The sequence below is a fragment of the Phyllobates terribilis genome, unplaced genomic scaffold (assembly GCF_046119375.1).
Source record: "Phyllobates terribilis strain yellow unplaced genomic scaffold, ASM4611937v1 Scaffold_2__4_contigs__length_985480577, whole genome shotgun sequence".
Taxonomy (NCBI): domain Eukaryota; kingdom Metazoa; phylum Chordata; class Amphibia; order Anura; family Dendrobatidae; genus Phyllobates; species Phyllobates terribilis.
Genome location: NW_027362762.1, coordinates 7,460,262 through 7,532,350, shown reverse-complemented (window position 1 = coordinate 7,532,350; position 72,089 = coordinate 7,460,262). Strand labels below are relative to the sequence as shown.

The window sequence follows — 72,089 nt, the reverse complement described above, 5'->3', positions numbered from 1 at the left end:
ATGGCTCAGCAGACAGTATCACACAGGATAGGATTAGATACACGGCTCAGCAGACAGTATCACACAGGATAGGATTAGATACACAGCTCAGCAGACAGTATCACACAGGATAGGATTAGATACACGGCTCAGCAGACAGTATCACACAGGATAGGATTAGATACACAGCTCAGCAGACAGTATCACACAGGAGAGCATTAGATACACGGCTCAGCAGACAGTATCACACAGGAGAGGATTAGATACACGGCTCAGCAGACAGTATCACACAGGAGAGGATTAGATACACGGCTCAGCAGACAGTATCACACAGGATAGGATTAGATACACGGCTCAGCAGACAGTATCACCCAGGAGAGGATTAGATACACGGCTCAGCAGACAGTATCACACAGGAGAGGATTAGATACACAGCTCAGCAGACAGTATCACACAGGATAGGATTAGATACACGGCTCAGCAGACAGTATCACCCAGGAGAGGATTAGATACTCGGCTCAACAGACAGTATCACACAGGAGAGGATTAGATACACGGCTCAGCAGACAGTATCACACAGGAGAGGATTAGATACACGGCTCAGCAGACAGTATCACACAGGAGAGGATTAGATACACGGCTCAACAGACAGTATCACACAGGAGAGGATTAGATACACGGCTCAGCAGATAGTATCACACAGGATAGGATTAGATACACGGCTCAGCAGACAGTATCATCCAGGAGAGGATTAGATACACAGTTCAGCAGACAGTATCACACAGGATAGGATTAGATACACGGCTCAGCAGACAGTATCATCCAGGAGAGGATTAGATACACGGCTCAGCAGACAGTATCACACAGGAGAGGATTAGCTACACGGCTCAACAGACAGTATCACAGAGGAGAGGATTAGATACACAGCTCAGCAAACAGTATCACACAGGAGAGGATTAGATACACAGCTCAGCAGACAGGATCACACAGGATAGGATTAGATACACGGCTCAGCAGACAGTATCACCCAGGAGAGGATTAGATACACGGCTCAACAGACAGTATCACACAGGAGAGGATTAGATACACGGCTCAACAGACAGTATCACACAGGAGAGGATTAGATACACAGCTCAGCAGACAGTATCACACAGGAGAGGATTAGATACACGGCTCAGCAGACAGTATCACACAGGATAGGATTAGATACACGGCTCAGCAGACAGTATCACACAGCATAGGATTAGATACACGGCTCAGCTGATAGTATCACACAGGATATGATTAGATACACGGCTCAGCAGACAGTATCACACAGGATGGGATTAGATACAGCTCAGCAGACAGTATCACACAGGATATGATTAGATACACGGCTCAGCAGACGGTATCACACAGGATAGGATTAGATACAGCTCAGCAGACAGCATCACACAGCAGATGATTAGATACAGCTCAGCAGACAGTATCACACAGGAGAGGATTAGATACACGGCTCAGCAGACAGTATCACACAGGAGAGGATTAGATACACGGCTCAGCAGACAGTATCACACAGGAGAGGATTAGATACATGGCTCAGCAGACAGTATCGCACAGGAGAGGATTAGATACATGGCTCAGCAGACAGTATCACACAGGAGAGGATTAGATACAGCTCAGCAGACAGTATCACACAGGATGGGATTAGATACATGGTTCAGCAGACAGTATCACACAGGATAGGATTAGATACTTGGCTCAGCAGACAGTATCACACAGGATAATATTAGATACACAGCTCAGCAGACAGTATCACACAGGATAGGATTAGATACTTGGCTCAGCAGACAGTATCACACAGGATAATATTAGATACACAGCTCAGCAGACAGTATCACACTGGATAGGATTAGATACACGGCTCAGCAGTCAGTATCACACAGGAGAGGATTAGATACATGGTTCAGCAGACAGTATCACACAGGATAGGATTAGATACTTGGCTCAGCAGACAGTATCACACAGGATAATATTAGATACACAGCTCAGCAGACAGTATCACACAGGATAATATTAGATACACAGCTCAGCAGACAGTATCACACTGGATAGGATTAGATACACGGCTCAGCAGACAGTATCACACAGGATAGGATTAGATACACGGCTCAGTATCACACAGGAGAGAATTAGATACACGGCTCAGCAGACAGTATCACACAGGATGGGATAAGATACAGCTCAGCAGACAGTATCACACAGGAGAGGATTAGATACACGGCTCAGCAGACAGTATCACACAGGATAGGATTAGATACACGGCTCAGCAGACAGTATCACACAGCATAGGATTAGATACACGGCTCAGCAGTCAGTATCACACAGGATAGGATTAGATACACGGCTCAGCAGACAGTATCACACAGGAGAGGATTAGATACAGCTCAGCAGACAGTATCACACAGAAGAGGATTAGATACACAGCTCAGCAGATAGTATCACACAGGATAGGATTAGATACACGGCTCAGCAGACAGTATCACACAGGATAAGATTAGATACACGGCTCAGCAGACAGTATCATACAGGAGAGGATTAGATACACGGCTCAGTAGACGGTATCACACAGGACAGGATTAGATACACGGCTCAGTATACGATATCACATAGGAGAGGATTAGATACACAGCTCAGCAGACAGTATCACACAGGAGAGGATTAGATACACGGCTCAGCAGATAGTATCACACAGGATAGGATTAGATACACGGCTCAGTAGACAGTATCACACAGGATAGGATTAGATACACGGTTCAGCAGACAGTATCACACAGGATAGGATTAGATACACGGCTCAGCAGACAGTATCATACAGGAGAGGATTAGATACACGGCTCAGTAGACAGTATCACACAGGATAGGATTAGATACACGGCTCAGCAGACAGTATCATACAGGAGAGGATTAGATACACAGCTCAGCAGATAGTATCACACAGGAGAGGATTAGATACACGGCTCAGTAGACAGTATCACACAGGACAGGATTAGAAATAGCTCAACAGTCAGTATCACACAGGAGAGGATTAGATACATGGCACAGCAGACAGTATCACACAGGATAGGATTAGATACACAGCTCAGCAGACGGTATCACATAGGATAGGATTAGATACAGCTCAGAAGACAGTATCACACGAGTGGATTAGATACAGCTCAGCAGTCAGTATCACACAGGAGAGGATTAGATACATGGCTCAGCAGACAGTATCACACAGGAGAGGATTAGATACACGGCTCAGCAGACAGTATCACACAGGAGAGGATTAGATACACGGCTCAGCAGACAGTATCACACAGGAGAGGATTAGATACATGGCTCAGCAGACAGTATCACACAGGAGAGGATTAGATACATGGCTCAGCAGACAGTATCACACAGGAGAGGATTAGATACACGGCTCAGCAGACAGTATCACACAGCATAGGATTAGATACACGGCAGGAGGGTGAGAGCCAGCGCAGAGAGAGGACCCGGTAAGGTACACAAGAAGGGGGTCCCGATCAAGTGCACCCAAGTTATCTGAGAGTTGGCTGGATCACTTCCCCGGAGGACACAGGAGGATGTGGGCGGTTATAATCTGGCTGTTGTAACCGGGAGCATCTTCATAACTGTGAGTAAACACTTGAAGATGGCACCCGCTGTGTCCTTGACTTAAGGCACACTTAGCTACGCTGCAACGATCCCGACAACGATACGACCTGTCAGGGATCGTTGCTGCGTCGCTATGTGGTCGCTGGTGAGCTGTCAAACAGGCAGGCTCACCAACGATCAGGGGAGCAGCGACATCGTGGAAAGAATCTTTCCACGATGTCCTGCTCCTAGTTACCAGCCTGCTGAAGCAGGAGCAGGCTGGTAACCATGGTAAACATCAGGTTACTAGGGGCACACGCGCATCTAGTAACCCGCTGTTTATCATGGTTACCACTTTGCTATGGTGAGCGGGAGGTTACCGCTTACTTTTGCAGGCTCGTAACCATGATAAACAGCGGGTTACTAAGTGCGTGTGTGCCCCTAGTAACCCAATGTTTATCATGGTTACCAGCCTGATCGCTGCTCCCGCTGGTCACACACAGCGATGTGTGCTGACCAGCGGGAGGGCAACGACCAAAAAAAGGTCCAGGACATTCTGCAGCGATCAGCGACCTCACAGCAGGGGCCTGATCGCTGCAGAGTGTCACACATAGCGACATCGCTGGTGAGGTCGCTGTTGCGTCACCAAAACCGTGACACAGCAGCGATGTCGCTAGCGATCTCGCTATGTGAGATGGGGGCTCAAATGGCTGAATCACCTGCCTTGCACTACACCAACAACAAAGCTACCTCTTTATCTGCCCTGGGGCCTAGCACTACCCATGAAGAGCAGAACCATCTCTGCTGCGTCACCATCAGCCCCAGTGGATCTGAACAGCAACGGCGGCTCCATATAGCCGCATACCACAGGTGGCGTCACAAAACTTTATCCCCAAAACTTTATTCCCCTTTTCTTTAATAGTTGACCACCCTGGGCCACGGACTGGGTCACTGCCGCTGTGACTACCCCAAATAGAACCGACCGGCCCGGCTACCGAGTACCCCACGGCCCCACGGGGCGCGTCAACTTTGGCGTCACGAACAGGATGTACCGACCCGTCGCACCGAGTCTCGTGCACCTATAGACTGTGCCGGTTACAGAGTAGTGGCGCCTGCCCCAGAAGAACGGGCGCCCTCTGTCCCTCCAGACTCCTCTGTCCCTCCAGACTCCTCTGTTCCCCTCCAGACTCCTCTGTCCCCCTCCAGACTCCTCTGTCCCCCTCCAGACTCCTCTGTTCCTTTCCAGACCCCACTGTTCTCCTTTAGACTCCCCTGTCGCTTTCAGACTTCTTTGTCCTCCTCCAGACTCCTCTGTCCTCCTCCAGACTTTTCTGTTCCCTTCAGTGCCCTATGTTTCCATTACCTCAGTGCATGTGACACCGCACAGTCTACAGATTTTTGTGAATGATGAAACTTTTCCTTTATCTACAATGTGCTGCCCCTTTAAATCTCTGCAGTGACTGTTAAAAGGATGAACCAGGGAGCTAATAAAGCGGAGACAATGTAAAGTACAATGACTTCTACTTTGTGTTAGAATTCCAGTGACTAGGGGGGTGCACAGTACAGGGGGAGGTCTGGTCCAGTACAGGGGGGTGCACAGTACAGGGGGAGGTCTGGTCCAGTACAGCGGGGTGCACAGTACAGGAGGTGGTCTGGTCCAGTACAGGAGGAGGTCTGGTCCAGTACAGGAGGAGGTCTGGTCCAGTACAGGGGGTGCACAGTACAGGGGGATGTCTGGTCCAGTACAGGGGGGTGCACAGTACAGGAGGTGGTCTGGTCCAGTACAGGGGGTTCACAGTACAGGGGGAGGTCTGGTCCAGTACAGGGGGGTGCACAGTACAGGAGAAGGTCTGGTCCAGTACAGGAGGGTGCACAGTACAGGAGGTGGTCTGGTCCAGTCAGGAGGAGGTCTGGTCCAGTACAGGGGGTGCACAGTACAGGGGGATGTCTGGTCCAGTACAGGGGGGTGCACAGTACAGGGGGAGGTCTGGTCCAGTACAGGGGGGTGCACAGTACAGGAGGTGGTCTGGTCCAGTACAGGAGGAGGTCTGGTCCAGTACAGGGGGTGCACAGTACAGGGGGATGTCTGGTCCAGTACAGGGGGGTGACAGTACAGGAGGAGGTCTGGTCCAGTACAGGGGGTTCACAGTACAGGAGGAGGTCTGGTCCAGTACAGGGGGGTGCACAGTACAGGAGAAGGTCTGGTCCAGTACAGGAGGGTGCACAGAACAGGAGGAGGTCTGGTCCAGTACAGGGTGAGGTCTGTTCACAGTACAGGGGGGTGCACAGTACAGAGGGAGGTCTGGTCCAGTACAGGGGGAGGTCTGGTCCAGTACAGGTGCGGGGGGGTGCACAATACAGGGGGAGGTCTGTTCCAGTACAGGGGGGGGGGGGTGCACAGTACAGGGGGAGGTCTTGTCCAGTACAGGGGGGGGGGTGCACAGTACAGGGGGGTGCACAGTACAGGGGGAGGTCTGGTCCAGTACAGGGGGGTGCACAGTACAGGAGAAGGTCTGGTCCAGTACAGGAGGGTGCACAGAACAGGAGGAGGTCTGGTCCAGTACAGGGGGAGGTCTGGTCCAGTACAGGGGTAGGTCTGTTCACAGTACAGGGGGGTGCACAGTACAGGGAGAGGTCAGGTCCAGTACAGGGGGGTGCACAGTACAGGAGGAGGTCTGGTCCAGTACAGGGGGGTGCACAGTACAGGGGGAGGTCTGGTCCAGTACAGGGGGGTGCACAGTACAGGAAGAGGTCTGGTCCAGTACAGGGGGGTGCACAGTACAGGGGGAGGTCTGGTCCAGTACAGGGGGGTGCACAGTACAGGGGGGAGGTCTGGTCCAGTACAGGGGGGTGCACAGTACAGAGGGAGGTCTGGTCCAGTACAGGGGGGTGCACAGTACAGGAGGAGGTCTGGTCCAGTACAGGGGGGTGCACAGTACAGAGGGAGGTCTGGTCCAGTACAGGGGGGTGCACAGTACAGGGAGAGGTCTGGTCCAGTACAGGGGGGTGCACAGAACAGGAGGAGGTCTGGTCCAGTACAGGGGGGTGCACAGTACAGGAGGTGGTCTGGTCCAGTACAGGAGGAGGTCTGGTCCAGTACAGGAGGTGGTCTGGTCCAGTACAGGAGGAGGTCTGGTCCAGTACAGGGGGGTGCACAGTACAGGAGGTGGTCTGGTCCAGTACAGGAGGAGGTCTGGTCCAGTACAGGGGGGTTCACAGTACAGGAGAAGGTCTGGTCCAGTACAGGGGGGTGCACAGAACAGGAGGAGGTCTGGTCCAGTACAGGGGGAGGTCTGTTCACAGTACAGGGGGGTGCACAGTACAGAGGGAGGTCTGTTCACAGTACAGGGGGGTGCACAGTACAGGAGGAGGTCTGGTCCAGTACAGGGGGGTGCACAGTACAGGAGGAGGTCTGGTCCAGTACAGGGGGGTTGCAAAGTACAGGAGGAGGTCTGGTCCAGTACAGGGGGGTGCACAGTACAGGAGGAGGTCTGGTCCAGTACAGGGGGGTGCACAGTACAGGACGTGGTCTGGTCCAGTACAGGAGGAGGTCTGGTCCAGTACAGGGGGAGGTCTGGTCCAGTACAGGGGGGGGGGGTGCACAGTACAGGGGGAGGTCTTGTCCAGTACAGGGGGGGGTGCACAGTACAGGGGGGTGCACAGTACAGGGGGAGGTCTGGTCCAGTACAGGGGGGGTGCACAGTACAGGAGGAGGTCTGGTCCAGTACAGGGGGAGGTCTGGTCCAGTATAGGGGGAGGTCTGTTCACAGTACAGGGGGGTGCACAGTACAGAGGGAGGTCTGGTCCAGTACAGGGGGGTGCACAGTACAGGGAGAGGTCTGGTCCAGTACAGGGGGGTGCACAGTACAGGAGGAGGTCTGGTCCAGTACAGGTGGGTGCACAGTACAGGGGGAGGTCTGGTCCAGTACAGGGGGGTGCACAGTACAGGAGGAGGTCTGGTCCAGTACAGGGGGGTGCACAGTACAGGAGGAGGTCTGGTCCAGTACAGGGGGGTGAACAGTACAGGGGGGAGGTCTGGTCCAGTACAGGGGGGTGCACAGTACAGAGGGAGGTCTGGTCCAGTACAGGGGGTTGCACAGTACAGGAGGAAGTCTGGTCCAGTACAGGGGGGTGCACAGTACAGTGGGAGGTCTGGTCCAGTACAGGGGGGTGCACAGTACAGGGAGAGGTCTGGTCCAGTACAGGGGGGTGCACAGAACAGGAGGAGGTCTGGTCCAGTACAGGAGGGTGCACAGTACAGGAGGTGGTCTGGTCCAGTACAGGAGGAGGTCTGGTCCAGTACAGGAGGTGGTCTGGTCCAGTACAGGAGGAGGTCTGGTCCAGTACAGGGTGGTGCACAGTACAGGAGGTGGTCTGGTCCAGTACAGGAGGAGGTCTGGTCCAGTACAGGGGGGTTCACAGTACAGGAGAAGGTCTGGTCCAGTACAGGGGGGTGCACAGTACAGGAGAAGGTCTGGTCCAGTACAGGGGGGTGCACAGTACAGAGGGAGGTCTGGTCCAGTACAGGGGGAGGTCTGTTCACAGTACAGCGGGGTGCACAGTACAGAGGGAGGTCTGGTCCAGTACAGGGGGGTGCACAGTACAGGGAGAGGTCGGGTCCAGTACAGGGGGGTGTACAGTACAGGAGGAGGTCTGGTCCAGTACAGGTGGGTGCACAGTACAGGGGAGGTCTGGTCCTGTACAGGGGGGTGCACAGTACAGGAGGAGGTCTGGTCCAGTACAGGGGGTGCACAGTACAGGGGGAGGTCTGTTCACAGTACAGGGGTGTGCACAGTACAGAGGGAGGTCTGGTTCAGTACAGGGGGGTGTGACGCGCCCCTGGGCATGTGTCGCGCTGCGTTGCGCACGCGGGAGCTTACCCGGAGCCGGATCTGTTGAGGGTTGTAGTCTCGTGGCGGTGATCCGGTCCGTGCCCAGGGAGTCAGACTAAGTGGCGCTGTATTAGCGGTAGATGTTGGACGACTACGCCACCCGTTGAGTACAGCTAAGGAGCTGCTGCTGCAGGGCAGACCGCTGAGGCCGGTGGTAGGATTGTGCAGCGTGATAGTATAACCCCCAACGGGAGGGGTATGGCCTCAGGGCAGCCGACGTGGATGATGGGGGTAGCAGGAACCACTCGGAGACGGTACGGTGTTGTTCAGGGTCTTTACTGGTGACAAAGATAGACCCTCCCGGAGTACTGGCTAGCGATTGGGGCCTGGTCAGTCCTTGAGCAGATGGGATCTCCCCTGGCCAGGCGGAGTTGTAGGCCTCCCAAACTAACGATACTCTTCCGGCTACCTTGCTAGAGGCGGGTATAAGTAGCCCACGTCCCTGAGTGTACCGTGTGGTGCTCACCCGTATGGCCGGTGACTCGGGGCCTTCTAGTAGCTTCCGCTCCACGACGGCGGTGCTGGTCCCACGCGTGTGACCGTGCCTTCGGGTTTCTGGGCCAGAGGACCTGCAATCCCCTGCCGGTCGGTTTCTGCTGCTGGATAGGATTTAGTCCCCACAGCCTCGGACTCCGGGTCCGGTGATAACTTCTCAGTCAGGGCGAGCTCTGCAGCTGCCAGCCCCTGACTCCTTGTAGCACTGCTCCCACAGAGCTCCTGTTGTTCTTTTCCTATATCTGCTTCTCTGTCTCTACTTCTTCTCTACTCCCTAACCCCGCCTCAGCCCCAGGTTTATATAGGGGAAGTTCTTCCCCTCTCAGGACTGGGCAGGAGGTGTGGCATGCATAGGATCCCTGACCAAGAGACCTCCCACCTGCTCTCAGACGTAATATCTCTATCACTGTGGCAACCAGACCCCTGGGGTGTCACAGGTGCACAGGACAGGAGGAGGTCTGTTCACAGTACAGAGGGAGGTGCACAGTACAGAGGGAGGTCTGGTCCAGTACAGGGGGGTGCACAGTACAGGGGGAGGTCTGGTCCAGTACCGGGGGGGTGCACAGTACAGGGGGAGGTCTGGTCCAGTACGGGGGGGGGGGGTGGGTGAACAGTACAGGGGGAGGTCTGGTCCAGTACAGGGGGGTGCACAGTACAGGGGGAGGTCTGGTCCAGTACCGGGGGGGTGCACAGTACAGGGGGAGGTCTGGTCCAGTACAGGGGGGGGGGTTGCACAATACAGGGGGAGGTCTGGTCCAGTACAGGGCGGTGCACAGTACAGGGGGAGGTCTGGTCCAGTACAGGGGGGTGCACAGTACAGGGGGAGGTCTGGTCCAGTACCGGGGGGGTGCACAGTACAGGAGAAGGTCCGGTCCAATACAAGTGTGTGTGTGTGTGGGGGGGTGCACAGTACAGGGGGAGGTCTGGTCCAGTACAGGGGGGGTGCACAGTACAGGGGGAGGTCTGGTCCAGTACACGGGGGGTGCACAGTACAGGGGGAGGTCTGGTCCAGTACAGGGGGGTGTGCACAGTACAGGAGGAGGTCTGGTCCAGTACAGGGGGGGTGCACAGTACAGGAGGAGGTCTGGTCCAGTACAGGGGGGTGCACAGTACAGGAGGAGGTCTGGTTGAGTACAGGAGGTGCACAGTACAGGGGGAGGTCTGGTCCAGTACAGGGGGGTGCACAGTACAGGGGGAGGTCTGGTCCAGTACTGGGGTGTGCACAGTACAGGAGGAGGTCTGGTCCAGTACAGGGGGGTGCACAGTACAGGAGGAGGTCTGGTCCAGTATAGGGGGGTGCACAGTACAGGAGGAGGTCTGGTCCAGTACAGGGGGGTGCACAGTACAGGAGGAGGTCTGGTTGAGTACTGGAGGTGCACAGTACAGGGGGAGGTCTGGTCCAGTACAGGGGGGTGCACAGTACAGGGGGAGGTCTGGTCCAGTACTGGGGTGTGCACAGTACAGGAGGAGGTCTGGTCCAGTACAGGGGCGTGCACAGTACAGGGGGAGGTCTGGTCCAGTACAGGGGGGGGGGGTCTGTTCACAGTACAGGGGGGTGCACAGTACAGGGGGAGGTCTGGTCCAGTACAGGGGGGTCCACAGTACAGGAGGAGGTCTGATCTAGTACAGGGGGGTCCACAGTACAGGGGGAGTTCTGGCCCAGTACAGGGCGTGCACAGTACAGGAGGAGGTCTGGTCCAGTACAGGGGGGTGCACAGTACAGGAGGAGGTCTGGTCCAGTACAGGGGGAGGTCTGGTCCAGTACAGGGCGAGGTCTGTTCACAGTACAGGGGGGGTGCACAGTGCAGAGGGAGGTCTGGTCCAGTACAGGGGGGTGCACAGTACAGGAGGAGGTCTGGTCCAGTACGGAGAGGTGCACAGTACAGGGGGAGGTCTGGTCCAGTACAGAGGCAGAGGGGTGCACAGTACAGGGGGAGGTCTGGTCCAGTACAGGGGGGTGCACATTACAGGAGGAGGTCTGGTCCAGTACAAGGGGGTGCACAGTACAGGGAGGAGGTCTGATCCAGTACAGGAGGGTGCACAGTACAGGGGGAGGTCTGGTCCAGTACAGAGGCAGAGGGGTGCACAGTACAGGGGGAGGTCTGGTCCAGTACAGGGGGGTGCACATTACAGGAGGAGGTCTGGTCCAGTACAAGGGGGTGCACAGTACAGGAGGAGGTCTGGTCTTGTACAGGGGGGTGCACAGAACAGGAGGAGGTCTGGTCATGTACAGGGGGTGCACAGTACAGGGGGAGGTCTGGTCCAGTACAGCTGGGTGCACAGTACCGGGGGATGTCTGGTCCAATACAGGGGGTGCACAGTACAGGGGGAGGTCTGGTCCTGTACAGGAGGAGGTCTGGTCCAGTACAGGGGGGGTGCACAGTACAGGAGGAGGTCTGGTCCAGTACAGGGGGGTGCACAGTACCGGGGGATGTCTGGTCCAATACAGGGGGTGCACAGTACAGGGGGAGGTCTGGTCCTGTACAGGGGGAGGTCTGATCCAGTACAGTGGGGTGCACAGTACAGGAGGAGGTCTGGTCCAGTACAGGGGGAGGTCTTGTCCAGTACAGGGGGGTGCACAATACAGGGGGAGGTCTGGTCCAATACAGGGTGGTGGACAGTACAGGGGGAGGTCTGGTCCAATACAGGGGGGTGCACAGTACAGGAGGGAGGTCTGGTCCAGTACAGGGGGAGGTCTGGTTCAGTACAGGGGGGTGCACAGTACAGGAGTAGGTCTGGTCCAGTACATGGGGGTGCACAGTACAGTGGGAGGACTGGTCCAGTACAGGGGGGTGCACAGTACAGGGGGAGGTCTGGTCCAGTACATGGGGGTGCACAGTACAGTGGGAGGACTGGTCCAGTACAGGGGGGTGCACAGTACAGTGGGAGGTCTGGTCCAGTACAGGGGAAGGTTTAATTATATAGATTTTTTTAATTAAAAAAAGTTTTAAACTGCTTAATTGTTCCCCTTGGAGCATGTGATCATTTGTACATTAATTTTACTGCATTCACAACTGTATAGTGTATTGTAATCTTTTTTAAGGGTATGTGCACACTTTATGTGTTTGATGCAGAAATTTCTGCACCATTTCTGCATCTCTTGACAGGAAAAACGCAGCGTACAATACTTTTTTTTATGCGTTTTTGGTGCAGAATTTTTGCATCAAAAGTGCTGAAACGATTGTATCTCACATCATCCTTATTGAAAAAATGACCAAGTATGCAATGGACCAGGCAACTGTTAGGTGGATTCATAACTGGCTTAGTGATCGGACTCAAAGGGTGGTTGTAAATGGCTTCACATCCAGCTGGATGAATGTCTCAAGTGGGGTACCACAGGACTCCGTCCTGGGACCTGTATTGTTCAACATCTTTATCAATGATTTAGATGAAGGAATTGAGGGTAAACTGATTAAATTTGCTGATGACACAAAGCTAGGAGGGATAGCTAATACTAGAGAAGAGAGAGAGAGGATTCAAAAAGACCTAAATAAACTGGAGCAGTGGGCAGCAACCAACAGAATGGTTTTTAACAGGGAAAAATGCAAAGTACTACATCTGGGCAATAAAAATGAAAAAAGCATATACAGAATGGGAGGAATAGAGCTAAGCAACAGTACATGTGAAAAAGACCTAGGTATACTAATAGATCATAGACTGAACATGAGTCAACAGTGTGATGCAGCAGCAAAAAAGGCAAATACAATTCTGGGATGTATTAACAGAAGCATACAGTCTAGATGACGTGAAGTCATTATCGGTCTTTACTATTCTTTGGTCAGACCTCATCTGGAATACTGTGTACAGTTTTGGGCACCACATTTTAAAAAAGACATAGACAAACTGGAGCAAGTTCAGAGAAGAGCGACCAGAATGGTGACTGGTCTGCAAACCATGTCCTATGAGGAACGGTTGCAGGATTTGGGAATGTTTAGCTTGCAAAAAAGAAGACTGAGAGGAGACTTAATAGCTGTCTACAAATATGTCAAGGGCTGTCACATTGTAGAAGGATCATCTTTATTCTCATTTGCACAAGGAAAGACTAGAAGCAATGGGATGAAACTAAATGGGAGGAGACACAGATTAGATATTAGAAAAAACTTTTTGACAGTTAGGGTGATTAATGAGTGGAACAGGCGGCCACGAGAGGTGGTGAGTTCCCCTTCAATGGACGTCTTCAAACAGAGGCTGGACAGACATCTGTCTGAGATGATCTAGTGAATCCTGCTTTGAGCAGTGGGTTGGACCAGATGACCCAGGAGGTCCCTTCCAACTCTACCATTCTATGATTCTATGATTCTATGATTCTATGATTGACATGCTGCAGATTTAAATCTGGAGGTCAGAAATATGCACTGTGTGCATGAGACTTCAGAATCCTCATCCACTTTGCTGGCATCAGGAAACCCTGCAGGTTTTGTGACCAATCTGCAATGTGTGCACAGACCCTAACCGTCTTAGGTTAAGTTCCCATGATGAGTTTTTGGTGGCTTTTTGATGTTGCAGATTTTCTGCACCCAATAAGTAAAACAGGTTACCTGAATTTTTTGGGGGAAAAAACGCAGCATCAAAAATTCATTGTGTGAATGAAGCCTCAGGCCATGTGCACACGGTCCGTATTTTACATCTGTATTTTTCACCCACTCCTGGTTTTGGCTTCCAAGTAAGTGATGTAAAATACTGAACGTGTGACCATCGCCTTAAGGACCGAGCATTTAATTTTTATTGTAATTTTTTTTCTGTGACGCCATTAATTTTACCACGTAATGAAGTGAAAAACTAAAAGAAATCCCAAGTGGCATAAAATATTTCTGACAGCGACATTTAACTCTTGCATTAGGCGCTAGATCTGATGGTATCATGAGCTCTGGCGCGATGTCCAGCGTGGTACGAGCCCTAATCCCGGCATCCATTGCTGCTTGTGTATGGTGGGTGCACGTCCGTCACTGAGGATTATATAAGGGGGATTCAGCCTGAATATAAGGTAGCAAACGCCACGTCATCAAGTAATCACAGGACACCGGATTCTGCTCTAGTTATCTGTAACGGTTTTATTTTTTTATGGTGACGCTCGTGGACGTTAGTACGGAGCCATCGCTAGCGGGAGACGTCCCCTTCTCACCGGTCGGCTTTAATAATGGCGCTGCCTGCGTCTGTGAACAGATAAACATGAGATCAGGTTCTGCCTCTGGATCATTTCCACTCAAAATCTAGAAATATCCTGAAATGTTACACATTCTGTTCAGCCGTCTCTTAAAGGCGACTCCACACAGGACAAAGTGGGTTCACTAAGATAAACTTGTTGCCAGTAGCAACCAATCACAGCTCAGCTTTTACTTCTAAAGTGGCTCGGAATGCTGCATTGTGGCTGGTTGCTATGGGCAACAAGACCATTCTGTTTATGGCATAGGTCTGCGGTGACGTCTGGGCGCGTCTGTATCTCCTTCTAGACGCCATGTTGATATCACAATGTTCCTTTTCCGAAATCCGGAGCGAAATATGCAAATTGCTTAGACCACACCCGACCACACCCTCTGACTAAACAAAGGGGCCAAACCCACTCGCTATGTCATTGAATTATGGCATGACAACAGTAAGGGGCTATAAAAATCCCCCCTGGAGCCCTGGGCCATCACTTATCCTGCTCCTGGACCGGATGTAAGTATTGGCATCATGAAAGACGGAACACAGCGGACGTACAGTACCGACCAAAAGTTTGGACACACCTTCTCATGTAAAGATTTTTCTGTATTTTCATGACTATGAAAATTGTACATTCACACTGAAGGCATCAAAACTATGAATTACCACATGTGGAATTATATACTTAACAAAAAAGTGTGAAACAACTGAAAATATGTCTTTTATTCTAGGTTCTTCACAGTAGCCACCTTTTGCTTTGATGACTGCTTTGCACACTCTTGGCATTCTCTTGATGAGCTTCAAGAGGTAGTCACCGGAAATGGTCTTCCAACAATCTTGAAGGAGTTCCCAGAGATGCTTAGCACTTGTTGGCCCTTTTGCCTTCACTCTGCGGTCCAGCTCACCCCAAACCATCTCGATTGGGTTCAGGTCTGGTGACGGTGGAGGCCAGGTCATCGGGCGAAGCCCCCCATCACTCTCCTGCTTGGTCAAATAGCCCTTACACAGCCTGGAGGTGTTTGGAGTCATTGTCCTGTTGAAAAATAAATAATGGTCCAACTAAACGCAAACCGGATTGAACAGCATGCCGCTGCAAGATGCTATGGTAGCCATGCTGGTTCAGTATGCCTTAAATTTTGAATAAATCCCCAACAGTGTCACCAGCAAAGCCCCCCCACACCATCACACCTCCTCCTCCATGCTTCACGGTGGGAACCAGGCATGTAGAGTCCATCCGTTCACCTTTTCTACGTCGCACAAAGACATGGTGGTTGGAACCAAAGATCTCAAATTTGGACTCATCAGACCAAAGCACAGATTTCCACTGGTCTAATGTCCATTCCTTGTGTTCTTTAGCCCAAACAAGTCTCTTCTGCTTGTTGCCTGTCCTTAGCAGTGGTTTCCTAGCAGCTATTTTACCATGAAGGCCTGCTGCACAAAGTCTCCTCTTAACAGTTGTTGTAGAGATGTGTCTGCTGCTAGAACTCTGTGTGGAATTGACCTGGTCTCTAATCTGAGCTGCTGTTAACCTGCGATTTCTGAGGCTGGTGAATCGGATAAACTTATCCTCAGAAGCAGAGGTGACTCTTGGTCTTCCTTTCCTGGGGCGGTCCTCATGTGAGCCAGTTTCTTTGTAGCACTTGATGGTTTTTGCAACTGCACTTGGGGACACTTTCAAAGTTTGCCCAATTTTTCGAACTGACTGACCTTCATTTCTTAAAGTAATGATGGCCACTCGTTTTTCTTTAGTTAGCTGCTTTTTCTTGCCATAATACAAATTCTAACAGTCTATTCAGTAGGACTATCAGCTGTGTATCCACCAGACTTCTGCACAACACAACTGATGGTCCCAACCCAATTTATAAGGCAAGAAATCCCACTTATTAAACCTGACAGGGCACACCTGTGAAGTGAAAACCATTTCCGGTGACTACCTCTTGAAGCTCATCAAGAGAATGCCAAGAGTGTGCAAAGCAGTCATCAAAGCAAAAGGTGGCTTCTTTGAAGAACCTAGAATATAAGACATATTTTCAGTTGTTTCACACTTTTTTGTTAAGTATATAATTCCACATGTGTTAATTCATAGTTTTGATGCCTTCAGTGTGAATGTGCAATTTTCATAGTCATGAAAATACAGAAAAATCTTTAAATGAGAAGGTGTGTCCAAACTTTTGGTCTGTACTGTAGGAGGCGATGCAGAACAAGGAGGAGCCCCCTGAAACACCATGCCGGCCGCAGGACAGGTAATAGTATGTATTCGCGATAAGGCAGAGGCACGGACAGTCGTGTGCTCACCTTATTCTCCTCTCAGGTCACAGACGCAGACGTCGCCGGCATGCAGTGTAAAGTGAGCCCCCTGAAACACCATGCCGGCCTCAGGACAGGTAATAGTATGTATTCGCGAGAAGACAGAGGCGCGGACAGTCGTGTGCTCACCTTATTCTCCTCTCAGGTCACAGACGCAGACTTCGCCGGCATGCAGAGTAAAGGGAGCCCCCTGAAACACCATGCCGGCCTCAGGACAGGTAATAGTATGTATTCGCGATAAGGCAGAGGGGCGGACAGTCATGTGCTCACCTTATTCTCCTCTCAGGTCACAGACGCAGACGTCGCCGGCATGCAGTGTAAAGTGAGCCCCCTGAAACACCATGCCGGCCTCAGGACAGGTAATAGTATGTGTTCGCGATAAGGAAGAGGCGCGGAAAGTCGTGTGCTTACCTTATTCTCCTCTCAGGTCACAGACGCAGACTTCGCCGGCATGCAGAGTAAAGTGAGCCCCTTGAAACACCATGCCTGCCTCAGGACAGGTAATAGTATGTATTCGCGATAAGGCCGAGGCGCGGACAGTCGTGTGCTCACCTTATTCTCCTCTCAGGTCACAGACGCAGACGTCGCCGGCATGCAGTGTAAAGTGAGCCCCCTGAAACACCATGCAGGCCTCAGGACAGGTAATAGTATGTGTTCGCGATAAGGCAGAGGCGCGGACAGTCGTGTGCTCACCTTATTCTCCTCTCAGGTCACAGACGCAGACGTCACCGGCATGCAGTGTAAAGTGAGCCCCCTGAAACACCATGCCGGCCTCAGGGCAGGTAATAGTATGTATTCGCGATAAGGCAGAGGCGCTGACAGTCGTGTGCTCACCTTATTCTCCTCTCAGGTCACAGACGCAGACGTCGCCGGCATGCAGTGCAAAGTGAGCCCCCTGAAACACCATGCCGGCCTCAGAACAGGTAATAGTATGTATTCGCGATAAGGCAGAGGCGCGGACAGTCGTGTACTCACCTTATTCTCCTCTCAGGTCACAGATGCAGACGTCGCCGGCATGCAGTGTAAAGTGAGCCCCCTGAAACACCATGCCGGCCGCAGGACAGGTAATAGTATGTATTCGCGATAAGGCAGAGGCGCTGACAGTCGTGTGCTCACCTTATTCTCCTCTCAGGTCACAGACGCAGACGTCGCCGGCATGCAGTGTAAAGTGAGCCCCCTGAAACACCATGCCGGCCTCAGAACAGGTAATAGTATGTATTCGCGATAAGGCAGAGGCGCGGACAGTCGTGTACTCACCTTATTCTCCTCTCAGGTCACAGATGCAGACGTCGCCGGCATGCAGTGTAAAGTGAGCCCCCTGAAACACCATGCCGGCCGCAGGACAGGTAATAGTATATATTCACGATAAGGCAGAGGCGCGGACAGTCGTGTGCTCACCTTATTCTCCTCTCAGGTCACAGACGCAGACGTCGCTGGTATGCAGTGTAAAGTGGGCCCCCTGAAACACCATGCCGGCCTCAGGACAGGTACTAGTATGTACTCACGATAAGGCAGAGGCGCGGACAGTCGTGTGCTCACCTTATTCTCCTCTCAGGTCACGGACGCAGACGTCACCGGCATGCAGTGTAAAGTGAGCCTCCTGAAACACCATGCCGGCCTCAGGACAGGTACTAGTATGTACTCACGATAAGGCAGAGGCGTGGACAGTCGTGTGCTCACCTTATTCTCCTCTCAGGTCACGGACGCAGACGTCGCCGGCATGCAGTGTAAAGTGAGCCCCCTGAGACACCATGCCGGCCGCAGGACAGGTAATAGTATGTATTCACAATAAGGCAGAGGCGCGGACAGTCGTGTGCTCACCTTATTCTCCTCTCAGGTCACGGACGCAGACGTCACCGGCATGCAGTGTAAAGTGAGCCTCCTGAAACACCATGCCGGCCTCAGGACAGGTACTAGTATGTATTCACGATAAGGCAGAGGCGCGGACAGTCGTGTGCTCACCTTATTCTCCTCTCAGGTCACGGACGCAGACGTCGCCGGCATGCAGTGTAAGGTGAGCCCCCTGAAACACCATGCCGGCCGCAGGACAGGTAATAGTATGTATTCACAATAAGGCAGAGGCGCGGACAGTCGTGTGCTCACCTTATTCTCCTCTCAGGTCACGGACGCAGACGTCGCCGGCATGCAGTGTAAAGTGAGCCCCCTGAAACACCATGCCGGCCGCAGGACAGGTAATAGTATGTATTCACAATAAGGCAGAGGCGCGGACAGTCGTGTGCTCACCTTATTCTCCTCTCAGGTCACGGACGCAGACGTCACCGGCATGCAGTGTAAAGTGAGCCTCCTGAAACACCATGCCGGCCTCAGGACAGGTACTAGTATGTATTCACGATAAGGCAGAGGCGCGGACAGTCGTGTGCTCACCTTATTCTCCTCTCAGGTCACGGACGCAGACGTCGCCGACATGCAGTGTAAAGTGAGCCCCCTCAAACACCATGCCGGCCGCAGGACAGGTAATAGTATGTATTCACAATAAGGCAGAGGCGCGGACAGTCGTGTGCTCACCTTATTCTCCTCTCAGGTCACGGACGCAGACGTCGCCGGCATGCAGTGTAAAGTGAGCCCCCTGAAACACCATGCAATAAGGCAGAGGCGTGGACAGTCGTGTGCTCACCTTATTCTCCTCTCAGGTCACGGACGCAGACGTCACCGGCATGCAGTGTAAAGTGAGCCTCCTGAAACACCATGCCGGCCTCAGGACAGGTAATAGTATGTATTCACGATAAGGCAGAGGCGCGGACAGTCGTGTGCTCACCTTATTCTCCTCTCAGGTCACGGACGCAGACGTCGCCGGCATGCAGTGTAAAGTGAGCCCCCTGAAACACCATGCCGGCCGCAGGACAGGTAATAGTATGTATTCACAATAAGGCAGAGGCGCGGACAGTCGTGTGCTCACCTTATTCTCCTCTCAGGTCACGGACGCAGACGTCGCTGTCATGCAGAGTAAAGTCAGAGGGCGCAAGGAGTGAAGACGATGTCCCCCCGCATGCACGCCACTACTCAAGAGCCTCAACGCTTTCAGATGGACGAAAACCATAGTGAATCCAACATAATGCGGCCGGAGACATCAGTCAATAAATCTAAGGAGCAAAACTCTGCTGTCCTGTGATCGTTTTATCAGACGAGATGTGTTTCTAGATTTCTGTAAAAAAAACAAAACATTAAAAGGTTTATGAAATAAATGAGATAAAAAAACAAAACACAAAACACCACAATAAAATAAACATAAAAAATATAAAAAGAATTAATAAAAAAAGGTAAAAATATTATCGAGGGACCATAAAAAAAAAAAACACATTAAAATGCAGTTTATGGAAAAAAATATATAACCACAATGAAATAACAAAAAGACATTGAAATTGTGGAGAATATTTCTGTATCACAGAAGTGATTGTAAGATTTCTCACCTCCTACAAAAACACTGAATAAATATATAAATGACAACTCATAATTAACACGAATTATCATATGGTATCACACAGCATAGGATTAGATACAGCTCAGCAGACAGTATCACACAGCAAAGGATTAGATACACGGCTCAGCACACAGTATCACACAGGATAGGATTAGATACACGGCTCAGCAGACAGTATCACACAGCACAGGATTAGATACACGGCTCAGCACACAGTATCACACAGGATAGGATTAGATACACGGCTCAGCAGACAGTATCACACAGGAGAGGATTAGATACATGGCTCAGCAGACAGTATCACACAGGATAGGATTAGATACACGGCTCAGCAGACAATATCACACAGGAGAGGATTAGATACACGGCTCAGCAGACAGCATAACACAGAACAGGATTAGATACACTGCTCAGCAGACAGTATCACTCAGGAGAGGATTAGATACACGGCTCAGCAGACAGTATCACACAGCATAGGATTAGATACACGGCTCAGCAGACAGTATCACACAGCATAGGATTAGATACACGGCTCAGCAGACAGTATCACACAGCATAGTATTAGATACACAGCTCAGCAGACAGTATCACACAGGATAGGATTAGATACATGGCTCAGCAGACAGTATCACACAGGACAGGATTAGATACACGGCTCAGCAGACAGTATCACACAGGATAGGATTAGATACATGGCTCAGCAGACAGTATCACACAGGATAGGATTAGATACACGGCTCAGCAGACAGTATCACACAGGAGAGGATTAGATACACGGCTCAGCACACAGTATCACACAGGATAGGATTAGATACACGGCTCAGCAGATAGTATCACACAGGAGAGGATTAGATACACGGCTCAGCAGATAGTATCACACAGGAGAGGATTACATACACGGCTCAGCAGACAGTATCACACAGCATAGGATTAGATACACGGCTCAGCAGACAGTATCACACAGGATAGGATTAGATACACAGCTCAGCAGACAGTATCACACAGGACAGGATTAGATACATGGCTCAGCAGACAGTATCACACAGGACAGGATTAGATACACGGCTCAGCAGACAGTATCACACAGGACAGGATTAGATACACGGCTCAGCAGACAGTATCACACAGGATAGGATTAGATACATGGCTCAGCAGACAGTATCACACAGGATAGGATTAGATACACGGCTCAGCAGACAGTATCACACAGGAGAGGATTAGATACACGGCTCAGCACACAGTATCACACAGGATAGGATTAGATACACGGCTCAGCAGACAGTATCACACAGGAGAGGATTAGATACACGGCTCAGCAGACAGTATCACACAGCATAGGATTAGATACACGGCTCAGCAGACAGTATCACACAGCATAGGATTAGATACACGGCTCAGCAGACAGTATCACACAGGATAGGATTAGATACACAGCTCAGCAGACAGTATCACACAGGACAGGATTAGATACATGGCTCAGCAGACAGTATCACACAGGACAGGATTAGATACACGGCTCAGCAGATAGTATCACACAGGATAGGATTAGATACACGGCTCAGCAGACAGTATCACACAGGATAGGATTAGATACACTGCTCAGCAGACAGTATCACACAGGAGAGGATTAGATACACGGCTCAGCAGACAGTATCACACAGGATAGGATTAGATACACTGCTCAGCAGACAGTATCACACAGGAGAGGATTAGATACACGGCTCAGCAGACAGTATCACACAGGATAGGATTAGATACATGGCTCAGCAGACAGTATCACACAGGATAGGATTAGATACACTGCTCAGCAGACAGTATCACACAGGATAAGATTAGATACACGGCTCAGCAGACAATATCACACAGGATAGGATTAGATACACAGCTCAGCAGACAGTATCACACAGGAGAGGATTAGATACACAGCTCAGCAGACAGTATCACACAGGAGAGGATTAGATACACGGCTCAGCAGACGGTATCACACAGGAGAGGATTAGATACACGGCTCAGCAGACAGTATCACACAGGAGAGGATTAGATACACAGCTCAGCAGACAGTATCACACAGGATAGGATTAGATACACGGCTCAGCAGACAGTATCACCCAGGAGAGGATTAGATACACGGCTCAACAGACAGTATCACACAGGAGAGGATTAGATACACGTCTCAGCAGACAGTATCACACAGGAGAGGATTAGATACACGGCTCAGCAGACAGTATCACACAGGAGAGGATTAGATACACAGCTCAGCAGACAGTATCACACAGGATAGGATTAGATACACGGCTCAGCAGACAGTATCACCCAGGAGAGGATTAGATACACGGCTCAGCAGACAGTATCACACAGGAGAGGATTAGATACACGGCTCAACAGACAGTATCACACAGGAGAGGATTAGATACACAGCTCAGCAGACAGTATCACACAGGATAGGATTAGATACACGGCTCAGCAGACAGTATCACACAGCACAGGATTAGATACACGGCTCAGCAGTCAGTATCACACAGGATAGGATTAGATACACGGCTCAACAGACAGTATCACACAGGAGAGGATTAGATACACAGCTCAGCAGACAGTATCACACAGGATAGGATTAGATACACGGCTCAGCAGACAGTATCACACAGCACAGGATTAGATACACGGCTCAGCAGATAGTATCACACAGGAGAGGATTAGATACACGGCTCAGCAGACAGTATCACACAGGACAGGATTAGATGCACTGCTCAGCAGACAGTATCACACAGGAGAGGATTAGATACACGGCTCAGCAGACAGTATCACACAGCATAGGATTAGATACACGGCTCAGCAGACAGTATCACACAGCATAGGATTAGATACACGGCTCAGCAGACAGTATCACACAGGATAGGATTAGATACACAGCTCAGCAGACAGTATCACACAGGACAGGATTAGATACATGGCTCAGCAGACAGTATCACACAGGACAGGATTAGATACACGGCTCAGCAGATAGTATCACACAGGATAGGATTAGATACACGGCTCAGCAGACAGTATCACACAGGATAGGATTAGATACACTGCTCAGCAGACAGTATCACACAGGAGAGGATTAGATACACGGCTCAGCAGACAGTATCACACAGGATAGGATTAGATACACTGCTCAGCAGACAGTATCACACAGGAGAGGATTAGATACACGGCTCAGCAGACAGTATCACACAGGATAGGATTAGATACATGGCTCAGCAGACAGTATCACACAGGATAGGATTAGATACACTGCTCAGCAGACAGTATCACACAGGATAAGATTAGATACACGGCTCAGCAGACAATATCACACAGGATAGGATTAGATACACAGCTCAGCAGACAGTATCACACAGGAGAGGATTAGATACACAGCTCAGCAGACAGTATCACACAGGAGAGGATTAGATACACGGCTCAGCAGACGGTATCACACAGGAGAGGATTAGATACACGGCTCAGCAGACAGTATCACACAGGAGAGGATTAGATACACAGCTCAGCAGACAGTATCACACAGGATAGGATTAGATACACGGCTCAGCAGACAGTATCACCCAGGAGAGGATTAGATACACGGCTCAACAGACAGTATCACACAGGAGAGGATTAGATACACGGCTCAGCAGACAGTATCACACAGGAGAGGATTAGATACACGGCTCAGCAGACAGTATCACACAGGAGAGGATTAGATACACAGCTCAGCAGACAGTATCACACAGGATAGGATTAGATACACGGCTCAGCAGACAGTATCACCCAGGAGAGGATTAGATACACGGCTCAGCAGACAGTATCACACAGGAGAGGATTAGATACACGGCTCAACAGACAGTATCACACAGGAGAGGATTAGATACACGGCTCAGCAGACAGTATCACACAGGAGAGGATTAGATACACAGCTCAGCAGACAGTATCACACAGCACAGGATTAGATACACGGCTCAGCAGTCAGTATCACACAGGATAGGATTAGATACATGGCTCAGCAGACAGTATCACACAGGATAATATTAGATACACAGCTCAGCAGACAGTATCACACAGGATAGGATTAGATACACGGCTCAGCAGTCAGTATCACACAGGATAGGATTAGATACACGGCTCAGCAGACAGTATCACACAGGATGGGATTAGATACAGCTCAGCAGACGGTATCACACAGGATAGGATTAGATACACGGCTCAGCAGACGGTATCACACAGGATAGGATTAGATACAGCTCAGCAGACAGTATCACACAGCAGAGGATTAGATACAGCTCAGCAGACAGTATCACACAGGAGAGGATTAGATACATGGCTCAGCAGACAGTATCACACAGGAGAGGATTAGATACACGGCTCAGCAGACGGTATCACACAGGAGAGGATTAGATAAACGGCTCAACAGACAGTATCACAGGAGAGGATTAGATACAAGGCTCAACAGACGGTATCACACAGGAGAGGATTAGATACACAGCTCAGCAGACAGTATCACACAGGAGAGGATTAGATACACGGCTCAGCAGACAGTATCACAGAGGAGATGATTAGATACACGGCTCAGCAGACAGTATCACACAGGAGAGGATTAGATACACGGCTCAGCAGACGGTATCACACAGGAGAGGATTAGATACACGGCTCAACAGACAGTATCACAGGAGAGGATTAGATACAAGGCTCAACAGACGGTATCACACAGGAGAGGATTAGATACACAGCTCAGCAGACAGTATCACACAGGAGAGGATTAGATACACGGCTCAGCAGACAGTATCACAGAGGAGAGGATTAGATACACGGCTCAGCAGACAGTATCACACAGGAGAGGATTAGATACACGGCTCAGCAGACAGTATCACATAGGAGAGGATTAGATACACGGCTCAACAGACAGCATCACACAGGAGAGGATTAGATACACGGCTCAGCAGACAGTATCACACAGGAGAGGATTAGATACACGGCTCAGCAGACAGTATCACACAGGAGAGGATTAGATACACGGCTCAGCAGACAGTATCGTACAGGAGAGGATTAGATACACAGCTCAGCAGACAGTATCACACAGCATTGGATACACGGCTCAGCAGACAGTATCACACAGGAGAGGATTAGATACATGGCTCAGCAGACAGTATCACACAGGAGAGGATTAGATACATGGCTCAGCAGACAGTATCACACAGGAGAGGATTAGATACAGCTCAGCAGACAGTATCGCACAGGAGAGGATTAGATACAGCTCAGCAGACAGTATCGCACATGAGAGGATTAGATACATGGCTCAGCAGACAGTATCACACAGGAGAGGATTAGATACACTGCTCAGCAGACAGTATCACACAGGAGAGGATTAGATACACGGCTCAGCAGACAGTATCACACAGGATAGGATTAGATACACTGCTCAGCAGACAGTATCACACAGGAGAGGATTAGATACACGGCTCAGCAGACAGTATCACACAGTATAGGATTAGATACATGGCTCAGCAGACAGTATCACACAGGATAGGATTAGATACACTGCTCAGCAGACAGTATCACACAGGATAGGATTAGATACACGGCTCAGCAGACAATATCACACAGGATAGGATTAGATACACAGCTCAGCAGACAGTATCACACAGGAGAGGATTAGATACACAGCTCAGCAGACAGTATCACACAGGAGAGGATTAGATACACGGCTCAGCAGACAGTATCACACAGGAGAGGATTAGATACACGGCTCAACAGACAGTATCACAGGAGAGGATTAGATACACGGCTCAACAGACGGTATCACACAGGAGAGGATTAGATACACAGCTCAGCAGACAGTATCACACAGGAGAGGATTAGATACACGGCTCAGCAGACAGTATCACAGAGGAGAGGATTAGATACACGGCTCAGCAGACAGTATCACACAGGAGAGGATTAGATACACGGCTCAGCAGACAGTATCACACAGGAGAGGATTAGATACACGGCTCAGCAGACAGTATCACATAGGAGAGGATTAGATACACGGCTCAACAGACAGCATCACACAGGAGAGGATTAGATACACAGATCAGCAGACAGTATCACACAGGAGAGGATTAGATACACGGCTCAGCAGACAGTATCACAGAGGAGAGGATTAGATACACGGCTCAGCAGACAGTATCACACAGGAGAGGATTAGATACACGGCTCAGCAGAAAGTATCACACAGGAGAGGATTAGATACACGGCTCAGCAGACAGTATCACATAGGAGAGGATTAGATACACGGCTCAGCAGACAGTATCACACAGGAGAGGATTAGATACACGGCTCAGCAGACAGTATCACACAGGAGAGGATTAGATACACAGCTCAGCAGACAGTATCACACAGGATAGGATTAGATACACGGCTCAGCAGACAGTATCACCCAGGAGAGGATTAGATACACGGCTCAGCAGACAGTATCACACAGTAGAGGATTAGATACACGGCTCAACAGACAGTATCACACAGGAGAGGATTAGATACACAGCTCAGCAGACAGTATCACACAGGATAGGATTAGATACACGGCTCAGCAGACAGTATCACACAGCATAGGATTAGATACACGGCTCAGCAGTCAGTATCACACAGGATAGGATTAGATACACGGCTCAGCAGACAGTATCACACAGGATAATATTAGATACACAGCTCAGCAGACAGTATCACACAGCATAGGATTAGATACACGGCTCAGCAGTCAGTATCACACAGGATAGGATTAGATACACGGCTCAGCAGACAGTATCACACAGGAGAGGATTAGATACACAGCTCAGCAGACAGTATCACACAGGATAGGATTAGATACACGGCTCAGCAGACAGTATCACCCAGGAGAGGATTAGATACACGGCTCAACAGACAGTATCACACAGGAGAGGATTAGATACACGGCTCAGCAGACAGTATCACACAGGAGAGGATTAGATACACGGCTCAGCAGACAGTATCACACAGGAGAGGATTAGATACACAGCTCAGCAGACAGTATCACACAGGATAGGATTAGATACACGGCTCAGCAGACAGTATCACCCAGGAGAGGATTAGATACACGGCTCAGCAGACAGTATCACACAGGAGAGGATTAGATACACGGCTCAACAGACAGTATCACACAGGAGAGGATTAGATACACAGCTCAGCAGACAGTATCACACAGGATAGGATTAGATACACGGCTCAGCAGACAGTATCACACAGCACAGGATTAGATACACGGCTCAGCAGTCAGTATCACACAGGATAGGATTAGATACACGGCTCAACAGACAGTATCACACAGGAGAGGATTAGATACACAGCTCAGCAGACAGTATCACACAGGATAGGATTAGATACACGGCTCAGCAGACAGTATCACACAGCACAGGATTAGATACACGGCTCAGCAGATAGTATCACACAGGAGAGGATTAGATACACGGCTCAGCAGACAGTATCACACAGGACAGGATTAGATGCACTGCTCAGCAGACAGTATCACACAGGAGAGGATTAGATACACGGCTCAGCAGACAGTATCACACAGCATAGGATTAGATACACGGCTCAGCAGACAGTATCACACAGCATAGGATTAGATACACGGCTCAGCAGACAGTATCACACAGGATAGGATTAGATACACAGCTCAGCAGACAGTATCACACAGGACAGGATTAGATACATGGCTCAGCAGAGAGTATCACACAGGACAGGATTAGATACACGGCTCAGCAGATAGTATCACACAGGATAGGATTAGATACACGGCTCAGCAGACAGTATCACACAGGATAGGATTAGATACACTGCTCAGCAGACAGTATCACACAGGAGAGGATTAGATACACGGCTCAGCAGACAGTATCACACAGGATAGGATTAGATACACTGCTCAGCAGACAGTATCACACAGGAGAGGATTAGATACACGGCTCAGCAGACAGTATCACACAGGATAGGATTAGATACATGGCTCAGCAGACAGTATCACACAGGATAGGATTAGATACACTGCTCAGCAGACAGTATCACACAGGATAAGATTAGATACACGGCTCAGCAGACAATATCACACAGGATAGGATTAGATACACAGCTCAGCAGACAGTATCACACAGGAGAGGATTAGATACACAGCTCAGCAGACAGTATCACACAGGAGAGGATTAGATACACGGCTCAGCAGACGGTATCACACAGGAGAGGATTAGATACACGGCTCAGCAGACAGTATCACACAGGAGAGGATTAGATACACAGCTCAGCAGACAGTATCACACAGGATAGGATTAGATACACGGCTCAGCAGACAGTATCACCCAGGAGAGGATTAGATACACGGCTCAACAGACAGTATCACACAGGAGAGGATTAGATACACGGCTCAGCAGACAGTATCACACAGGAGAGGATTAGATACACGGCTCAGCAGACAGTATCACACAGGAGAGGATTAGATACACAGCTCAGCAGACAGTATCACACAGGATAGGATTAGATACACGGCTCAGCAGACAGTATCACCCAGGAGAGGATTAGATACACGGCTCAGCAGACAGTATCACACAGGAGAGGATTAGATACACGGCTCAACAGACAGTATCACACAGGAGAGGATTAGATACACGGCTCAGCAGACAGTATCACACAGGAGAGGATTAGATACACAGCTCAGCAGACAGTATCACACAGCACAGGATTAGATACACGGCTCAGCAGTCAGTATCACACAGGATAGGATTAGATACACGGCTCAGCAGACAGTATCACACAGGATAATATTAGATACACAGCTCAGCAGACAGTATCACACAGGATAGGATTAGATACACGGCTCAGCAGTCAGTATCACACAGGATAGGATTAGATACACGGCTCAGCAGACAGTATCACACAGGATGGGATTAGATACAGCTCAGCAGACGGTATCACACAGGATAGGATTAGATACACGGCTCAGCAGACGGTATCACACAGGATAGGATTAGATACAGCTCAGCAGACAGTATCACACAGCAGAGGATTAGATACAGCTCAGCAGACAGTATCACACAGGAGAGGATTAGATACATGGCTCAGCAGACAGTATCACACAGGAGAGGATTAGATACACGGCTCAGCAGACGGTATCACACAGGAGAGGATTAGATACACGGCTCAACAGACAGTATCACAGGAGAGGATTAGATACAAGGCTCAACAGACGGTATCACACAGGAGAGGATTAGATACACAGCTCAGCAGACAGTATCACACAGGAGAGGATTAGATACACGGCTCAGCAGACAGTATCACAGAGGAGAGGATTAGATACACGGCTCAGCAGACAGTATCACACAGGAGAGGATTAGATACACGGCTCAGCAGACGGTATCACACAGGAGAGGATTAGATACACGGCTCAACAGACAGTATCACAGGAGAGGATTAGATACAAGGCTCAACAGACGGTATCACACAGGAGAGGATTAGATACACTGCTCAGCAGACAGTATCACACAGGATAGGATTAGATACACGGCTCAGCAGACAGTATCACACAGGATAGGATTAGATACACGGCTCAGCAGACAATATCACACAGGATAGGATTAGATACACAGCTCAGCAGACAGTATCACACAGGAGAGGATTAGATACACAGCTCAGCAGACAGTATCACACAGGAGAGGATTAGATACACGGCTCAGCAGACAGTATCACACAGGAGAGGATTAGATACACGGCTCAACAGACAGTATCACAGGAGAGGATTAGATACACGGCTCAACAGACGGTATCACACAGGAGAGGATTAGATACACAGCTCAGCAGACAGTATCACACAGGAGAGGATTAGATACACGGCTCAGCAGACAGTATCACAGAGGAGAGGATTAGATACACGGCTCAGCAGACAGTATCACACAGGAGAGGATTAGATACACGGCTCAGCAGACAGTATCACACAGGAGAGGATTAGATACACGGCTCAGCAGACAGTATCACATAGGAGAGGATTAGATACACGGCTCAACAGACAGCATCACACAGGAGAGGATTAGATACACAGCTCAGCAGACAGTATCACACAGGAGAGGATTAGATACACGGCTCAGCAGACAGTATCACAGAGGAGAGGATTAGATACACGGCTCAGCAGACAGTATCACACAGGAGAGGATTAGATACACGGCTCAGCAGACAGTATCACACAGGAGAGGATTAGATACACGGCTCAGCAGACAGTATCACATAGGAGAGGATTAGATACACGGCTCAGCAGACAGTATCACACAGGAGAGGATTAGATACACGGCTCAGAAGACAGTATCACACAGGAGAGGATTAGATACACAGCTCAGCAGACAGTATCACACAGGATAGGATTAGATACACGGCTCAGCAGACAGTATCACCCAGGAGAGGATTAGATACACGGCTCAGCAGACAGTATCACACAGGAGAGGATTAGATACACGGCTCAACAGACAGTATCACACAGGAGAGGATTAGATACACAGCTCAGCAGACAGTATCACACAGGATAGGATTAGATACACGGCTCAGCAGACAGTATCACACAGCATAGGATTAGATACACGGCTCAGCAGTCAGTATCACACAGGATAGGATTAGATACACGGCTCAGCAGACAGTATCACACAGGATAATATTAGATACACAGCTCAGCAGACAGTATCACACAGCATAGGATTAGATACACGGCTCAGCAGTCAGTATCACACAGGATAGGATTAGATACACGGCTCAGCAGACAGTATCACACAGGATGGGATTAGATACAGCTCAGCAGACGGTATCACACAGGATAGGATTAGATACACGGCTCAGCAGACGGTATCACACAGGATAGGATTAGATACAGCTCAGCAGACAGTATCACACAGCAGAGGATTAGATACAGCTCAGCAGACAGTATCACACAGGAGAGGATTAGATACATGGCTCAGCAGACAGTATCACACAGGAGAGGATTAGATACACGGCTCAGCAGACAGTATCACACAGGATAGGATTAGATACACGGCTCAGCAGACAGTATCGCACAGGAGAGGATTAGATACACAGCTCAGCAGACAGTATCACACAGCATTGGATACACGGCTCAGCAGACAGTATCACACAGGAGAGGATTAGATACATGGCTCAGCAGACAGTATCACACAGGAGAGGATTAGATACATGGCTCAGCAGACAGTATCAAACAGGAGAGGATTAGATACAGCTCAGCAGACAGTATCGCACAGGAGAGGATTAGATACAGCTCAGCAGACAGTATCGCACAGGAGAGGATTAGATACATGGCTCAGCAGACAGTATCACACAGGAGAGGATTAGATACAGCTCAGCAGACAGTATCGCACAGGAGAGGATTAGATACACAGCTCAGCAGACAGTATCACACAGGAGAGGATTAGATACACAGCTCAGCAGACAGTATCACCCAGGAGAGGATTAGATACACGGCTCAGCAGACAGTATCACACAGGATAGGATTAGATACACGGCTCAGCAGACAGTATCACACAGGATAGGATTAGATACTTGGCTCAGCAGACAGTATCACACAGGATAATATTAGATACACAGATCAGCAGACAGTATCACACTGGATAGGATTAGATACACGTCTCAGCAGACAGTATCACACAGGATAGGATTAGATACACGGCTCAGTATCACACAGGAGAGAATTAGATACACGGCTCAGCAGACAGTATCACACAGGATGGGATTAGATACAGCTCAGCAGACAGTATCACACAGGATAGGATTAGATACACGGCTCAGCAGACAGTATCACACAGGATAGGACTAGATACACGGCTCAGCAGACAGAATCACACAGCATAGGATTAGATACACGGCTCAGCAGTCAGTATCACACAGGATAGGATTAGATACATGGCTCAGTAGACAGTATCACACAGGAGAGGATTAGATACAGCTCAGCAGACAGTATCACAGGATAGGATTAGATGCACGGCTCAGCAGACAGTATCACACAGGATAGGATTAGATACACGGCTCAGTATCACACAGGAGAGAATTAGATACACGGCTCAGCAGACAGTATCACACAGGAGAGGATTAGATACACGGCTCAGCAGACAGTATCACACAGGAGAGGATTAGATACACGGCTCAGCAGACAATATCACACAGGATAGGCTTAGATACACTGCTCAGCAGACAGTATCACACAGCATAGGATTAGATACACGGCAGGAGGGTGAGAGCCAGCGCAGAGAGAGGACCCGGGAAGGTACACAAGAAGGGGGTCCCGATCAAGTGCACCCAAGTTATCTGAGAGTTGGCTGGATCACTTCCCCGGAGGACACAGGAGGATGTGGGCGGTTATAATCTGGCTGTTGTAACCGGGAGCATCTTCATAACTGTGAGTAAACACTTGAAGATGGCACCCGCTGTGTCCTTGACTTAAGGCACACTTAGCTACGCTGCAACGATCCCGACAACGATACCACCTGTCAGGGATCGTTGCTGCGTCGCTATGTGGTCGCTGGTGAGCTGTCAAACAGGCAGGCTCACCAACGATCAGGGGAGCAGCGACATCGTGGAAAGAATCTTTCCACGATGTCCTACTCCTGGTTACGAGCCTGCTGAAGCAGGAGCAGGCTGGTAACCATGGTATACATCAGGTTACTAGGGGCACACGCGCATCTAGTAACCCGCTGTTTATCATGGTTACCACTTTGCTATGGTGAGCGGGAGGTTACCGCTTACTTTTGCAGGCTCGTAACCATGATAAACAGCGGGTTACTAAGTGCGTGTGTGCCCCTAGTAACCTGATGTATACCATGGTTACCAGCCTGATCGCTGCTCCCGCTGGTCACACACAGCGATGTCTGCTGACCAGCGGGAGGGCAACGACCAAAAAAAGGTCCAGGACATTCTGCAGCGATCAGCGACCTCACAGCAGGGGCCTGATCGCTGCAGAGTGTCACACATAGCGACATCGCTGGTGAGGTCGCTGTTGCGTCACCAAAACCGTGACACAGCAGCGATCTCGCTATGTGAGATGGGGTCTCAAATGGCTGAATCACCTGCCTTGCACTACACCAACAACAAAGCTACCTCTTTATCTGCCCTGGGGCCTAGCACTACCCATGAAGAGCAGAACCATCTCTGCTGCGTCACCATCAGCCCCAGTGGATCTGAACAGCAGCGGCGGCTCGATATAGCCGCATACCACAGGTGGCGTCACAAAACTTTATCCCCAAAACTTTATTCCCCTTTTCTTTAATAGTTGACCGCCCTGGGCCACGGGCTGGGTCACTGCCGCTGTGACTACCCCAAATAGAACCGACCGGCCCGACTACCGAGTACCCCACGGCCCCACGGGGCGCGTCAACTTTGGCGTCACGAACAGAATGTACCGACCCGTCGCACCGAGTCTCGTGCGCCTATAGACTGTGCCGGTTACAGAGTAGTGGCGCCTGCCCCAGAAGAACGGGCGCCCTCTGTCCCTCCAGACTCCTCTGTTCCCCTCCAGACTCCTCTGTTCCCCTCCAGACTCCTCTGTACCCCTCCAGACTCCTCTGTCCCCCTCCAGACTCCTCTGTTCCTTTCCAGACCCCACTGTTCTCCTTTAGACTCCCCTGTCGCTTTCAGACTTCTTTGTCCTCCTCCAGACTCCTCTGTCCTCCTCCAGACTTTTCTGTTCCCTTCAGTGCCCTATGTTTCCATTACCTCAGTGCATGTAACACCGCACAGTCTACAGATTTTTGTGAATGATGAAACTTTTCCTTTATCTACAATGTGCTGCCCCTTTAAATCTCTGCAGTGACTGTTAAAAGGATGAACCAGGGAGCTAATAAAGCTGAGACAATGTAAAGTACAATGACTTCTACTTTGTTTTAGAATTCCAGTGACTAGGGGGGTGCACAGTACAGGGGGAGGTCTGGTCCAGTACAGGGGGGTGCACAGTACAGGAGGTGGTCTGGTCCAGTACAGGGGGGTGCACAGTACAGGAGGAGGTCTGGTCCAGTACAGGGGGGTGCACAGTACAGGGGGAGGTCTGGTCCAGTACAGGGGGGTGCACAGTACAGGAGGTGGTCTGGTCCAGTACAGGGGGGTGCACAGTACAGGAGGAGGTCTGGTCCAGTACAGGGGGGTGCACAGTACAGGGGGAGGTCTGGTCCAGTACAGGGGGGTGCACAGTACAGGGGGAGGTATGGTCCAATACAGGGGAGTGCACAGTACAGGAGGTGGTCTGGTCCAGTACAGGAGGAGGTCTGGTCCAGTACAGGGGGTGCACAGTACAGGAGGTGGTCTGGTCCAGTACAGGAGGAGGTCTGGTCCAGTACAGGGGGGTGCACAGTGACGCGCCCCCTGGGCCATGTTCGGGGAGCGTTGCGCACGCGGGGAATACCCGGAGCCGGATCCGATAGGGTTAGTAGTCCTCGTGGCGGTGACCCGGTCCGTGTCCAGGGTGTCAAACTAAGTGGCGGAATTAGTAGAAGATGTTATAGTGTTCGACTACGCCACCCGTTGAATGCGGTTACGAAACCGCCGCTGCAGGGCAGACCGCTGAGGCCGGTGGTACAGTTGTGCAGCGTGGGTAGTATAACCCCCAACGGGAGGGGTATGGCCTCAGGGCAGCGGACGTGGATGATGGGGATAGTAGAATTGCACGCAGGCACCAGGAACCACTCAGAGACGATGCGGTGTAGTTCAGGGTCTTTACTGGTGGCAAAGGTAGACCCTCCCGGGAGTACTGGCTAGCGGTCGGGGTCTGGTCAGTCCGTGAGCAGATAGGATCTCCCCCGGCCAGGCGGAGTTGTAGGCCTCCCCAACTAATTGTACTCTTCCTGGCTACCTTGCTAGAAGCGGGTATAAATAGCCCACGTCCCTGAGTGTGCCGTGTGGTGCTCACCCGTATGGCCGGTGACTCGGGGCCTTCTGGTAGCCTCCGCTCCACGACGGCGGTGCTGGTCCCTTGCGTGTGACCCTGCCTTCGGGTTTCTTGGCCAGAGGACCTGAAATCCCCTGCCGATCGGTTTCTGCTGCTGGGTATGGAACAGTCCCCACAGCCTCGGACTCCGTGTCCGGTGAGATCTCTTCAGTCAGGACGAGCTCTACAGCTTCCAATCCCTGACCCCTTTTGTCACTGCTCCCACAGAGCTCCTGATCTTACTCTCCCTGCAACTGCTCCACTCCAGACCAGGCTGTGTCTCTGTCTGGGACTCCTCTTCTTCTCCTTCTCTTATCTACCTTTCTAACCCCACCTCAGCCCCAGTTTATATAGGGGAAGTTCTTCCCCTCCCAGGACTGGGCAGGAGGTGTGGCATGCTTCGGGTTCCTGACCAGGAGACCTCCCACCTGCTCACAGACGTAATATTGCTATTACTGTGGTAACCAGACCCCTAGGGTTCCACACACAGTACAGGAGGTGGTCTGGTCCAGTACAGGAGGAGGTCTGGTCCAGTACAGGGGGGGTGCACAGTACAGGAGGAGGTCTGGTCCAGTACAGGAGGAGGTCTGGTCCAGTACAGGGGGGTGCACAGTACAGGGGGAGGTCTGGTCCAGTACAGGGGGGTGCACAGTACAGGAGGTGGTCTGGTCCAGTACAGGAGGAGGTCTGGTCCAGTACAGGGGTTGCACAGTACAGGGGGATATCTGGTCCAGTACAGGGGGGTGCACAGTACAGGAGGTGGTCTGGTCCAGTACAGGGGGAGGTCTGGTCCAGTACAGGGGGTTCACAGTACAGGGGGACGTCTGGTCCAGTACAGGGGGGTGCACAGTACAGGAGAAGGTCTGGTCCAGTACAGGAGGGTGCACAGAACAGGAGGAGGTCTGGTCCAGTACAGGGGGAGGTCTGTTCACAGTACAGAGGGGTGCACAGTACAGAGGGAGGTCTGGTCCAGTACAGGGGGAGGTCTGGTCCAGTACAGGGGGGGGGGGGTGCACAATACAGGGGGAGGTCTGTTCCAGTACGGGGCGGGGGGGTGCACAGTACAGGGGGAGGTCTTGTCCAGTACAGGGGGGGTGCACAGTACAGGGGGGTGCACAGTACAGGGGGAGGTCTGGTCCAGTACAGGGGGGTGCACAGTACAGGAGGAGGTCTGGTCCAGTACAGGGGGGTGCACAGTACAGGGGGGTGCACAGTACAGGGGGAGGTCTGGTCCAGTACAGGGGGGTGCACAGTACAGGAGGAGGTCTGGTCCAGTACAGGGGGAGGTCTGTTCACAGTACATGGGGGTGCACAGTACAGAGGGAGGTCTGGTCCAGTACAGGGGGAGGTCTGTTCCAGTACAGGGGGGGGGGTGCACAGTACAGGGGGAGGTCTTGTCCAGTACAGGGGGGGGTGCACAGTACAGGGGGGTGCACAGTACAGGGGGAGATCTGGTCCAGTACAGGGGGGTGCACAGTACAGGAGGTCTGGTCCAGTACAGGGGGGTGCACAGAACAGGAGGAGGTCTGGTCCAGTACAGGGGGAGGTCTGGTCCAGTACAGGGGGAGGTCTGTTCACAGTACAGGGGGGTGCACAGTACAGGGAGAGGTCTGGTCCAGTACAGGGGGGTGCACAGTACAGGAGGAGGTCTGGTCCAGTACAGGGGGGTGCACAGTACAGGGGGAGGTCTGGTCCAGTACAGGGGGGTGCACAGTACAGGAGAAGGTCTGGTCCAGTACAGGGGGGTGCACAGAACAGGAGGAGGTCTGGTCCAGTACAGGGGGAGGTCTATTCACAGTACAGGGGGGTGCACAGTACAGAGGGAGGTCTGGTCCAGTACAGGGGGGTGCACAGTACAGGGAGAGGTCTGGTCCAGTACAGGGGGGTGCACAGTACAGGAGGAGGTCTGGTCCTGTACAGGGGGGTGCACAGTACAGGAGGAGGTCTGGTCCAGTACAGAGGGTGCACAGTACAGGGGGAGGTCTGTTCACAGTACAGGGGTGTGCACAGTACAGAGGGAGGTCTGGTCCAGTACAGAGGGGTGCACAGGACAGGAGGAGGTCTGTTCACAGTACAGAGGGAAGTGCACAGTACAGAGGGAGGTCTGGTCCAGTACAGGGGGGGGGTGAACAGTACAGGGGGAGGTCTGGTCCAGTACAGGGGGGTGCACAGTACAGGGGGAGGTCTGGTCCAGTACCGGGGGGGGTGCACAGTACAGGAGAAGGTCCGGTCCAGTACAGGTGTGTGTGTATGTGTGTGGGGGGGGGGGGTGCACAGTACAGGGGGAGGTCTGGTCCAGTACAGGGGGGGTGCACAGTACAGGGGGGGTCTGGTCCAGTACAGGGGGGGGTTGCACAATACAGGGGGAGGTCTGGTCCAGTACAGGGCGGTGCACAGTACAGGGGGAGGTCTGGTCCTGTAGAGGGGGAGGTCTGATCCAGTACAGTGGCGTGCACAGTACAGGAGGAGGTCTGGTCCAGTACAGGGGGAGGTCTTGTCCAGTACAGGGGGGTGCACAATACAGGGGGAGGTCTGGTCCAATACAGGGGGGTTGACATTACAGGGGGAGGTCTGGTCCAGTACAGGGGGAGGTCTGGTCCAATACAGGGGGGTGGACAGTACAGGGGGAGGTCTGGTCTTGTACAGGGGGGTGCACAGTACAGGGGGAGGTCTGGTCCTGTACAGGGGGTGCACAGTACAGGGGGAGGTCTGGTTCTGTACAGAGGGTGCACAGTACAGGGGGAGGTCTGGTCCTGTACAGGAGGAGGTCTGGTCCAGTACAGGGGGGTGCACAGTACAGGGGGAGGTCTGGTCCAATACAGGGGGGTGGACAGTACAGGGGGAGGTCTGGTCTTGTACATGGGGGTGCACAGTACAGGGGGAGGTCTGGTCCTGTGCAGGGGGTGCACAGTACAGGGGGAGGTCTGGTCCTGTACAGGGGGTGCACAGTACAGGGGGAGGTCTGGTCCTGTACAGGGGGAGGTCTGATCCAGTACAGGGGGGTGCACAGTACAGGGGGAGGTCTGGTCCAATACAGGGGGGTGCACAGTACAGGGGGGAGGTCTGGTCCAGTACAGGGGGAGGTCTGGTTCAGTACAGGGGGGTGCACAGTGCAGGAGTAGGTCTGGTTCAGTACATGGGGGTGCACAGTACAGTGGGAGGACTGGTCCAGTACAGGGGGGTGCACAGTACAGTGGGAGGACTGGTCCAGTACAGGGGGGTGCACATTACAGTGGGAGGACTGGTCCAGTACATGGGGGTGCACAGTACAGTGGGAGGACTGGTCCAGTACAGGGGGGTGCACAGTACAGGGGGAGGTCTGGTCCAGTACATGGGGGTGCACAGTACAGTGGGAGGACTGGTCCAGTACAGGGGGGTGCACAGTACAGTGGGAGGTCTGGTCCAGTACAGGGGAAGGTTTAATTATATAGATTTTTTTAATTAAAAAAAGTTTTAAACTGCTTAATTGTTCCCCTTGGAGCATGTGATCATTTGTACATTAATTTTACTGCATTCACAACTGTATAGTGTATTGTAATCTTCTTTAAGGGTATGTGCACACTTTATGTGTTTGATGCAGAAATTTCTGCACCATTTCTGCATCTCTTGACAGGAAAAACGCAGCGTACAATACTTTTTTTTATGCGTTTTTGGTGCAGAATTTTTGCATCAAAAGTGCTGAAACGATTGACATGCTGCAGATTTAAATCTGAAGGTCAGAAATATGCACCTTGAAGGAGTTCCCAGAGATGCTTAGCACTTGTTGGCCCTTTTGCCTTCACTCTGCGGTCCAGCTCACCCCAAACCATCTCGATTGGGTTCAGGTCTGGTGACGGTGGAGGCCAGGTCATCGGGCGAAGCCCCCCATCACTCTCCTGCTTGGTCAAATAGCCCTTACACAGCCTGGAGGTGTGTTTGGGGTCATTGTCCTGTTGAAAAATAAATAATGGTCCAACTAAGCGCAAACCGGATGGAATAGCATGCCGCTGCAAGATGCTGTGGTAGCCATGCTGGTTCAGTATGCCTTCAATTTTGAATAAATCCCCAACAGTGTCACCAGCAAAGCCCCCCCACACCATCACACCTCCTCCTCCATGCTTCACGGTGGGAACCAGGCATGTAGACTCCATCCATTCACCATTTCTACGTCGCACAAAGACACAGTGGTTGGAACCAAAGATCTCAAATTTGGACTCATCAGACCAAAGCAGATTTCCACTGGTCTAATGTTCATTCCTTGTGTTCTTTAGCCCAAACAAGTCTCTTCTGCTTGTTGCCTGTCCTTAGCAGTGGTTTCCTAGCAGCTATTTTACCATGAAGGCCTGCTGCACAAAGTCTCCTCTTAACAGTTGTTGTAGAGATGTGTCTGCTGCTAGAACTCTGTGTGGCATTGACCTGGTCTCTAATCTGAGCTGCTGTTAACCTGCGATTTCTGAGGCTGGTGAATCGGATAAACTTATCCTCAGAAGCAGAGGTGACTCTTGGTCTTCCTTTCCTGGGGCGGTCCTCATGTGAGCCAGTTTCTTTGTAGCACTTGATGGTTTTTGCAACTGCACTTGGGGACACTTTCAAAGTTTGCCCAATTTTTCGAACTGACTGACCTTCATTTCTTAAAATAATGATGGCCACTCGTTTTTCTTTAGTTAGCTGCTTTTTCTTGCCATAATACAAATTCTAACAGTCTATTCAGTAGGACTATCAGCTGTGTATCCACCAGACTTCTGCACAACACAACTGATGGTCCCAACCCAATTTATAAGGCAAGAAATCCCACTTATTAAACCTGACAGGGCACACCTGTGAAGTGAAAACCATTTCCGGTGACTACCTCTTGAAGCTCATCAAGAGAATGCCAAGAGTGTGCAAAGCAGTCATCAAAGCAAAAGGTGGCTTCTTTGAAGAACCTAGAATATAAGACATATTTTCAGTTGTTTCACACTTTTTTGTTAAGTATATAATTCCACATGTGTTAATTCATAGTTTTGATGCCTTCAGTGTGAATGTACAATTTTCATAGTCATGAAAATACAGAAAAATCTTTAAATGAGAAGGTGTGTCCAAACTTTTGGTCTGTACTGTAGGAGGCGATGCAGAACAAGGAGGAGCCCCCTGAAACACCATGCCGGCCGCAGGACAGGTAATAGTATGTATTCGCGATAAGGCAGAGGCACGGACAGTCGTGTGCTCACCTTATTCTCCTCTCAGGTCACAGACGCAGACGTCGCCGGCATGCAGTGTAAAGTGAGCCCCCTGAAACACCATGCCGGCCGCAGGACAGGTAATAGTATGTATTCAAGATAAGGCAGAGGCGTGGACAGTCGTGTGCTCACCTTATTCTCCCCTCAGGTCACAGACGCAGACGTCGCCGGCATGCAGTGTAAAGTGAGCCCCCTGAAACACCATGCCGGCCTCAGGACAGGTAATAGTATGTATTCGCGATAAGACAGAGGCGCGGACAGTCGTGTGCTCACCTTATTCTCCTCTCAGGTCACAGACGCAGACTTCGCCGGCATGCAGAGTAAAGTGAGCCCCCTGAAACACCATGCCGGCCTCAGGACAGGTAATAGTATGTATTCGCGATAAGGCAGAGGCGCGGACAGTCGTGTGCTCACCTTATTCTCCTCTAAGGTCACAGACGCAGACGTCGCCGGCATGCAGTGTAAAGTGAGCCCCCTGAAACACCATGCCGGCCTCAGGACAGGTAATAGTATGTGTTCGCGATAAGGAAGAGGCGCGGAAAGTCGTGTGCTCACCTTATTCTCCTCTCAGGTCACAGACGCAGACTTCGCCGGCATGCAGAGTAAAGTGAGCCCCTTGAAACACCATGCCGGCCTCAGGACAGGTAATAGTATGTATTCGCGATAAGGCAGAGGCGCGGACAGTCGTGTGCTCACCTTATTCTCCTCTCAGGTCACAGACGCAGACGTCGCCGGCATGCAGTGTAAAGTGAGCCCCCTGAAACACCATGCAGGCCTCAGGACAGGTAATAGTATGTGTTCGCGATAAGGCAGAGGCGCGGACAGTCGTGTGCTCACCTTATTCTCCTCTCAGGTCACAGACGCAGACGTCACCGGCATGCAGTGTAAAGTGAGCCCCCTGAAACACCATGCCGGCCTCAGGACAGGTAATAGTATGTATTCGCGATAAGGCAGAGGCGCTGACAGTCGTGTGCTCACCTTATTCTCCTCTCAGGTCACAGACGCAGACGTCGCCGGCATGCAGTGTAAAGTGAGCCCCCTGAAACACCATGCCGGCCTCAGAACAGGTAATAGTATGTATTCGCGATAAGGTAGAGGCGCGGACAGTCGTGTACTCACCTTATTCTCCTCTCAGGTCACAGATGCAGACGTCGCCGGCATGCAGTGTAAAGTGAGCCCCCTGAAACACCATGCCGGCCTCAGGACAGGTAATAGTATATATTCTCGATAAGGCAGAAGCGCGGACAGTCGGGTGCTCACCTTTTTCTCCTCTCAGGTCACAGACGCAGACGTCGCTGGCATGCAGAGTAAAGTGAGCCCCCTGAAACACCATGCCGGCCGCAGGACAGGTAATAGTATGTATTCACAATAAGGCAGAGGCGCGGACAGTCGTGTGCTCACCTTATTCTCCTCTCAGGTCACGGACGCAGACGTCGCCGGCATGCAGTGTAAAGTGAGCCCCCTGAAACACCATGCCGGCCGCAGGACAGGTAATAGTATGTATTCACAATAAGGCAGAGGCGCGGACAGTCGTGTGCTCACCTTATTCTCCTCTCAGGTCACGGACGCAGACGTCACCGGCATGCAGTGTAAAGTTAGCCTCCTGAAACACCATGCCGGCCTCAGGACAGGTACTAGTAGGTATTCACGATAAGGCAGAGGCGCGGACAGTCGTGTGCTCACCTTATTCTCCTCTCTGGTCACGGACGCAGACGTCGCCGGCATGCAGTGTAAAGTGAGCCCCCTGAAACACCATGCAGGCCGCAGGACAGGTAATAGTATGTATTCACAATAAGGCAGAGGCGCGGACAGTCGTGTGCTCACCTTATTCTCCTCTCAGGTCACGGACGCAGACGTCGCCGGCATGCAGTGTAAAGTGAGCCCCCTGAAACACCATGCCGGCCGCAGGACAGGTAATAGTATGTATTCACAATAAGGCAGAGGCGTGGACAGTCGTGTGCTCACCTTATTCTCCTCTCAGGTCACGGACGCAGACGTCACCGGCATGCAGTGTAAAGTGAGCCTCCTGAAACACCATGCCGGCCACAGGACAGGTAATAGTATGTATCCACGATAAGGCAGAGGCGCGGACAGTCGTGTGCTCACCTTATTCTCCTCTCAGGTCACGGACGCAGACGTCGCCGGCATGCAGTGTAAAGTGAGCCCCCTGAAACACCATGCCGGCCGCAGGACAGGTAATAGTATGTATTCACAATAAGGCAGAGGCGCAGACAGTCGTGTGCTCACCTTATTCTCCTCTCAGGTCACGGACGCAGATGTCGCCGGCATGCAGTGTAAAGTCAGAGGGCGCAAGGAGTGAAGACGATGTCCCCCCGCATCCACGCCACTACTCAAGAACCTCAACGCTTTCAGATGGACGAAAACCATAGTGAATCCACCATAATGCGGCCGGAGACATCAGTCAATAAATCTAAGGAGCAAAACTCTGCTGTCCTGTGATCATTTTATCAGACGAGATATGTTTCTATATTTCTGTAAAAAAAACAAAACATTAAAAGGTTTATGAAATAAATGAGATAAAAAAACAAAACACAAAACACCACAATAAAATAAACATAAAAAATATGAAAAGAATTAATAAAAAAAGGTAAAAATATTATCGAGGGACCATAAAAAAAAAAAAAACACATTAAAATGCAGTTTATGGAAAAAAATATATAACCACAATAAAATAACAAAAAAGACATTGAAATTGTGGAGAATATTTCTGTATCATAGAAGTGATTGTAAGATTTCTCACCTCCTACAAAAAACACTGAATAATATATAAATGACAACTCATAATTAACAGGAATTATCATATGGTATCACACAGCATAGGATTAGATACAGCTCAGCAGACAGTATCACACAGCAAAGGATTAGATACACAGCTCAGCAGACAGTATCACACAGCATAGGATTAGATACACGGCTCAGTAGACAGTATCACACAGGATAGGATTAGATACACGGCTCAGCAGACAGTATCACACAGGAGAGGATTAGATACATGGCTCAGCAGACAGTATCACACAGCATAGGATTAGATACACGGCTCAGTAGACAGTATCACACAGGAGAGGATTAGATACACGTCTCAGCAGATAGTATCACACAGGAGAGGATTAGATACACGGCTCAGCAGATAGTATCACACAGCATAGGATTAGATACACGGCTCAGCATACAGTGTCACACAGCATAGGATTAGATACACGGCTCAGTAGACAATATCACACAGGAGAGGATTAGATACACGGCTCAGCAGACAGTATCACACAGGAGAGGATTAGATACACGGCTCAGCAGATAGTATCACACAGGAGAGGATTAGATACACGGCTCAGCAGATAGTATCACACAGCATAGGATTAGATACACGGCTCAGCAGACAGTATCACACAGGATAGGATTAGATACACGGCTCAGCAGTCAGTATCGCACAGGATAGGATTAGATACATGGCTCAGCAGACGGTATCACAGGAGAGGATTAGATACACGGCTCAGCAGACGGTATCACACAGGAGAGGATTAGATACACGGCTCAGCAGTCAGTATCGCACAGGATAGGATTAGATACATGGCTCAGCAGATAGTATCGCACAGGATAGGATTAGATACATGGCTCAGCAGATAGTATCACACAGGATAGGATTAGATACACGGCTCAGCAGACAGTATCACACAGGAGAGGATTAGATACACGGCTCAGCAGATAGTATCACACAGGAGAGGATTAGATACACGGCTCAGCACACAGCATCACACAGGAGAGGATTAGATACATGGCTCAGCAGACAGTATCACACAGGATAGGATTAGATACATGGCTCAGCAGATAGTATCACACAGGAGAGGATTAGATACACGGCTCAGCAGATAGTATCACACAGGAGAGGATTAGATACACGGCTCAGCACACAGCATCACACAGGAGAGGATTAGATACATGGCTCAGCAGACAGTATCACACAGGATAGGATTAGATACATGGCTCAGCAGATAGTATCACACAGGAGAGGATTAGATACACGGCTCAGCAGACAGTATCACACAGGAGAGGATTAGATACATAGCTCAGCAGCCAGTATCACACAGGACAGGATTAGATACACGGCTCAGCAGATAGTATCACACAGGATAGGATTAGATACACGGCTCAGCAGACAGTATCACACAGGATAGGATTAGATACACTGCTCAGCAGACAGTATCACACAGGAGAGGATTAGATACACGGCTCAGCAGACAGTATCACACAGGATAGGATTAGATACATGGCTCAGCAGACAGTATCACACAGGATAGGATTAGATACACGGCTCAGCAGACAGTATCACACAGGATAGGATTAGATACACAGCTCAGCAGACAGTATCACACAGGATAGGATTAGATACACGGCTCAGCAGACAGTATCACACAGGATAGGATTAGATACACAGCTCAGCAGACAGTATCACACAGGATAGGATTAGATACACGGCTCAACAGACAGTATCACACAGGAGAGGATTAGATACACGGCTCAGCAGACAGTATCACACAGGAGAGGATTAGATACACAGCTCAGCAGACAGTATCACACAGGATAGGATTAGATACACGGCTCAGCAGACAGCATCACCCAGGAGAGGATTAGATACACGGCTCAACAGACAGTATCACACAGGAGAGGATTAGATACACGGCTCAGCAGACAGTATCACACAGGAGAGGATTAGATACACGGCTCAGCAGACAGTATCACCCAGGAGAGGATTAGATACACAGCTCAGCAGACAGTATCACACAGGAGAGGATTAGATACACGGCTCAACAGACAGTATCACACAGGAGAGGATTAGATACACAGCTCAGCAGACAGTATCACACAGGATAGGATTAGATACACAGCTCAGCAGACAGTATCACACAGGAGAGGATTAGATACACGGCTCAACAGACAGTATCACACAGGAGAGGATTAGATACACGGCTCAACAGACAGTATCACACAGGAGAGGATTAGATACACGGCTCAACAGACAGTATCACACAGGAGAGGATTAGATACACAGCTCAGCAGACAGTATCACACAGGAGAGGATTAGATACACGGCTCAGCAGACAGTATCACACAGGATAGGATTAGATACACGGCTCAGCAGACAGTATCACACAGCATAGGATTAGATACACGGCTCAGCAGTCAGTATCACACAGGATAGGGTTAGATACACGTCTCAGCAGACAGTATCACACAGGATAATATTAGATACACAGCTCAGCAGACAGTATCACACAGGAGAGGATTAGATACACGGCTCAGCAGTCAGTATCACACAGGTTAGGATTAGATACACGGCTCAGCAGACAGTATCACACAGGATGGGATTAGATACAGCTCAGCAGACGGTATCACACAGGATAGGATTAGATACACGGCTCAGCAGACGGTATCACACAGGATAGGATTAGATACAGCTCAGCAGACAGTATCACACAGCAGAGGATTAGATACAGCTCAGCAGACAGTATCACACAGGAGAGGATTAGATACATGGCTCAGCAGACAGTATCACACAGGAGAGGATTAGATACACGGCTCAGCAGACAGTATCACACAGGATAATATTAGATACACAGCTCAGCAGACAGCATCACACTGGATAGGATTAGATACACGGCTCAGCAGACAGTATCACACAGGATAGGATTAGATACACGGCTCAGTATCACACAGGAGAGAATTAGATACACGGCTCAGCAGACAGTATCACACAGGATGGGATTAGATACAGCTCAGCAGACAGTATCACACAGGATAGGATTAGATACACGGCTCAGCAGACAGTATCACACAGGATAGGATTAGATACACGGCTCAGCAGACAGAATCACACAGCATAGGATTAGATACACGGCTCAGCAGTCAGTATCACACAGGATAGGATTAGATACATGGCTCAGTAGACAGTATCACACAGGAGAGGATTAGATACAGCTCAGCAGACAGTATCACAGGATAGGATTAGATGCACGGCTCTGCAGACAGTATCACACAGGAGAGGATTAGATACAGCTCAGCAGACAGTATCACACAGGAGAGGATTAGATACACGGCTCAGCAGACTGTATCACACAGGATAGGATTAGATACACGGCTCAGCAGACAATATCACACAGGATAGGGTTAGATACACAGCTCAGCAGACAGTATCACACAGGAGAGGATTAGATACACGGCTCAGCAGACAGTATCACACAGGATAGGATTAGATACACGGCTCAGCAGACAGTATCACACAGGATAGGATTAGATACACGGCTCAGCAGACAGTATCACACAGCATAGGATTAGATACACGGCAGGAGGGTGAGAGCCAGCGCAGAGAGAGGACCCGGGAAGTTACACAGGAAGGGGGTCCCGATCAAGTGCACCCAAGTTATCTGAGAGTTGGCTGGATCACTTCCCCGTAGGACACAGGAGGATGTGGGCGGTTATAATCTGGCTGTTGTAACCGGGAGCATCTTCATAACACTTGAAGATGGCACCCGCTGTGTCCTTGACTTAAGGCACACTTAGCTACGCTGCAACGATCCCGACAACGATACCACCTGTCAGGGATCGTTGCTGCGTCGCTATGTGGTCGCTGGTGAGCTGTCAAACAGGCAGGCTCACCAACGATCAGGGGAGCAGCGACATCGTGGAAAGAATCTTTCCACGATGTCCTGCTCCTGGTTACGAGCCTGCTGAAGCAGGAGCAGGCTGGTAACCATGGTAAACATCAGGTTACTAGGGGCACACGCGCATCTAGTAACCCGCTGTTTATCATGGTTACCACTTTGCTATGGTGAGCGGGAGGTTACCGCTTACTTTTGCAGGCTCGTAACCATGATAAACAGCGGGTTACTAAGTGCGTGTGTGCCCCTAGTAACCCGATGTTTATCATGGTTACCAGCCTGATCGCTGCTCCCGCTGGTCACACACAGCGATGTCTGCTGACCAGCGGGAGGGCAACGACCAAAAAAAGGTCCAGGACATTCTGCAGCGATCAGCGACCTCACAGCAGGGGCCTGATCGCTGCAGAGTGTCACACATAGCGACATCGCTGGTGAGGTCGCTGTTGCGTCACCAAAACCGTGACACAGCAGCGATCTCGCTATGTGAGATGGGGGCTCAAATGGCTGAATCACCTGCCTTGCACTACACCAACAACAAAGCTACCTCTTTATCTGCCCTCGGGCCTAGCACTACCCATGAAGAGCAGAACCATCTCTGCTGCGTCACCATCAGCCCCAGTGGATCTGAACAGCAGCGGCGGCTCCATATAGCCGCATACCACAGGTGGCGTCACAAAACTTTATCCCCAAAACTTTATTCCCCTTTTCTTTAATAGTTGACCACCCTGGGCCATGGGCTGGGTCACTGCCGCTGTGACTACCCCAAATAGAACCGACCGGCCCGACTACCGAGTACCCCACGGCCCCACGGGGCGCGTCAACTTTGGCGTCACGAACAGGATGTACCGACCCGTCGCACCGAGTCTCGTGCACCTATAGACTGTGCCGGTTACAGAGTAGTGGCGCCTGCCCCAGAAGAACGGGCGCCCTCTGTCCCTCCAGACTCCTCTGTTCCCCTCCAGACTCCTCTGTTCCCCTCCAGACTCCTCTGTCCCCCTCCAGACTCCTCTGTCCCCCTCCAGACTCCTCTGTTCCTTTCCAGACCCCACTGTTCTCCTTTAGACTCCCCTGTCGCTTTCAGACTTCTTTGTCCTCCTCCAGACTCCTCTGTCCTCCTCCAGACTCCTCTGTCCTCCTCCAGACTTTTCTGCTCCCTTCAGTGCCCTATGTTTCCATTACCTCAGTGCATGTGACACCGCACAGTCTACAGATTTTTGTGAATGATGAAACTTTTCCTTTATCTACAATGTGCTGCCCCTTTAAATCTCTGCAGTGACTGTTAAAAGGATGAACCAGGGAGCTAATAAAGCTGAGACAATGTAAAGTACAATGACTTCTACTTTGTTTTAGAATTCCAGTGACTAGGGGGGTGCACAGTACAGGGGGAGGTCTGGTCCAGTACAGGGGGGTGCACAGTACAGGAGGTGGTCTGGTCCAGTACAGGGGGGTGCACAGTACAGGAGGAGGTCTGGTCCAGTACAGGGGGGTGCACAGTACAGGGGGAGGTCTGGTCCAGTACAGGGGGGTGCACAGTACAGGGGGAGGTATGGTCCAATACAGGGGAGTGCACAGTACAAGAGGTGGTCTGGTCCAGTACAGGAGGAGGTCTGGTCCAGTACAGGGGGTGCACAGTACAGGAGGTGGTCTGGTCCAGTACAGGAGGAGGTCTGGTCCAGTACAGGGGGGTGCACAGTGACGCGCCCCCTGGGCCATGTTCGGGGAGCGTTGCGCACGCGGGGAATACCCGGAGCCGGATCCGATAGGGTTAGTAGTCCTCGTGGCGGTGACCCGGTCCGTGTCCAGGGTGTCAAACTAAGTGGCGGAATTAGTAGAAGATGTTATAGTGTTCGACTACGCCACCCGTTGAATGCGGTTACGAAACCGCCGCTGCAGGGCAGACCGCTGAGGCCGGTGGTACAGTTGTGCAGCGTGGGTAGTATAACCCCCAACGGGAGGGGTATGGCCTCAGGGCAGCGGACGTGGATGATGGGGATAGTAGAATTGCACGCAGGCACCAGGAACCACTCAGAGACGATGCGGTGTAGTTCAGGGTCTTTACTGGTGGCAAAGGTAGACCCTCCCGGGAGTACTGGCTAGCGGTCGGGGTCTGGTCAGTCCGTGAGCAGATAGGATCTCCCCCGGCCAGGCGGAGTTGTAGGCCTCCCCAACTAATTGTACTCTTCCTGGCTACCTTGCTAGAAGCGGGTATAAGTAGCCCACGTCCCTGAGTGTGCCGTGTGGTGCTCACCCGTATGGCCGGTGACTCGGGGCCTTCTGGTAGCCTCCGCTCCACGACGGCGGTGCTGGTCCCTTGCGTGTGACCGTGCCTTCGGGTTTCTTGGCCAGAGGACCTGAAATCCCCTGCCGGTCGGTTTCTGCTGCTGGGTATGGAACAGTCCCCACAGCCTCGGACTCCGTGTCCGGTGAGATCTCTTCAGTCAGGACGAGCTCTACAGCTTCCAATCCCTGACCCCTTTTGTCACTGCTCCCACAGAGCTCCTGATCTTACTCTCCCTGCAACTGCTCCACTCCAGACCAGGCTGTGTCTCTGTCTGGGACTCCTCTTCTTCTCCTTCTCTTTTCTACCTTTCTAACCCCACCTCAGCCCCAGTTTATATAGGGGAAGTTCTTCCCCTCCCAGGACTGGGCAGGAGGTGTGGCATGCTTCGGGTTCCTGACCAGGAGACCTCCCACCTGCTCACAGACGTAATATTGCTATTACTGTGGTAACCAGACCCCTGGGGTTCCACACACAGTACAGGAGGTGGTCTAGTCCAGTACAGGAGGAGGTCTGGTCCAGTACAGGGGGGGTGCACAGTACAGGAGGAGGTCTGGTCCAGTACAGGAGGAGGTCTGGTCCAGTACAGGGGGGTGCACAGTACAGGGGGAGGTCTGGTCCAGTACAGGGGGGTGCACAGTACAGGAGGTGGTCTGGTCCAGTACAGGAGGAGGTCTGGTCCAGTACAGGGGGTGCACAGTACAGGGGGATGTCTGGTCCAGTACAGGGGGGTGCACAGTACAGGAGGTGGTCTGGTCCAGTACAGGGGGAGGTCTGGTCCAGTACAGGGGGTTCACAGTACAGGGGGAGGTCTGGTCCAGTACAGGGGGGTGCACAGTACAGGAGAAGGTCTGGTCCAGTACAGGAGGGTGCACAGAACAGGAGGAGGTCTGGTCCAGTACAGGGGGAGGTCTGTTCACAGTACAGGGGGGTGCACAGTACAGAGGGAGGTCTGGTCCAGTACAGGGGGAGGTCTGGTCCAGTACAGGGGGGGGGGGGGTGCACAATACAGGGGGAGGTCTGTTCCAGTACGGGGCGGGGGGGTGCACAGTACAGGGGGAGGTCTTGTCCAGTACAGGGGGGGTGCACAGTACAGGGGGGTGCACAGTACAGGGGGAGGTCTGGTCCAGTACAGGGGGGTGCACAGTACAGGAGGAGGTCTGGTCCAGTACAGGGGGGGTGCACAGTACAGGGGGGTGCACAGTACAGGGGGAGGTCTGGTCCAGTACAGGGGGGTGCACAGTACAGGAGGAGGTCTGGTCCAGTACAGGGGGAGGTCTGTTCACAGTACAGGGGGGTGCACAGTACAGAGGGAGGTCTGGTCCAGTACAGGGGGAGGTCTGTTCCAGTACAGGGGGGGGGGGGTGCACAGTACAGGGGGAGGTCTGTTCCAGTACAGGGGGGGGGGTGCACAGTACAGGGGGAGGTCTTGTCCAGTACAGGGGGGGGTGCACAGTACAGGGGGGTGCACAGTACAGGGGGAGGTCTGGTCCAGTACAGGGGGGTGCACAGTACAGTAGGTCTGGTCCAGTACAGGGGGGTGCACAGAACAGGAGGAGGTCTGGTCCAGTACAGGGGGAGGTCTGGTCCAGTACAGGGGGAGGTCTGTTCACAGTACAGGGGGGTGCACAGTACAGGGAGAGGTCTGGTCCAGTACAGGGGGGTGCACAGTACAGGAGGAGGTCTGGTCCAGTACAGGGGGGTGCACAGTACAGGGGGAGGTCTGGTCCAGTACAGGGGGGTGCACAGTACAGGAGAAGGTCTGGTCCAGTACAAGAGGGTGCACAGAACAGGAGGAGGTATGGTCCAGTACAGGGGGAGGTCTGTTCACATTACAGGGGGGTGCACAGTACAGAGGGAGGTCTGGTCCAGTACAGGGGGAGGTCTGGTCCAGTACAGGGGGGGGGGGGGTGCACAATACAGGGGGAGGTCTGTTCCAGTACGGGGCGGGGGGGGTGCACAGTACAGGGGGATGTCTTGTCCAGTACAGGGGGGGTGCACAGTACAGGGGGGTGCACAGTACAGGGGGAGGTCTGGTCCAGTACAGGGGGGTGCACAGTACAGGAGGAGGTCTGGTCCAGTACAGGGGGAGGTCTGTTCACAGTACAGGGGGGTGCACAGTACAGAGGGAGGTCTGGTCCAGTACAGGGGGAGGTCTGTTCCAGTACAGGGGGGGGTGGGGGGTGCACAGTACAGGGGGAGGTCTTGTCCAGTACAGGGGGGGGTGCACAGTACAGGGGGGTGCACAGTACAGGGGGAGGTCTGGTCCAGTACAGGGGGGTGCACAGTACAGGAGAAGGTCTGGTCCAGTACAGGGGGGTGCACAGAACAGGAGGAGGTTTGGTCCAGTACAGGGGGAGGTCTGGTCCAGTACAGGGGGAGGTCTGTTCACAGTACAGGGGGGTGCACAGTACAGGGAGAGGTCTGGTCCAGTACAGGGGGGTGCACAGTACAGGGGGAGGTCTGGTCCAGTACAGGGGGGTGCACAGTACAGGAGGAGGTCTTGTCCAGTACAGGGGGGTGCACAGTACAGGGGGAGGTCTGGTCCAGTACAGGGGGGTGCACAGTACAGGAAGAGGTCTGGTCCAGTACAGGGGGGTGCACAGTACAGGGGGAGATCTGGTCCAGTACAGGGGGGTGCACAGTACAGGTTGGAGGTCTGGTCCAGTACAGGGGGGTGCACAGTACAGGGGGGAGGTCTGGTCCAGTACAGGGGGGTGCACAGTACAGAGGGAGGTCTGGTCCAGTACAGGGGGGTGCATAGTACAGGAGGAGGTCTGGTCCAGTACAGGGGGGTGCACAGTACAGAGGGAGGTCTGGTCCAGTACAGGGGGGTGCACAGTACAGGGAGAGGTCTGGTCCAGTACAGGGGGGTGCACAGAACAGGAGGAGGTCTGGTCCAGTACAGGGGGGTGCACAGTACAGGAGGTGGTCTGGTCCAGTACAGGAGGAGGTCTGGTCCAGTACAGGAGGTGGTCTGGTCCAGTACAGGAGGAGGTCTGGTCCAGTACAGGGGGGTGCACAGTACAGGAGGTGGTCTGGTCCAGTACAGGAGGACGTCTGGTCCAGTACAGGGGGGTTCACAGTACAGGAGAAGGTCTGGTCCAGTACAGGGGGGTGCACAGAACAGGAGGAGGTCTGGTCCAGTACAGGGGGAGGTCTGTTCACAGTACAGGGGGGTGCACAGTACAGAGGGAGGTCTGGTCCAGTACAGGGGGGTGCACAGTACAGGGAGAGGTCTGGTCCAGTACAGGGGGGTGCACAGTACAGGAGGAAGTCTGGTCCAGTACAGGGGGGTGCACAGTACAGGAGGAGGTCTGGTCCTGTACAGGGGGGTGCACAGTACAGGAGGAGGTCTGGTCCAGTACAGGGGGTGCACAGTACAGGGGGAGGTCTGTTCACAGTACAGGGGTGTGCACAGTACAGAGGGAGGTCTGGTCCAGTACAGGGGGGTGCACAGGACAGGAGGAGGTCTGTTCACAGTACAGAGGGAAGTGCACAGTACAGAGGGAGGTCTGGTCCAGTACAGGGGGGGGGGGGGTGAACAGTACAGGGGGAGTTCTGCTCCAGTACAGGGGGGTGCACAGTACAGGGGGAGGTCTGGTCCAGTACCGGGGGGGTGCACAGTACAGGAGAAGGTCCGGTCCAGTACAGGTGTGTGTGTGTGTGGGGGGGGGGTGCACAGTACAGGGGGAGGTCTGGTCCAGTACAGGGGGGGTGCACAGTACAGGGGGGTCTGGTCCAGTACAGGGGGGGGGGGGTTGCACAATACAGGGGGAGGTCTGGTCCAGTACAGGGCGGTGCACAGTACAGGGGGAGGTCTGGTCCTGTACAGGGGGAGGTCTGATCCAGTACAGTGGCATGCACAGTACAGGAGGAGGTCTGGTCCAGTACAGGGGGAGGTCTTGTCCAGTACAGGGGGGTGCACAATACAGGGGGAGGTCTGGTCCAATACAGGGGGGTTGACATTACAGGGGGAGGTCTGGTCCAGTACAGGGGGAGGTCTGGTCCAATACAGGGGGGTGGACAGTACATGGGGAGGTCTGGTCTTGTACAAGGGGGTGCACAGTACAGGGGGAGGTCTGGTCCTGTACAGGGGGTGCACAGTACAGGGGGAGGTCTGGTTCTGTACAGGGGGTGCACAGTACAGGGGGAGGTCTGGTCCTGTACAGGGGGAGGTCTGGTCCAGTACAGGGGGGTGCACAGTACAGGGGGAGGTCTGGTCCAATACAGGGGGGTGGACAGTACAGGGGGAGGTCTGGTCTTGTACATGGGGGTGCACAGTACAGGGGGAGGTCTGGTCCTGTGCAGGGGGTGCACAGTACAGGGGGAGGTCTGGTCCTGTACAGGGGGTGCACAGTACAGGGGGAGGTCTGGTCCTGTACAGGGGGAGGTCTGATCCAGTACAGGGGGGGGCACAGTACAGGGGGAGGTCTGGTCCAATACAGGGGGGTGGACAGTACAGGAGGAGGTCTGGTCCAATACAGGGTGGTGGAAAGTACAGGGGGAGGTCTGGTCCAATACAGGGGGGTGCACAGTACAGGGGGGGGGTCTGGTCCAGTACAGGGGGAGGTCTGGTTCAGTACAGGGGGGTGCACAGTACAGGAGGAGGTCTGGTCCAGTACAGGAGGGTGCACAGTACAGGGGGGGGGGGGTGCACAGTACAGGGGGGTGCACAGTACAGTGGGAGGTCTGGTTCAGTACATGGGGGTGCACAGTACAGTGGGAGGACTGGTCCAGTACAGGGGGGTGCACAGTACAGTGGGAGGACTGGTCCAGTACAGGGGGGTGCACAGTACAGTGGGAGGACTGGTCCAGTACATGGGGGTGCACAGTACAGTGGGAGGACTGGTCCAGTACAGGGGGGTGCACAGTACAGTGGGAGGACTGGTCCAGTACAGGGGAAGGTTTAATTATATAGATTTTTTTAATTAAAAAAAGTTTTAAACTGCTTAATTGTTCCCCTTGGAGCATGTGATCATTTGTACATTAATTTTACTGCATTCACAACTGTATAGTGTATTGTAATCTTCTTTAAGGGTATGTGCACACTTTATGTGTTTGATGCAGAAATTTCTGCACCATTTCTGCATCTCTTGACAGGAAAAACGCAGCGTACAATACTTTTTTTTATGCATTTTTGGTGCATATTTTTTGCATCAAAAGTGCTGAAACGATTGACATGCTGCAGATTTAAATCTGGAGGTCAGAAATATGCACTGTGTGCATGAGACTTCAGAATCCTCATTCACTTTGCTGGCATCAGGAAACCCTGCAGGTTTTGTGACCAATCTGCAATGTGTGCACAGACCCTAACCGTCTTAGGTTAAGTTCCCATGATGAGTTTTTGGTGGCTTTTTGATGTTGCAGATTTTCTGCACCCAATAAGTAAAACAGGTTACCTGAATTTTTTGGGGGAAAAAACGCAGCATCAAAAATTCATTGTGTGAATGAAGCCTCAGGCCATGTGCACACGGTCCGTATTTTACATCTGTATTTTTCACCCACTCCTGGTTTTGGCTTCCAAATAAGTGATGTAAAATACTGAACGTGTGACCATCGCCTTAAGGACCGAGCATTTAATTTTTATTGTAATTTTTTTTCTGTGACGCCATTAATTTTACCACGTAATGAAGTGAAAAACTAAAAGAAATCCCAAGTGGCATAAAATATTTCTGACAGCGACATTTAACTCTTGCATTAGGCGCTAGATCTGATGGTATCATGAGCTCTGGCGCGATGTCCAGCGTGGTACGAGCCCTAATCCCGGCATCCATTGCTGCTTGTGTATGGTGGGTGCACGTCCGTCACTGAGGATTATATAAGGGGGATTCAGCCTGAATATAAGGTAGCAAACGCCACGTCATCAAGTAATCACAGGACACCGGATTCTGCTCTAGTTATCTGTAACGGTTTTATTTTTTTATGGTGACGCTCGTGCACGTCTGGACGTTAGTACGGAGCCATCGCTAGCGGGAGACGTCCCCTTCTCACCGGTCGGCTTTAATAATGGCGCTGCCTGCGTCTGTGAACAGATAAACATGAGATCAGGTTCTGCCTCTGGATCATTTCCACTCAAAATCTAGAAATATCCTGAAATGTTACACATTCTGTTCAGCCGTCTCTTAAAGGCGACTCCACACAGGACAAAGTGGGTTCACTAAGATAAACTTGTTGCCCATAGCAACCAATCACAGCTCAGCTTTTACTTCTAAAGTGGCTCGGAATGCTGCATTGTGGCTGGTTGCTATGGGCAACAAGACCATTCTGTTTATGGCATAGGTCTGCGGTGACGTCTGGGCGCGTCTGTATCTCCTTCTAGACGCCATGTTGATATCACAATGTTCCTTTTCCGAAATCCGGAGCGGAATATGCAAATCGCTTAGACCACACCCGACCACACCCTCTGACTAAACAAAGAAGCCACACCCACTCGCTATGTCATTGAATTATGGCATGACAACAGTAAGGGGCTATAAAAATCCCCCCTGGAGCCCTGGGCCATCACTTATCCTGCTCCTGGACCGGATGTAAGTATTGCCATCATGAAAGACGGAACACAGCGGACGTACAGTACCGACCAAAAGTTTGGACACACCTTCTCATGTAAAGATTTTTCTGTATTTTCATGACTATGAAAATTGTACATTCACACTGAAGGCATCAAAACTATGAATTACCACATGTGGAATTATATACTTAACAAAAAAGTGTGAAACAACTGAAAATATGTCTTATATTCTAGGTTCTTCACAGTAGCCACCTTTTGCTTTGATGACTGCTTTGCACACTCTTGGCATTCTCTTGATGAGCTTCAAGAGGTAGTCACCGGAAATGGTCTTCCAACAATCTTGAAGGAGTTCCCAGAGATGCTTAGCACTTGTTGGCCCTTTTGCCTTCACTCTGCGGTCCAGCTCACCCCAAACCATCTCGATTGGGTTCAGGTCTGGTGACGGTGGAGGCCAGGTCATCTGGCGTAGCCCCCCATCACTCTCCTTCTTGGTCAAATAGCCCTTACACAGCCTGGAGGTGTGTTTGGGGTCATTGTCCTGTTGAAAAATAAATGATGGTCCAACTAAACGCAAACCGGATGGAATAGCATGCCGCTGCAAGATGCTGTGGTAGCCATGCTGGTTCAGTATGCCTTAAATTTTGAATAAATCCCCAACAGTGTCACCAGCAAAGCCCCCCCACACCATCACACCTCCTCCTCCATGCTTCACGGTGGGAACCAGGCATGTAGAGTCCATCCGTTCACCTTTTCTACGTCGCACAAAGACACGGTGGTTGGAACCAAAGATCTCAAATTTGGACTCATCAGACCAAAGCACAGATTTCCACTGGTCTAATGTCCATTCCTTGTGTTTTTTAGCCCAAACAAGTCTCTTCTGCTTGTTGCCTGTCCTTAGCAGTGGTTTCCTAGCAGCTATTTTACCATGAAGACCTGCTGCACAAAGTCTCCTCTTAACAGTTGTTTAAGAGATGTGTCTGCTGCTAGAACTCTGTGTGGCATTGACCTGGTCTCTAATCTGAGCTGCTGTTAACCTGCGATTTCTGAGGCTGGTGAATCGAATAAACTTATCCTCAGAAGCAGAGGTGACTCTTGGTCTTCCTTTCCTGGGGCGGTCCTCATGTGAGCCAGTTTCTTTGTAGCACTTGATGGTTTTTGCAACTGCACTTGGGGACACTTTCAAAGTTTGCCCAATTTTTCGAACTGACTGACCTTCATTTCTTAAAGTAATGATGGCCACTCGTTATTCTTTAGTTAGCTGCTTTTTCTTGCCATAATACAAATTCTAACAGTCTATTCAGTAGGACTATCAGCTGTGTATCCACCAGACTTCTGCACAACACAACTGATGGTCCCAACCCAATTTATAAGGCAAGAAATCCCACTTATTAAACCTGACAGGGCACACCTGTGAAGTGAAAACCATTTCCGGTGACTACCCCTTGAAGCTCATCAAGAGAATGCCAAGAGTGTGCAAAGCAGTCATCAAAGCAAAAGGTGGCTTCTTTGAAGAACCTAGAATATAAGACATATTTTCAGTTGTTTCACACTTTTTTGTTAAGTATATAATTCCACATGTGGTAATTCATAGTTTTGATGCCTTCAGTGTGAATGTACAATTTTCATAGTCATGAAAATACAGAAAAATCTTTAAATGAGAAGGTGTGTCCAAACTTTTGGTCTGTACTGTAGGAGGCGATATTTTTGTCTTGCTTCTTTTTTGCTAGTGTGAACATGCCTCTGTTTCTTGTATGTCTGCCATCTTAGACCTCAGTTCACATTGTCTGGTTTTTTGACTTGTTTGCATTCTGTGCAATTTAAGGGTGTGGCATGCCCTTTGTTGAGCTGATTGGTATATATGTAGCTTACCACGGGCCTAGGTGGTCTGGAGTTGGGACCCGGTCCTATTTGTCTACCCTTTTATATGCATTACTTCAACTTTGATATACAGTAAGGTTTTTAACATAGGCAGTATAGGTACCGTCCCAATTTAGGGTCACCTTGCCGCTGGTGGGACGGCTTGTATACTTTTTTTGATCAAAAATAGTTCACTAAGTACCCTATATTTATTATGCAATTTTGCTTTACATTTATATATAATTATGGTAGGGTATGAGATATATTTTTGTCTTGCTTCTTTTTTGCTAGTGTGAACATGCCTCTGTTTCTTGTATGTCTGCCATCTTAGACCTCAGTTCACATTGTCTGGTTTTTTGACTTGTTTGCATTCTGTGCAATTTAAGGGTGTGGCATGCCCTTTGTTGAGCTGATTGGTATATATGTAGCTTACCACGGGCCTAGGTGGTCTGGAGTTGGGACCCGGTCCTATTTGTCTACCCTTTTATATGCATTACTTCAACTTTGATATACAGTAAGGTTTTTAACATAGGCAGTATAGGTACCGTCCCAATTTAGGGTCACCTTGCCGCTGGTGGGACGGCTTGTATACTTTTTTTGATCAAAAATAGTTCACTAAGTACCCTATATTTATTATGCAATTTTGCTTTACATTTATATATAATTATGGTAGGGTATGAGATATATTTTTGTCTTGCTTCTTTTTTGCTAGTGTGAACATGCCTCTGTTTCTTGTATGTCTGCCATCTTAGACCTCAGTTCACATTGTCTGATGCAGAACAAGGAGTAGCCCCCTGAAACACCATGCCGGCCACAGGACAGGTAATAGTATATATTCACGATAAGTCAGAGGCACGGACAGTCGTGTGCTCACCTTATTCTCCTCTCAGGTCACAGACGCAGAAGTCGCCGGCATGCAGTGTAAAGTGAGCCCCCTGAAACACCATGCCGGCCTCAGGACAGGTAATAGTATGTATTCACGATAAGGCAGAGGCATGGACAGTCGTGTGCTCACCTTATTCTCCTCTCAGGTCACGGACGTAGACGTCGCCAGCATGCAGTGTAAAGTGAGCCTCCTGAAACACCATGCCGGCTGCAGGACAGGTAATAGTATGTATTCACGATAAGGCAGAGGCGCGGACAGTCATGTGCTCACCTTATTCTCCTCTCAGGTCACGGACGCAGACGTCGCTGGCATGCAGAGTAAAGTGAGCCCCCTGAAACACCATGCCGGCCGCAGGACAGGTAATAGTATGTATTCACGATAAGGCAGAGGCGCGGACAGTCGTGTGCTCACCTTATTCTCCTCTCAGGTCACGGACGTAGACGTCGCCAGCATGCAGTGTAAAGTGAGCCTCCTGAAACACCATGCCGGCTGCAGGACAGGTAATAGTATGTATTCACGATAAGGCAGAGGCGCGGACAGTCGTGTGCTCACCTTATTCTCCTCTCAGGTCACGGACGCAGACGTCGCCGGCATGCAGTGTAAAGTGAGCCCCCTGAAACACCATGCCGGCTGCAGGACAGGTAATAGTATGTATTCACGATAAGGCAGAGGCGCGGACAGTCGTGTGCTCACCTTATTCTCCTCTTAGGTCACAGATGCAGACGTCGCCGGCATGCAGTGTAAAGTGAGCCCCCGTGAAACACCATGCCGGCCGCAGGACAGGTAATAGTATGTATTCACAATAAGGCAGAGGCGCCGACATTCGTGTGCTCACCTTATTCTCCTCTCAGGTCACGGATGCAGACGTCGCCGGCATGCAGTGTAAAGTGAGCCCCCTGAAACACCATGCCGGCCGCAGGACAGGTAATAGTATGTATTCACGATAAGGCAGAGGAGCGTACAGTGGTGTGCTCACCTTATTCTCCTCTCAGGTCACAGATGCAGACGTCGCCGGCATGCAGTGTAAAGTGAGCCCCCTGAAACACCATGCCGGCCGCAGGACAAGTAATAGTATGTATTCGCGATAAGGCAGAGGCGCGGACAGTCGTGTGCTTACCTTATTCTCCTCTCAGGTCACGGACGCAGACGTCGCCAGCATGCAGTGTAAAGTGAGCTCCCTGAAACACCATGCCGGCCTCAGGACAGGTAATAGTATGTATTCACGATAAGGCAGAGGCGCGGACAGTCGTGTGCTCACCTTATTCTCCTCTCAGGTCACAGACGCAGACGTCGCCGGCATGCAGAGTAAAGTGAGCTCCCTGAAACACCATGCCGGCCTCAGGACAGGTAATGGTATGTATTCACGATAAGGCAGAGGCGCGGACAGTCGTGTGCTCTCCTTAATCTCCTCTCAGGTCACAGACGCAGACGTCGCCGGCATGCAGAGTAAAGTGATCCCCCTGAAACACTTTGCCGGCCTCAGGACAGGTAAAAATATGTATTCGCGATAAGGCAGAGGCGCGGACAGTCGTGTCCTCACCTTATTCTCCTCTCAGTTCAAAGACGCGGACGTCGCCGGCATGCAGTGTAAAGTGACCCCCTGAAACACCATGCCGGCCGCAGGACAGGTAATAGTATGTATTCGCGATAAGGCAGAGGCGCGGACAGTCGTGTGCTCACCTTATTCTCCTCCCAGGTCTCAGACGCAGACGTCGCCAGCATGCAGTGTAAAGTAAGCCCCCTGAAACACCATGCCGGCCGCAGGACAGGTAATAGTATATATTCGCGATAAGACAGAGGCGCGGACAGTCGTGTGCTCACCTTATTCTCCTCTCAGGTCACAGACGCAGACGTCGCTGGCATGCAGAGTAAAGTGATCCCCCTGAAACACTTTGACGGCCTCAGGACAGGTAATAGTATGTATTTGCGATAAGGCAGAGGCGCGGACAGTAATGTGCTCACCTTATTCTCCTCTCAGGTCACAGACGCAGACGTCGCCGGCATGCAGTGTAAAGTGAGCCCCCTGAAACATCATGCCGGCCACAGGACAGGTAATAGTATGTATTCGCGATAAGGCAGAGGCGCGGACAGTCGTGTGCTCACCTTATTCTCCTCTTAGGTCACAGACGCAGACGTCGCCGGCATGCAGTGTAAAGTGAGCCCCCTGAAACACCATGCCGGCCGCAGGACAGGTAATAGTATGTATTCACAATAAGGCAGAGGCGCGGACATTCGTGTGCTCACCTTATTCTCCTCTCAGGTCACGGACGCAGACGTCGCCGGCATGCAGTGTAAAGTGAGCCCCCTGAAACACCATGCCGGCCGCAGGACAGGTAATAGTATGTATTCACGATAAGGCAGAGGAGCGTACAGTGGTGTGCTCACCTTATTCTCCTCTCAGGTCACAGATGCAGACGTCGCCGGCATGCAGTGTAAAGTGAGCCCCCTGAAACACCATGCCAGCCGCAGGACAGGTAATAGTATGTATTCACGATAAGGCAGAGGCGCGGACAGTCGTGTGCTTACCTTATTCTCCTCTCAGGTCACAGACGCAGACGTCGCCGGCATGCAGTGTAAAGTGAGCCCCCTGAAACACTTTGCCAGCCTCAGGACAGGTAATAGTATGTATTCGCGATAAGGCAGAGGCGCGGACAGTCGTGTGCTCACCTTATTCTCCTCTCAGGTCACAGACGCAGACGTCGCCGGTATGCAGAGTAAAGTGAGCTCCCTGAAACACCATGCCGGCCTCAGGACAGGTAATGGTATGTATTCACGATAAGGCAGAGGCGCGGACAGTCGTGTGCTCTCCTTAATCTCCTCTCAGGTCACAGTCGCAGACGTCGCCGGCATGCAGAGTAAAGTGATCCCCCTGAAACCCTTTGCCGGCCTCAGGACAGGTAATAGTATGTATTCGCGATAAGGCAGAGGCGCGGACAGTCGTGTCCTCACCTTATTCTCCTCTCAGTTCAAAGACGCGGACGTCGCCGGCATGCAGTGTAAAGTGACCCCCTGAAACACCATGCCGGCCGCAGGACAGGTAATAGTATGTATTCGCGATAAGGCAGAGGCGCGGACAGTCGTGTGCTCACCTTATTCTCCTCCCAGGTCTCAGACGCAGACGTCGCCGTCATGCAGTGTAAAGTAAGCCCCCTGAAACACCATGCCGGCCGCAGGACAGGTAATAGTATATATTCGCGATAAGACAGAGGCGCGGACAGTCGTGTGCTCACCTTATTCTCCTCTCAGGTCACAGACGCAGACGTCGCTGGCATGCAGAGTAAAGTGATCCCCCTGAAACACTTTGCCGGCCTCAGGACAGGTCATAGTATGTATTTGCGATAAGGCAGAGGCGCGGACAGTAATGTGCTCACCTTATTCTCCTCTCAGGTCACAGACGCAGACGTCGCCGGCATGCAGTGTAAAGTGAGCCCCCTGAAACATCATGCAGGCCACAGGACAGGTAATAGTATGTATTCGCGATAAGACAAAGGCGCGGACAGTCGTGTGCTCACCTTATTCTCCTCTCAGGTCACAGACGCAGACGTCGCTGGCATGCAGAGTAAAGTGATCCCCCTGAAACATTTTGCCGGCCTCAGGACAGGTAATAGTATGTATTTGCGATAAGGCAGAGGCGCGGACAGTCGTGTGCTCAACTTATTCTCCTCTCAGGTCACAGACGCAGACGTCGCCGGCATGCAGTGTAAAGTGAGCCCCCTGAAACATCATGCCGGCCACAAGACAGGTAACAGTATGTATTCACGATAAGGAAGAGGCGCGGACAGTCGTTTGCTCACCTTATTCTCCTCTCAGGTCACGGACTCAGACGTCGCCGGCATGCAGTGTAAAGTGAGCCCCCTGAAACACCATGCCGGCCTCAGGACAGGTAATAGTATGTATTCACGATAAGGCAGAGGCATGGACAGTCGTGTGCTCACCTTATTCTCCTCTCAGGTCACAGACGCAGAAGTCGCCGGCATGCAGTGTACAGTGAGCCCCCTGAAACACCATGCCGGCCTCAGGACAGGTAATAGTATGTATTCATGATAAGGCAGAGGCGCGGACAGTCGTCTGCTCACCTTATTCTCCTCTCAGGTCACGGACGCAGACGTCGCTGGCATGCAGTGTAAAGTGAGCCCCCTGAAACACCATGCCGGCCTCAGGACAGGTGATAGTATGTATTCACGATAAGGCAGAGGTGCGGACAGTCGTGTGCTCACCTTATTCTCCTCTCAGGTCATGGACGCAGATGTCGCTGGCATGCAGTGTAAAGTGAGCCCCCTGAAACACCATGTCGGCCGCAGGACAGGTAATAGTATGTATTCACGATAAGGCAGAGGCGCGGACAGTCGTGTGCTCACCTTATTCTCCTCTCAGGTCACGGACGCAGACGTCGCTGGCATGCAGTGTACAGTGAGCCCCCTGAAACACCATGCCAGCCGCAGGACAGGTAATAGTATGTATTCACGATAAGGCAGAGGCGCGGACAGTCGTGTGCTCACCTTATTCTCCTCTCAGGTCACGGACGCAGACGTCGCCGGCATGCAGTGTAAAGGGAGCCCCCTGAAACACCATGCCGGCTGCAGGACAGGTAATAGTATGTATTCACGATAAGGCAGAGGCGCGGACAGTCGTTTGCTCACCTTATTCTCCTCACAGGTCACAGACGCAGATGTCGCCGGCATGCAGTGTAAAGTGAGCCCCCTGAAACACCATGCCGGCCACAGGACAGGTAATAGTATGTATTCACGATAAGGCAGAGGCGCGGACAGTCGTGTGCTCACCTTATTCTCCTCTCAGGTCACGGACGCAGACGTCGCCAGCATGCAGTGTAAAGTGAGCCCCCTGAAACACCATGCCGGCCGCAGGACAGGTAATAGTATGTATTCGCGATAAGGCAGAGGCGCGGACAGTCGTGTGCTCACCTTATTCTCCTCTCAGGTCACGGACGCAGACGTCGCCAGCATGCAGTGTAAAGTGAGCCTCCTGAAACACCATGCCGGCTGCAGGACAGGTAATAGTATGTATTCACGATAAGGCAGAGGCGCGTACAGTCGTGTGCTCACCTTATTCTCCTCTCAGGTCACGGACGCAGATGTCGCCGGCATGCAGTGTAAAGTGAGCCCCCTGAAACACGATGCCGGCTGCAGGACAGGTAATAGTATGTATTCACGATAAGGCAGAGGCGCGGACAGTCGTGTGCTCACCATATTCTCCTCTCAGGTCACGGACGCAGATGTCGCCGGCATGCAGTGTAAAGTGTGCCCCCTGAAACACCATGCCGGCCGCAGGACAGGTGATAGTATGTATTCACGATAAGGCAGAGGAGCGTACAGTCGTGTGCTCACCTTATTCTCCTCTCAGGTCACAGATGCAGACGTCGCCGGCATGCAGTGTAAAGTGAGCCCCCTGAAACACCATGCCTGCCGCAGGACAGGTAATAGTATGTATTCGCGATAAGGCAGAGGCGCGGACAGTCGTGTGCTCACCTTATTCTCCTCTCAGGTCACAGATGCAGACGTCGCCGGCATGCAGTGTAAAGTGAGCCCCCTGAAACACCATGCCGGCCTCAGGACAGGTAATAGTATGTATTCGCGATAAGGCAGAGGCTCGGACAGTCGTGTGCTCACCTTATTCTCCTCTCAGGTCACGGACGCAGACGTCGCCGGCATGCAGAGTAAAGTGAGCCCCCTGAAACACCATGCCGGCCGCAGGACAGGTAATAGTATGTATTCACGATAAGGCAGAGGCGCGGACAGTCGTGTGCTCACCTTATTCTCCTCTCAGGTCACGGACGCAGACGTCACCGGTAAAGTCAGAGGACGCAAGGAGTGAAGACGATGTCCCCCCGCATCCACGCCACTACTCAAGCCCCTCAACGCTTTCAGATGGACGAAAACCATAGTAAATCCATCATAATGCGGCCGGAGACATCAGTCAATAAATCTAAGGAGCAAAACTCTGCTGTCCTGTGATCGTTTTATCAGACGAGATATGTTTCTATATTTCTGTAAAAAAAACAAAACATTAAAAGGTTTATGAAATAAATGAGATAAAAAAACAAAACACAAAACACCACAATAAAATAAACATAAAAAATATAAAAAGAATTAATAAAAAAAGGTAAAAATATTATCGAGGGACCATAAAAAAAAAACACATTAAAATGCAATTTATGGAAAAAAATATATAACCACAATAAAATAACAAAAAGACATTGAAATTGTGGAGAATATTTCTGTATCATAGAAGTGATTGTAAGATTTCTCACCTCCTACAAAAACACTGAATAATATATAAATGACAACTCATAATTAACAGGAATTATCATATGGTATCACACAGCATAGGATTAGATACAGTTCAGCAGACAGTATCACACAGCATAGGATTAGATACAGCTCAGCAGACAGTATCACACAGCATAGGATTAGATACACAGCTCAGCAGACAGTATCACACAGCATAGGATTAGATACACAGCTCAGCAGACAGTATCACACAGCAAAGGATTAGATACACGGCTCAGCAGATAGTATCACACAGGAGAGGATTAGATACACAGCTCAGCAGACAGTATCACACAGCATAGGATTAGATACACAGCTCAGTAGACAGTATCACACAGCAAAGGATTAGATACACAGCTCAGCAGACAGTATCACACAGCATAGGATTAGATACACGGCTCAGTAGACAGTATCACACAGGAGAAGATTAGATACACGGCTCAGCAGATAGTATCACACAGGAGAGGATTAGATACACGGCTCAGCAGACAATATCACACAGGAGAGGATTAGATACACGGCTCAGTAGACAATATCACACAGGAGAGGGTTAGATACACGGCTCAGCAGATAGTATCACACAGGAGAGGATTAGATACACAGCTCAGCAGACAATATCACACAGGAGAGGATTAGATACACAGCTCAGCAGACAGTATCACACAGGATAGGATTAGATACACTGCTCAGCAGACAGTATCACACAGGAGAGGATTAGATACACAGCTCAGCAGATAGTATCACACAGGAGAGGATTAGATACACTGCTCAGCATACAGTATCACACAGCATAGGATTAGATACACGGCTCAGTAGACAGTATCACACAAGAGAGGATTAGATACACGGCTCAGCAGATAGTATCACACAGGAGAGGATTAGATACACGGCTCAGCAGATAGTATCACACAGCATAGGATTAGATACACGGCTCAGCAGACAGTATCACACAGGATAGGATTAGATACATGGCTCAGCAGTCAGTATCGCACAGGATAGGATTAGATACATGGCTCAGCAGACGGTATCACACAGGAGATGATTAGATACACGGCTCAGCAGTCAGTATCGCACAGGATAGGATTAGATACATGGCTCAGCAGATAGTATCACACAAGAGAGGATTAGATACACGGCTCAGCACACAGTATCACACAGGAGAGGATTAGATACACGGCTCAGCAGATAGTATCACACAGGAGAGGATTAGATACACGGCTCAGCACACAGTATCACACAGGAGAGGATTAGATACACGGCTCAGCAGACAGTATCACACAGGATAGGATTAGATACACTGCTTAGCATACAGTATCACACAGCATTGGATACACGGCTCAGCAGACCGTATCACACAGGATAGGATTAGATACACGGCTCAGCAGACAGTATAACACAGGACAGGATTAGATACACTGCTCAGCAGACAGTATCACACATGAGAGGATTAGATACACGGCTCAGCAGACAGTATCACACAGGAGAGGATTAGATACACGGCTCAGCAGACAGTATCACACAGGAGAGGATTAGATACACGGCTCAGCAGATAGTATCACACAGGAGAGGATACGATACACGGCTCAGCAGACAGTATCACACAGGAAAGGATTAGATACATGGCTCAGCAGATAGTATCACACAGGAGAGGATTAGATACACGGCTCAGCACACAGTATCACACAGGAGAGGATTAGATACACGGCTCAGCAGATAGTATCACACAGGAGAGGATTAGATACATGGCTCAGCACACAGTATCACACAGGAGAGGATTAGATACACGGCTCAGCAGACAGTATCACACAGGATAGGATTAGATACACTGCTTAGCATACAGTATCACACAGCATTGGATACACGGCTCAGCAGACCGTATCACACAGGATAGGATTAGATACACGGCTCAGCAGACAGTATAACACAGGACAGGATTAGATACACTGCTCAGCAGACAGTATCACACATGAGAGGATTAGATACACGGCTCAGCAGACAGTATCACACAGGAGAGGATTAGATACACGGCTCAGCAGACAGTATCACACAGGAGAGGATTAGATACACGGCTCAGCAGATAGTATCACACAGGAGAGGATTAGATACACGGCTCAGCAGACAGTATCACACAGGAGAGGATTAGATACACGGCTCAGCAGATAGTATCACACAGGAGAGGATTGGATACACGGCTCAGCAGACCGTATCACACAGGATAGGATTAGATACACGGCTCAGCAGACAGTATCACACAGGAGAGGATTAGATACACGGCTCAGCAGACAGTATCACACAGGAGAGGATTAGATACACGGCTCAGCAGACAGTATCACACAGGATAGGATTAGATATAGCTCAGCAGACAGTATCACACAGGATAGGATTAGATACACGGCTCAGCAGACAGTATCACACAGGATAGGATTAGATACACGGCTCAGCAGACAGTATCACACAGCATAGGATTAGATACACGGCTCAGCAGACAGTATCACACAGGAGAGGATTAGATACACGGCTTAGCAGACAGTATCACACAACAAAGGATTAGATACACGGCTCAGCAGACAGTATCACACAGGAGAGGATTAGATACACGGCTCAGCAGATAGTATCACACAGGAGAGGATTAGATACACGGCTGAGCAGACAGTATCACACAGGAGAGGATTAGATACACGGCTCAGCAGATAGTATCACACAGGAGAGGATTAGATACACGGCTCAGCAGACAGTATCACACAGGAGAGGATTAGATACACGGCTCAGCAGACAGTATCACACAGCATAGGATTAGATACACGGCTCAGCAGACAGTATCACACAGGATAGGATTAGATACACGGCTCAGCAGACAGTATCACACAGGATAGGATTAGATACACGGCTCAGCAGACAGTATCACACAGGAGAGGATTAGATACACAGCTCAGCAGACAGTATCACACAGGAGAGGATTAGATACATGGGTCAGCAGACAGTATCACACAGGATAGGATTAGATACACGGCTCAGCAGACAGTATCACACAGGAGAGGATTAGATACATGAGTCAACAGACAGTATCACACAGGATAGGATTAGATACACGGCTGAGCAGACAGTATCACACAGGAGAGGAATAGATACACGGCTCAGCAGATAGTATCACACAGGATGGGATTAGATACACAGCTCAGCAGACAGTATCACACAGGAGAGGGTTAGATACACGGCTCAGCAGACCGTATCACACAGGATAGGATTAGATACACTGCTCAGCAGACAGTATCACACAGGAGAGGATTAGATACACGGCTCAGCAGACAGTATCACACAGCATAGGATTAGATACACGGCTCAGCAGACAGTATCACACAGGAGAGGATTAGATACACGGCTCAGCAGACAGTATCACACAGCATAGGATTAGTTACACGGCTCAGCAGACAGTATCACACAGGAGAGGATTAGATACACGGCTCAGCAGACAGTATCACGCAGCATAGGATTAGATACACGGCTCAGCAGACAGTATCACACAGGATAGGATTAGATACACGGCTCAGCAGACAGCATCACACAGGAGAGGATTAGATACACGGCTCAGCAGATAGTATCACACAGGATAGGATTAGATACACGGCTCAGCAGATAGTATCACACAGGATAGGATTAGATACACGGCTCAGCAGACAGTATCACACAGGAGAGGATTAGATACACGGCTCAGCAGACGGTATCACACAGGAGAGGATTAGATACACGGCTCAGCAGACAGTATCACACAGGATAGGATTAGATACACGGCTCAGCAGACAGTATCACACAGGATAGGATTAGATACACGGCTCAGCAGACAGTATCACACAGGATAGGATTAGATACATGGCTCAGCAGACAGTATCACACAGGATAGGATTAGATACACGGCTCAGCAGACAGTATCACACAGGAGAGGATTAGATACACGGCTCAGTAGACAGTATCAAACAGCATTGGATTAGATACACAGCTCAGTAGACAGTATCACACAGAATAGGATTAGATACACGGCTCAGCAGACAGTATCACAGGAGAGGATTAGATACACAGCTCAGCAGACAGTATCACGCAGCATAGGATTAGATACAATAACTCAGCAGATAGTATCACACAGCATAGGATTAGATACACGGCTCAGCACATAGTATCACACAGCATAGGATTAGATACATGGCTCAGCAGACAGTATGACACAGGATTGGATACATGGCTCAGCAGACCGTATTACACAGGATAGGATTAGATACACGGCTCAGTAGACAGTATCACACAGGAGAGGATTAGATACACGGCTCAGCAGACAGTATCACACAGCATAGGATTAGATACATGGCTCAGCAGACAGTATCACACAGGAGAGGATTAAATACACGGCTCAGCAGACAGTATCACACAGCATAGGATTAGATACATGGCTCAGCAGACAGTATCACACAGGAGAGGATTAGATACATGGCTCAGCAGACAGTATCACACAACATAGGATTAGATACACGGCTCAGCAGACAGTATCACACAGCATAGGATTAGATACATGGCTCAGCAGACAGTATCACACAGGAGAGGATTAGATACATGGCTCAGCAGACAGTATCACACAACATAGGATTAGATACACGGCTCAGCAGACAGTATCACACAGGAGAGGATTAGATACACGGCTCAGCAGACAGTATCACACAGTGTAGGATTAGATACACGGCTCAGCAGACAGTATCACGCAGCTTAGGATTAGATACATTAACTCAGCAGATAGTATCACACAGCATAGGATTAGATACACGGCTCAGCACATAGTATCACACAGCATAGGATTAGATACACGGCTCAGCACATAGTATCACACAGCATAGGATTAGATACACTGCTTAGCAGACAGTATCACACAGGATTGGATACATGGCTCAGCAGACCGTATTACACAGGAGAGGATTAGATACACGGCTCAGTAGACAGTATCACACAGGATTGGATACATGGCTCAGCAGACAGTATCAGACAGGAGAGGATTAGATACACGGCTCAGCAGACAGTATCACACAGGAGAGGATTAGATACACGGCTCAGCAGACAGTATCACACAACATAGGATTAGATACACGGCTCAGCAGACAGTATCACACAGGAGAGGATTAGATACACGGCTCAGCAGACAGTATCACACAGGAGAGGATTAGATAAACGGCTCAGCAGACAGTATCACACAACATAGGATTAGATACACGGCTCAGCAGACAGTATCACACAGGATAGGATTAGATACAAGGCTCAGCAGACGGTATCACACAGGAGAGGATTAGATACACGGCTCAGCAGACAGTATCACACAGCATTGGATTAGATACACAGCTCAGTAGACAGCATCACACAGAATATGATTATATACACGGCTCAGCAGACAGTATCACACAGGAGAGGATTAGATACATTAACTCAGCAGATAGTATCACACAGCATAGGATTAGATACATTAACTCAGCAGATAGTATCACACAGCATAGGATTAGATACACGGCTCAGCAGACGGTATCACACAGGAGAGGATTAGATACACAGCTCAGCACATAGTATCACACAGCATAGGATTAGATACATGGCTCAGCAGACAGTATCACACAGGATATGATACATGGCTCAGCAGATCGTATCACACAGGTTAGGATTAGATACATGGCTCAGTAGACAGTATCACACAGGAGAGGATTAGATACACGGCTCAGCAGACAGTATCACACAACATAGGATTAGATACACGGCTCAGCAGACAGTATCACACAGGAGAGGATTAGATACACGGCTCAGCAGACAGTATCACACAACATAGGATTAGATGCACGGCTCAGCAGACAGTATCACCCAGGAGAGGATTAGATACATGGCTCAGCAGACAGTATCACACAGGAGAGGATTAGATACACGGCTCAGCAGATAGTATCACACAGGAGAGGATTAGATACATGGCTCAGCAGACAGTATCACACAGGAGAGGATTAGATACACGGCTCAGCAGAGAGTATCACACAGGAGAGGATTAGATACACGGCTCAGCAGACAGTATCACACAGGAGAGGATTAGATACACGGCTCAGCAGAGAGTATCACACAGGAGAGGATTAGATACACGGCTCAGCAGACAGTATCACACAGGAGAGGATTAGATACACGGCTCAGCAGAGAGTATCACACAGGAGAGGATTAGATACACGGCTCAGCAGAGAGTATCACACAGGAGAGGATTAGATACATGGCTCAGCAGACAGTATCACACAGGAGAGGATTAGATACACGGCTCAGCAGACAGTATCACACAGGAGAGGATTAGATACACGGCTCAGCAGAGAGTATCACACAGGAGAGGATTAGATACATGGCTCAGCAGACAGTATCACACAGGAGAGGATTAGATACACGGCTCAGCAGATAGTATCACACAGGAGAGGATTAGATACACAGCTCAGCAGACAGTATCACACAGCATAGGATTAGATACACAGCTCAGTAGACAGTATCACACAGCAAAGGATTAGATACACAGCTCAGCAGACTATCACACAGCAAAGGATTAGATACACGGCTCAGCAGATAGTATCACACAGGAGAGGATTAGATACACAGCTCAGCAGACAGTATCACACAGCATAGGATTAGATACACAGCTCAGTAGACAGTATCACACAGCAAAGGATTAGATACACAGCTCAGCAGACAGTATCACACAGCATAGGATTAGATACACGGCTCAGTAGACAGTATCACACAGGAGAAGATTAGATACACGGCTCAGCAGATAGTATCACACAGGAGAGGATTAGATACACGGCTCAGCAGACAATATCACACAGGAGAGGATTAGATACACGGCTCAGTAGACAATATCACACAGGAGAGGGTTAGATACACGGCTCAGCAGATAGTATCACACAGGAGAGGATTAGATACACAGCTCAGCAGACAATATCACACAGGAGAGGATTAGATACACAGCTCAGCAGACAGTATCACACAGGATAGGATTAGATACACTGCTCAGCAGACAGTATCACACAGGAGAGGATTAGATACACAGCTCAGCAGATAGTATCACACAGGAGAGGATTAGATACACTGCTCAGCATACAGTATCACACAGCATAGGATTAGATACACGGCTCAGTAGACAGTATCACACAAGAGAGGATTAGATACACGGCTCAGCAGATAGTATCACACAGGAGAGGATTAGATACACGGCTCAGCAGATAGTATCACACAGCATAGGATTAGATACACGGCTCAGCAGACAGTATCACACAGGATAGGATTAGATACATGGCTCAGCAGTCAGTATCGCACAGGATAGGATTAGATACATGGCTCAGCAGACGGTATCACACAGGAGATGATTAGATACACGGCTCAGCAGTCAGTATCGCACAGGATAGGATTAGATACATGGCTCAGCAGATAGTATCACACAAGAGAGGATTAGATACACGGCTCAGCAGATAGTATCACACAGGAGAGGATTAGATACACGGCTCAGCACACAGTATCACACAGGAGAGGATTA

The 72,089-nt window shown here is 50.7% G+C and overlaps 1 long non-coding RNA gene across 1 annotated transcript; it reads right to left on the bottom strand.

Annotated features, from left to right (window-relative positions):
* Positions 1-14,024: 14,024 nt before the first annotated feature.
* On the bottom strand, positions 14,025-35,193 carry LOC141248732 (uncharacterized). Its single transcript, XR_012311875.1, has 3 exons — positions 34,811-35,193; positions 19,348-19,593; positions 14,025-14,134 (listed from the first exon to the last, which is right to left on the bottom strand). It is a non-coding gene; the product is annotated as an uncharacterized lncRNA (long non-coding RNA).
* Between the last annotated feature and the right edge of the window lie 36,896 nt (positions 35,194-72,089).